Source organism: Diospyros lotus, chromosome 9 (assembly GCF_014633365.1).
Source record: "Diospyros lotus cultivar Yz01 chromosome 9, ASM1463336v1, whole genome shotgun sequence".
In the NCBI taxonomy this organism is placed as follows: domain Eukaryota; kingdom Viridiplantae; phylum Streptophyta; class Magnoliopsida; order Ericales; family Ebenaceae; genus Diospyros; species Diospyros lotus.
Window position 1 is genome coordinate 17259551 of NC_068346.1, and position 72089 is coordinate 17331639.

Sequence of the window (72089 nt, forward strand, 5' to 3'; positions counted from 1 at the left end):
TTGTGGACCATTGTCCACCCACTCTCTAGTTTCGAATCGAGCGAGCTTTATGAGCCGAAGCTCCCACAATCAAGCAAATGCCCACTGAACTTGTTTTGGATATCATTTTCCCCGCATGCGGTACATTGTCACCGCGCAAAATAAGAGGTGCGCTAATCTTTTTATACAACATCATGCGCATACCCTTCACTCCATTGTAAATTACACATGTTTACATATCCTACAAAAGCCCATTTCCAACATGTTTACATATCATACAAAGGCCCATTTCCAAAGACCATTGAGCCAACTTGAACCATTAACCTTTAGTAGTGTTACAATTATTAGCAAAAAGGACATTTCCCACTCAAACTATTTCCCAAGCAAAAATAATTGCACCACAATAATTTTTAGACACTTGAGACAGAAAGTCGACTCTTGGCAATTGGAAGTCGACTCCGAGAAATGAAAGGTCAACTTCTTTATACCTTTACCCAACCCAACTGAGAGCTTGATATGTGTGACCCCTACCCGGATTCCCCAGCCAAGCTAAAGAATTCAAGCAGGTGCCCCAAAAGAAAAAGAAGCCAAAGGGAATGACAGACTTGCCATCCATGCACACCTGAATCACATATACCTGGATATGAATCAGAAAAGGGTAGCATAAACCACAACCTAGATATGCATCATAACACACAACTGGCCCACAGAGCTACGGGGTTTATATATATACATTCCAACCCAAAAGCTCAAAAGAAACAATAACCCTGCCATACAACCCAACCTCCATGGTAAGATCAACACAATCTGCCCTGTACACCATCTACTTAGGTAGGTTCGGCACCACTAGACTCACCCTCAACTTTGGCTTTGCTCTTATTTGGAATGAAGAGAGGCAAGAGTGTGTCACAAGACTCAACAAGTATATAAGAAGGAAAAGATGACAAAAATAAGGGAGTTAAAGATTACCCGTACCCAAGTGCAAAACTCATGCAAAGCATAACAACCAAGGCAAGCTAATAAAGATATGCACATACTGGATCTTGGGGCCAAAATAAAATACACTAGCACTTAAGTTCATATCACAAACCTATTGTTGCCCTGAAGGCAAGCTGTATTTGTAACTCAAGTCGAAGCTCACTCGGGTGGGAGCATCTAACACCCATAACTCGAGTAGGAGCTCACTCGGCATGCTAAAACATCCATAACATAAACTTAGTTCGGATTAACCAACACCGTACAACTATAATACTAGAACTGGGGCCAAGAACCATGCAAATGCACATATAGAATACAATGGCATAATGAGCATAAATGTGATACGTAGTCCCCAAAAACCATGCATCAGGCCACGCTTACCCACATAGGAAAACACATTCAAGGCAATGCTTGTGACCCAATATCTAAATATTTAAGATATGCTAACATACCCGTGGCCAAGCACACATATCATATGGTCACCCCCAAATGCAATAGCCCAAACCCCAGCATTCAGTTGACATGCACATACATACAAAAGACTAAGCCAAGCTATATAGGGAAGGTACCCAAAACCAGCAACGCATCAACATCATCATTGGAACCTACCCCATAAACATACCTAGCTTTATTCCACAAGAAGCCGAAGGGGAAGACAAACCCTTCGTAGTTGATGGACAAGACTTGGGCTCTGAACAAGGGTTATTCCATTCTAACTCACAATAGCCACTGAGAATAGGAATCCAACCCATAGTACACCCAAGGGTTTGTAATATGATTCAACATCATCTCTAGTAGCCAAGCAAGACATTGATACAAGGATAGTTAATAGAACACTCACAACCACTCCTCATCGTAGAACAAAGAGACAACACAGGGAGGGTTTTAAAGAACTGAGAGGTTGCAAAGAACAAGGAAAGAACTAAAGAAGCTTGCATCGAGGAGTAGGAAAGAAAAAGAACTTGCCTGAAATGAGAATAAAACCTACTCCATAAGCTAAGCCCAACCCTTACTTCTTCTTTCTCTTCTTCTTCTTCCTCCTCATTGCTCTCGACCAACTCTCTGTAAATAATCCCCTTTTCCCGGCTCTTCCTTTATATATATATATATATATATGGAGCAAAAGGAAATGGAGGAAAACACATGGGAAGAATGGAGAAAAAGTTCTTGACATGTCACCTAAATATTCGAATTTAGAGTCGAGAAAATGGCATGGGAATTGATGATAGTGGAGGACATCCGAATACAATAAAAAAATATCCAGATATAATGGCTTGATGATTGTGAGAGTCATCCAGATATGGCAAGGAACATCCAGATGCAAGAAACAAAATTAAGCCAAGGGTATGAGAGTGATATCCAGATGTGCTAAGGGAATATCCGAATGTGAGGAGGCTCATTCAAATGTGAAACAAACCATCTGAATGCTAGAGACATCAAGCAAAAAGGCATATCCGAATATCATCAACCCACATTCGGATGCAAGACACACAAAATGGTCCATGGTATCTGAATGCTAAGCCCCTTATCCCAATACAATACACACACAAGCCTAAAGGCATATTTGAATATTCCTTAGAATGCAAGAGGCATTAAATGAAAAATGGAGATTCTGGACATATTTAACATATCTTCGTATTCTAGCCATAAGTCTCTCGTCCAAGCTCCGATTGAGATTATTCAAGATGCTATGGAACAAAAAGAGAAATATATACAACTTTCATGTTTTGAGTTTTGAGAGATTCAGGCTGCATCATGGTCTAAATTAGGCTTCAAGGAGAAACTGAATTCCTGAAAGCATAGGGCATCCGAATGCCTTTGCTCATATCCAAATGTCACCAAACCATATCCAGATGTCTCACCCCCATACCCGAATGTCACTCACAAAAACTCAAAGAGGATATCAAAATATGCCTCTATCCATCTGGATATCACTCACATGAACTCAAGGAGATATTCAAATATGCCTACCTACATCAAAACACAACCCAGACCTGTATACGAGGCATCACTATAGATTGTAAACATTTCACCGCTCATGGGAATAGCTAAAACAAGTGCCGAAGTCAACCGCCTCTTCAAATCTAGGAAACAATGCTCACAGGCATCGTCCCAAGTAAAGCTAACCCCTTTGCGTGTCAACTTGGTTATAGGAGAAGTCAAACGAGTAAAACCCTCAATAAAACATCGATAGTACACTGCAAGACCCATAAAACTCTGTGCGAAAGGCTATCTTCGAGATGTCCTCATCCCTTACTTGCACCTGATGGTAGCCTAGATGTAGGTTAATCTTGGAGAACACTGAAGCTCCCCATAACTGGTCAAGCAAATCATTTACGCGGGGTAAAGAATACTTATTATTCACTGTTACTTGATTAAGCTATCGATAATCAATACATAATAGCATGGAGCCTTCTTCATGCGCACGAACAACACTGGTGCTCCCCACAGTGAAGTACTAGGTTGGATAAATCCCTTATCTATTATATCTTGTACCTGCACCTTCAACTCTTTCAACTCATTAGCAGTTATGCGATAGAGTCTTAAAGATGGGCTACGTGTCTGACAACAACTCAATAGTAAAATCAATCTCCCAGTGAGGTGGCAAACCAGGTAATTCATCAGGAAACATGTCAGGGAAATCCCAAAAAATAGGAAAGTCAACCAACTCCTTCCTCTCCATAGGAGTAACTGTCACAAAAACTAAGTATGCCTCACTCCCTTGTCGAATTAGCTTCTCTGCTCGCATCACTGAGATCATCGGCGTTGCCACAATCAGCTTAACTCCCCTGTATACAATCTCTAACTGATAAGGAGGCTCAAAAGTAATCAGCTTACGTCAACTATCAACCTTAGCATAATGGCGAAATAGCCAGTCCATGCCTAACAAAAGATCAAAATCTTGAATAGCTAGCACCACAAAATCCCCTAGCAATACTCGATCATGAACCACAATCTCACGGTCTTTCATCACTACATCCCCTAGTAACATACTACTGCTTGGTGTTGTGATAGACAAAACAAATGATAGAGGGAAACTAACAATAGGGACTAGATGCAAAACATGTGATGCGATGAAGGAGTGCGTAGAGCCTGTGTTAAACAAAACGCATACATCTGAGCCATATAAGGAAAGCATACCTTGCACTGTCTCATTGCCTCTCTTAGCTTCTGCCGTTGTTAGTTTAAATACTTTACCCACTACTTGAGGTCTGTCAGTAGTGGAAGGTCGCTGAGTTGCTCCTTGCCCCCTGGTAGTGGCTGATCTCAAGGTTGGCATTTGACTTGATCCTCCAATCTTTGATCCATCCACTGATGTTGGCTGGGTACACACATTAGACTTGTGACCTGGGTAGCCACAACGATAACAAACAATCCTCTGACTCAATGCAACTGTAGATCTACGTGGACAATCTTTCTGCACATGACCTGACTGCCCACAATGATAGCACACATTCCCCTGAGCTACCCTGCACTGTCCCCGATGCTTTATGCTACAAGTCTTACACACTAGAACACCTCCTGATCCCTTTCTGGAACCTGAATTCCAACTCATCTTCTTGCTACCACTCCCAGATGTCTTCCCTGCTGTGGTAACATGTTCCTCTTTGGCCTCTTGAATATTCCTTTCTATGGCATAGGGGTGTCACACAACTATAGGGAAGTCTTCAGCTTGGACTCCAGCCATGGCATGACATATCTCTAGATGTAAGCCTCGCTCGAACATGCTAACCTTACAGGACGCTGGTGTCACTAGCTTTGGAGAATATCGTGCCAAGGCCACAAAGTCAGTCTCGTATTGCACCATTGTCAGACTTCTTTGTTCTAGTTTAATGAACTCGTAGACCCCTTTCTCAAGAACCCACTTAAGAATGTAAGTCTCGTAGAACAACATCTCGAACTCAACCCACGTTGGCACTTTCCTTGTAAACTGCTGCCTTGTTGTCTCCCACCACCATCCAGCATCACCCTTCAGAAGGAAAGTTCCCAACTGCACCTTCTGACCCTCTGTACTGTCCATGGGTTGACTATGCTTATCCATTTCCAATAACCAATTCTATGCTTCTGTTGCATCTGCACCTCCTCTGAACTTGGGTGGATGCAAAGCCATGAAATTCTTGAGAGGTGCACCCTAGAGCTGCCCTCAACACCCGATGCCTTTGCATGAGTTACCATACCTCAGTCATAGTCATGTTGCCCTTGCCTTAACTGCGCGATAACTAATACATCCACTACTCGCAGAATGCCTGCCAGGGTATCTTGCATATCCAAAGTCCCCTACTGTCGCTCTTCGGTAGCACCACTCCGCACCTCAGATGGGGGAGTATCTTGTCCACGGCCCACACGACATGGTCGTCCTCGCCCTCGTCCATTGTGAGTATTCATGCTTCCAACATAAAGAGCAATACTTAGAAACATAATGCAGCCTTAAAATTAACTCAACACCAAAATAACCTAACTCTACCCGACAACCTAGGTGTACAGGGACAACTTAACTTAAATAACCCTAACCTTGCTCTGATACCAACCAATGTGAGATGCCCACTTGGTAGCATAAACCACAACCTAGGTATGCATCATAACACACAACTGGCCCATAAGGCTACAGGGTTTATATATATACATGCCAACCCAAAAGCTCAAAAGAAACAACGGCCCTGCTATACAACTCAGCCCCCATGGTAAGATCAACACAATCTTCCCTGTACACCATCTACTCATGTAGGTTCGGTGCCACTAAACTTACCCTCAATTTTGGCCTTCCCCTTACCTGGAATGAAGAGAGGAAAGAGTGAGTCACAAGACTCAACAAATATATAAGAAGGAAAATCATACAAGAATAAGGAAGCTAAAGATTACCCTCAGCCAAGTGCAAAACTCATGCAAAGCATAACAACCAATCATATATGAAATAACAGGTACCAACCGCATAATAAAGATATGCACATATCGGATCTTGGGGCCCAAATAAAATACATTAGCACCCAAGTCCATATCACAAACCTACTGCTTCCCTGAAGGCAAGTTGTACATGTAACTCGAGCCGAAGCTCACTTGGGTGGAGCAACCAACACCTGTAACTCGAGTTGAAGCTCGCTTGGCACGCTAGAACATCCGTAACATAAACTCTGTTCAGATTAATCGACACCGTATAATTGTAATACTAGAACTAGCGCCAAGAACCATGCAAATGTACATATAGAATGCAGTGGCATAATGAGCATAAATGTGATACGTAGTCCCGATAAACCATGCATCAGGCCACGCTCGCCCACATAGGAAAACACACTCAAGGCAATGCTCATGGCCGGCAGGCTGTGCGCGCGAGCATGGTGGATTGGGTGCGGGGAGGAAGAAGATGGAGGAAGAAAAAGAAAAAGAAAAGAAAAGAAAAAGAAGAAATAGAGAAAAAGACAGAAAAAATAGGAAAAAACTTCCAAAAATTTCAAATAAATCTAGAAATTAATTTGGAGTTAGAGAAGCATGCTGAAGCCCGAAAATTATCTGGGCACGCGTTTTGAGGTTAGGGCACGCATGCTGAGAAAGCCTGAGAGGCCGAGTCAAGGTGAGTGCCTTTTCTCAGAAATTATTTTTATGAATTATGGTAGTGGGAAAATTGAAAAATGTTTGAGGAATTATTTAGTGTGGAATTATTGAGGAAAATATGAAGAAATAGAGGAAAATTATGAGAAAATTAGGAAAAATAGAATATTGATATCCTTAAATAAATATGGTGGTCCGGGTATGTTGAGGTTCCAAATTGAATACATTAGAAGCCTGCCACGAGAATCAAGATATGCTGAGATACGTTCGAGGTAAGTGGTCCGACCCTAAACCCAGTTTTATGTAAATGGTTTTATCATGTTGTCATACCTCGATGTGAATATGTCATGTAGATTGTATTTACATATTATGATGAAATGTGCATATGTTCACGATGATAATGTTGATTGTTAAACAGGGAGGTGCTATGGCACACACCAAGAGGGGGGGTGAATTGGTTATTTTAAAAACTTGATTGAACTTTGAAATCCTTTTGATTGAAAATAAAAATTCAATATAAGTGAGGATAATGAAATGCTAGCAATGATAAACAAATCAAATAACATAAGCATGAGAGAACACAAAGATTTATAGTGGTTCGGCTTAACCCAAGCCTAATCCACTACCTTAGCTCTTCACTAAGGATTTTTCAAACCATCCACTAAAACCCCCTACTTAAACCAAATAGGTCCTCTAGTTTGAGACTAGGAAAATTACAAAACCTCCCACTCAAATGGGCCCTCTAGCTACACAACCTAGGAAAATAAAAATGATACAAATCAAAGAGAAAAGCTAAGAGTTAACACTCTTAGTTACAAGATCTCTCACAATGAAAACAAGGCTTAAGAATATATTAACAATCATAGAATGAAGCCTTGGAGAGAAAAATATAACAATGAAAGCACACAACAGTGTAAGCTCGAATAAAATGATTTGTAATATTTAGATCATCTCGTTTCCATCCATTAGCCGTCTCTTGATCCTCATTGAGTTGTATATATAGGCTTCCCAAAAGATTGAAGAGAAATGTAGCCGTTTGTGATCGTTAGAATTTGAAAAACTAGTCATTGGAATCTTTCTGCGAAAAGAGATAGTCGACAGAAGACAATAGATAGTCGACAAATTCATAAATAAAACAAGGCATAGTTGAAAGGCAATAAGGCATAATCGACTATTGTCTAACAAAAACTACTCATAGTCGACTATCACATTCACATAGTCGACAGATTCGAAAATATGAGAAAAATTTTGAATATCATATACAAACATAGTCGACAGAAGAAATAGCATAGTCGACTATCCTTAAGCATGTAGTCAACTATTTACAGGCATAGTCGACAGCACTAAAACTTAACACTAAACTGATAACATGTAGAAGCACACTTGATTGATACAAAATATCACCACATATTTACATAAGTAAATGTCCTCATTTTGTTTAATTTATATTTTACCTTCCATTTACTTTAATACATAAATGTAAATAAGAAAGTACCCCCCATTTGGATTCAATAAAAATATCTAAAAAATCAAAATCTATAAGAATAAGAAAGTAAAATTTGGGTTTTAGTAAAAACTTTGGATTTTGCGATTTTACCACCTCCAAGATATACACTTTCTATTTATTGAAAAATTCATTAAAAATCATTTTATCACTAATGAATGTTAGCTATTGAAATACCGGGAGTTAGTTTTCTAAAATAAAAATATTTTCATATATGTCTTCTTATAAGGTGTTAACCTTCCAAACTTTGAAAAATATAACTTTGAAATTTCGATACTTGAAATTCATTTGGTTTTCATTCTCACAAAGTAATACTTGATATTGAAATTGATTTATGTTGAAAACCACAACCTTGATTCATGACTTAGGGATTAAATAAAATATTATTTTTCATCATCAAAACTAAGTATACAAAAGTAAAAGAACATTGATCATGCATTGCATATGTTTAAGAGTACAGGCCGGCATCATTGCTCTACCAAGGGTGCACTCATACACCTAGGCGTAAGGAAGTTGTAAAAATATGGAGTAGCATTAAGGTGCGGTCGGCTCAAACGAAAGGAAAAGAAAAATGACATTTTGCATATTGCATCAATGCATGAAATATGAATTTTGTACCCTTACTTAGATGATTCATCATCTAACTTGGTCCTTTCCCTTGGAATATTGAACGTTCCAGATGGAGATTGTAGCAGAAACGAGGATGAAAGAGGCATGAAATGACACTTAGTAAACTGCATGATGTATTGATTGTATGTTATGTAACCTATGTATTTAAGTTCTGTTACTTTTAATTCTAAATGTTTTGAGGAATAATGATGTATAATCTTATTTATGGTTATTGTTAAAGTTATGTTTGATTTTTAGCTTCTTTATTTGATGTTTATGATGATTCTCATTCGAGATAAATGAATGAAAATTTTGGGATATATATGAGGAATGATATGGTTAGCATTAGTTTTGAATAGAAAAAAAAATTATTATCCCAGAATTTTGGAAAACAGGGTGTTACAGGTTGCCTAGGCCAATAGACCTTGTTATCGTTACCATCCTATCTTGGCTTCTTGTTCAATTTCTCATAGACGACGCCAAATTGTTGTTACAAAAAATTCAACAATTAGATTTTATGATGTGTGACCAACTGTTGTAGGCACTTGAGCCTGATGTCTAGTGAAATAAGATTGCCACAAGAAAAGTTGCCACTAGAGATTTTGCAGCAAGGAAGTTAGCCTCAAGGAATTTTGCTGCAAGGATGTTCGCTACAAGGATCTTACCGTAAGGATGTTCGCTGCAAGGATCTTACTGCAAAATGTTCTCCTCAAGGATGTTGCCGCAAGGATGTTATTGCAAGTATGTTTGCCTCAAAAATCTCGCCACAAGGATATTTGTCACAAGAGAGGTCGTCGCAAGGATATTGCCTCGTTGATACTCAAAAATAGGTTAGAAGGCTCGCGAGAATCCTCACTCGCGATGACCCTCTGATGCCTAAATCAGTACGAAATGAAAATAATTGTTCACAAAAAAATAATAAAAACGTAGTCAATGTGTCAAAATTTTATTGAATTCGAAAGTCATTTTTAGTGTCTTGTAGCTGTGTATTTATAGGGAGCAATTCCTAAGGCTGTTAGGTGTTGACACGTGTTAGTTGTTGAGTGGGGGTATTGGTTTTGCCGAGATGAGGCCCTTGTTGCGAGGACCACAATGTTGCAAGGTGCTTGGCCGCAAGCCTCCTTGTTGAGAGCCATGTTGTTGTTAGCCTTCTTGCCCCGAGCCACCATGCAACGCCTCAACCATTTGTCGCAAGTCATCGTGCAACGCCTTCGCTCCTATGCCGTAAGGCTCATTACCGCGAGCCACCTTGCTGCAATGCTCATTGCCGCGACGTCAGGCTCCCTGCCATAAGCCCCCTTCGCCATAAACTTCGCCCCTATGTCGCAAACTTCCTTGCAATGCCCACCCTTACTACAAGCCCTTATGTTGCAAGGCTTCAGCTGCAATTCTCTATGTCGCAAGGCTTTTTTTTTTTTTTTTTTTTTGCATCTTAGAGCACACTGCCCAAGCTTGAATATCTTTTTTACTTTAAAAAATTCTCCTTTTTCTCTGTCTAGTTTTTTATGATACTAGAAGTATAAATACATTTCAAATATCAAAATCAATTGCATATATAATCTAATAGATAAAATTAAATTGCAATAACAAAATTATCAGTGCAATAATTACAAATTAAAAAAATCCACAAGGCTGTGTCTTGTCACAAAATTAAGACATCATTATCAAGAAATAAATATTTTTATAAATAACATAACATAATATTAATAAATGATGATTTTATCATCTTAATGAATGTCATAAAGAAATTCCCGTATCAATCCAAGAGAAGTTTGATTTTTGTAGGCAATAGGTGATAGTGGTGTGCAAAATTTTGAGTTAACTAAAATAACCGAATTGAACTAATTGAAATTGTTGATTTAGTTTGATTTTAAAATCCGTAAATTTTAATTATTTCAATTCGATTTGGTTTTCATATTGAAAAAAATCAAAATAATTGAACTAATCAAATCTCAAAATGACATCATTTTTGGCCAGAATATAAGAAGGAGAACATAACAAATTGAATCAAATATAAAAAAGGCTGCCCTTTGCCTTCAAGCCTTCCCCTTCGTCTCCTGTTGTTGTCTCTGATTGATCCCAAGTTTTCCACCGGCCAACCTTTATTCTCTACCTTCGACACCAACGACAACTCGCCTTATTCCCATTGCTACCAACATCTCACTTTCACTCCATTGTGCTCAGTCATCGACGCCACCTCGACAACCACCATCGCATCAAACGCCACTTGTGTTTCTTTCAACGATTTATGACATCTAGGCTTCAATCCCTTGGATAATGTTTCTGGCGACCTTCTCAATTTTTTGGTATATACACATATAAACAAGTATGGGTATTTTGAACATTAAAACTTAGATTTATTAAAATTCAATTGTTAAATTATTTTGATATTTGAGTATGCTAATCGTTGAACCAACGCTAATTTAATGGTTAGTTTTGATTGTCGGAATCCATTGTCGACGGCGATTGACAACGTTTTTAAAAAAATGCAAGTTTTGATAATAAAATTAATTTTAGATCGATTTATAAAAAAATTAAATTAAACTTAATTTTTGATATATGAATTATTAGGGTCGGATGAATCTGATGACCAATTTTGATTATTGGAATTACAGGGTGGCTCAGTGGACAACAGTAAGCTGAAAATTATTTCAGTTCGTTCGTTTTTTTTTTTTTTGGTTGATTTTCTTGCATTTTTTTCGATTATTTCGTTAGTTTTTTTATTATTTTAATTTTTAATTTATTTGGTCGGATCCGATTCTTTTTAAAATGTTAATTTATTTAGTTTTAATCCGTGAACGGAGCTCAATGCTCACCCCAGCAGGCGAGATACATGATTTTCCTCTGGCAGAATATTTTCTAACCGAAATGCCAATTTTCCTCCCAGAAGCTCATGAACAATGCAAAGCACGAAATTGTCCTCCATTGCTTCTACCATGAGAAGCTTCATACGCAGGTACAGTTACGGACCCGCATCAGTGCCAACCCCTACTCCGTTGTTGATCTCGTACTTAGAAACTAGCTTTTCTGCCAGTGTCTATTCACGTAACAGAGCCATAGACAAGGAAATCAAATCTGGGTCTTTGAACTCTGCCCAAAAACTGTTCGACGAAATGCCTATTCGAGATGTTGTTACGTGGAACTTGCTGGTTTCGGGTTTCGGGCGGTATGGACACGCAGAGCGAGCTCTGTGGCATTATAGTCAAATGGTTTCCAGTGGAATTAGAGAAAGTGCATCCACTTTCTCATCGGTTTTGAGTATTTGTAGCGACTCGGGGTTTTATGAAGAAGGCATGCAAGTTCACTGCAGGGTGATTGTTTTGGGGTTCAGTATGAATGTTTTTATTGGAAGTTCGCTTGTTGATCTTTATACGCAGATGGGTTTCGTTGTTATTGCTTTGAAGTTGTTCAATGATTTGCCACATCGAAATTTAGCTGCATGGAATTTGGTTTTACGTGGATTATGTGAACTGGGTCGATCAGATAAGTTGTTAGGTTATTATGGCGATATGAAACTGGACAGTGTTGAGCCTAACGGACTTACTTTTTGCTATTTGATTCGTGGTTGTGTTAATGAAAGGCTTTTGGATGAAGGAAAGAAGTTCCATTGCTGTGCTCTGAAACTTGGATGGTTAAAATCGAATTTGTTTGTTCTGAATGCTTTGGTGGATTTTTACTCTGCTTGTGGATGCTTAGATGGTGCAAGGAAATCGTTTGATGTAATTCCAGCTGAGGATGTGATATCATGGAACTCAATTGTTTCAGTTTATGCTGAAAATCTTTTTCCTCTTTATGCTCTTGAAATGTACACTAGGATGCAGTTGTGGGGGAAAAGGCCATCAGTTCGTTCATTTTTGGGATTCCTGGGTTTATCTAGTCGGACTCAGAATCTAATTCTCGGTAGGCAAATTCATGGTTGTATTCTGAAATTAGGATTTAATTGTGGAAGCGTTCACATTCAATCTGCTTTAATTTATATGTATGGGAAATGTGGTGAGATCGACAGTTCGGTATCAGTTTTTGAGGGTATTCCTGAGAGAAGCCATGAGTGTTGCAACTCACTAATGACATCTTTATTGCACTGTGGTATCATTGATGACGTGGTGGAGATGTTTGGTTTGATGCATGATGAAGGTATTGAGTTTGACGAAGTAAGCCTGTCTACGACACTGAAAGCCTTATCAGTGTCTACTTCTGGTAGCTTGTTTAACTGCACATCATTGCACTGTTGTGCAATAAAATCCGGTTTTGAATCTGATATTGCAGTCTCTTGTTCGCTGATTGATGCATATTCTAAGTCTGGCCATTTTAGACTTTCTCAACGGATATTTGAGAAACTTTCTTCGCCAAATGTCATCTGCTTCACATCGATCATTAATGGATATGCCTGGAATGGAATGGGAAGAGAATGTCTCCAGATGCTTGACACAATGATACAAAAGGGTTTGAAACCGGATAAAGTGACATTTCTGTCTGTTTTAACTGGATGCAATCATTCAGGGCTTTTTGAAGAGGGAAAGCTGGTGTTTGATTCTATGAAATTTGTCTATGGGATAGACCCTGAACAGCAGCATTATTCATGTTTGGTTGATCTGCTTGGTCGTGCTGGCTTACTGGATGAAGCAGAAGAGTTACTGGAACAAGCGCCAACTAAATGTGATTCTGCAATGTGGAGTTCCTTACTGCGAAGTTGTAGGGACCACAAAAATGAAAAAGTGGGACGGAAAGCTGCAACTATCTTGATGGAGCTTGAACCAGACAATTATGCTACTTGGATTCACGCCTCAAAATTTTATTCTGAAATTGGAGATTTTGAAACCTCACTGCAAATTAGAGAGCTTGCAATGTTCAGGAAGATGAGGAAGGAGATTGGTTGCAGTTTGATTGAGGTGAAATATCTCATATTTGTCACTTAAACTTTACCTTCAAAAGGACTGATGGACTACACATTATGTGCAGGCAGTTCAATTGTGCCCAGGCTGATACCAGTTTATTTCCATGCAGAATGTGCTGACAGCACTCCACATGGTATTGCTAAAGGAACCCTGTTCCTTAAGACTTGAGTTATCTATCCAATGAACAGGAATTTTGTTAATTTGATTCTATTTCTGGTGAATAACTAATAGCATATTTCCTCAACAACAACAATAGAAATCACGATAATAGATTATGTTTACATTGGTCATTGGTTACTCAATGCAACCCTCCTCTTTTATCTAGGCTTGGGATCAGTTGTGTATGGGAGGAATACCTTCAAGTAGAAGTTTAGGGGACTACTCAATCCATGGGCTGATATTTCCTCGATTGAAAAAAAAAAAGGGACGCTTGTGGCATCTTCTTTTCCTGTTTGGTTTTGCCAACTGATTGGGACCCGTCTACATTCAAGAATTAACATATTCTCAATCACATTATATATTTCATGAGTGTTTTTCCAAATGAGAAACATCTATCATTTTTTTTTAAGTTCAGTAACAATAAGTTTGCTTCTTTGTGGCTGAAAGATCACAGAGTTCAAGTTGTGGGGATAGCCTATTTGCAAAACAAGGGTATGGTTCTGTACAAACAATACCTTCCTCTGAACTACAAAACTGGGGGCCTTGTGCACTAGGAATTCCCTTTTAGCAACTCTCCATGAAGCATGATTCAGAGTTAGCTTATGTAACAATTTGACTGGTGAATGTCAGTGCATTGGACCCATGTCTGAAGTAAAGCAAAGGCCTCTAAAAAATTATTCTTACACTTGAAGGCTGGGCATGTAGAAATTATGAAGTCTTCATGTGCTTTCAAGCCAAGCCATATATACTTGAGCTAACTGCATTTGCAATTCCAATCTTGATATATGAGTTCATACTTGATTGTCTCACATGATTTATGCAAAATGATTAAGTCTACCAACCCACAATAACCAATAAAAACATGGAAAATTTCTTCTTTGTTTCCTTTGTAGGTTTCTGAACGGTGGCTTGTAGAACTGCAGAAAGCAATTTATCTGTCTCATATCTGCTATTGGATGGCTTGAAAACTTGGAGATAGAAGAAAGGGATTATATCAGACCTTTTGACTTCCATCATGGACAAGTGAAGATAATGGCAAGCTTCTTGTGAAAGTGGATGGATTTGGTGCAGTTGGTGATGGGGTTTCTGATGATACGAAGGTGACTAAACTCATCTTCTCAGCCTATGTTGCTCTGCTCAAATTTATACAAAGCTGATTTTCGTTGTATAAGTTGGAGAATGCATTTTAGGGGCTTGACTCCATTTCAAGTCTTAAAAAAGCATAAGATTGAGAAACTACAATGACCTGATCAACATAATTGGCGATGAAGATCATAAAAACAAATATTTTGGGAAACAATATTGGAAGCATAAAAGTAGAATTTAGTATTGTTTTATTAGTTTCTTTATTTTAATTCGTTTCCTAGTTTCTTTTATCCTAGAATCCTAATAGATTGGAATTACCTTTATAATCTTAATTAGATTATATCAAAGAATCCTAGTTAGAATAGGTTTTTATCTATTAGTTGTCTATAAATCCTCAAGTGAAGTTTTGAAGGACAAACTTTGATGAATAATATTGAATATTGTTATTGGTTTTGAGTAATCGAGATTACTCTTGTTTCTTTGGTTTGGGTTTTGCTTCAATTGGTATCAGAGCTGAAAGTCTTGAATCATTTTTAGGGATTTTCTAAAAATTTTTGGGGAATCAGCTAGCCTTACAACCTACATCATTGCAATTCTTCAAGTTTTCACAACATCAGCACATCAAAACACATATACCAGTGAAAACCCTAGCTAGAGAAATCAATATCATTAGAAGCCTTCCATATCACCTATAGAAGACTTCTGTCAGGTCCTTAGATCTAACAAGGTCAATTCTCTGCTAATTGAGAGAATTATGGCAGAACTTAGGGTGAAGTGTGAGGAAGATTCGAAGAAAGAGAGGAAAACAGAAGTAGGTGAGAGAGAAAGCAAGATCAAGAGAGAGAAATTGAGAGTGAGAAACAGAGAATTTCTAGAAAAATGCTTTGATGATTTCATTCAGCTGGATTAGGTTTTTATACTAATCTAGGTGGTTTAGTTTGGCACCAATCATTGCAATACAAAGTACAACTTTGAACAGCTTGTTATAGTACAACTGCTGTAACCACCATACCAAAAATATCAAGAAACGCTTATACAAATATTAGGTTCCTGGCAACTTCCTTGAAGCCCTAGTTGAGCAAAAGACTCACTGAGCACGTTGAAAACAAGAACTAGTAGTTTTGAAAAACCCTAGGCATTGAAGCCATCACCATTGAGATCCTTTCCCTACCATCGCTGGAGAGTTAAAACCCTAGGCAACAGTCTCGTTGGAAGCTTCCGATCGTCAAAAGCCATATCCGCTGAAGTTGGAACCAGTCGAAAACCCTAGCTTGTCTTGAAGTAAAACTAGTAGCAATCGACGACAACCTTGTTGGAATCCTCATAGCCTTCAACAACCCTTAAACGAAGCCATTGGCGTGCTAGTCTGTGATCAATGGTACCCCAGTCGCTATCACAAGTTCTAGCCACAGTCTTGCCACAAACCCACCATCATTGCTCCCTCTTTGTTGTTGCACTGTAAGTCTAACCCTAATCCAATTTCTCAAACCAAACCCTAACTCTATTTGAATATCCATTATCCATTAACTTGAGTCCTAATTTGGACCCTACTGCTCCCAAACCCAACAGCCCACAAGCCTTTATCCAACCCGACCAAAATACCTGCAGGCTTCATTCCCTTTTACACCATTAGCCCTACTTTCACTTTGCTTTGGTAAGGTATCCTCTTTCCTCTGAAAATTTGATTAATATTTATATATTGGGTATCTTTGCTAAATTGTTTTAGGTTTATTTAATTTTCTTTCATAGCCAAGAGAGAGAGAGAAAAAAAATTCCTTACCTTATTTGTTGCATCTTAAGCATTATTTTTTTTGTTATTGATATTTTCATTTAATTTAAATTCTTTAGTCCTGTTTGTGTATCCTAGTAGGTTTCTAATCTGCATTTAAGTTGCAATTTGAGTCTTCTCAGGATTCACTTAACCTATTGCATCACTCCTTAGCCTTCTCCCATTACTATTTGTTTACTTGCCCATGGCCTCCAACAAACATGAACAACCTTTTTCCACTACATTTAAGTTGCAAATTAAATTCCTTAGTCCTCTTTGTGCATCCCAGTAGGTTTCTCGTTTGCATTTAAGTTCCAATTTGAGTCTTCTCAGGATTCACTTAACCTATTGCATCACTCCTTAGCCTTCTCCCATTACTATTTGTTTACTTGCCCATGGCCCCCAACAAACATGAACAACTTTTTTCCACTACACCAATTGATCTTCAATCATTTCACAATTCCATAAAATCCATTGAAACCATAATGAACAATCTCGAGAGGCTTTCGAATACAGTGGAAACACTTATTGAATTGATGGCACAAGTTCTCAAAATATTGGGAGCCAATGTCTCATGTGAGTGAGGGATCATATTGGAAGTAATGTGTATCCTTGGGGTATTGAGTGGCCATGTACAAGCTCATTAGAATGGGCAGAATCTACAAAATCATCTCCTATCTTTTACTTACCTAGTATTCTGAGGACTTGTGTGTCATTTGTTTAACAAGTGTTTCTGCTGTATTCAAAAGACTCTCGAGATTGTTCATTCTAATTTCAATAGATTTTATGGAATTATGTGTTGATTGAAGATCAATTGGTGTAGTGGAAGAAGGTTGTTTGTGTTTGTTGGGGGGACATGGGCAAGTAAACAAATATTAATGGTACTAGGATGCATAAATAGGAGAAGGGAATTTAAATTAAATGAAAATAGTAGTAACAAAAAAAAAAGAAAATAATGCTTGAGATGCAACAATTAAGGTAGGGAATTTTTTATTTTTGGTTTTGTTGTGGGATAACCTAGCAAAACCCAACCAATCCCCAACGAAGTATCAAAGAAGGCTGAAGACCCCGAAGAATCTTCCAGGCATAGTCATTCGATGACTCCAGAGGGTCTTCGGGGGAGCCTCATTCAAGGTATACTCTTCGGGGGTATCCTATCCTCGAAGGTACCTTCAGGCCAAGGCCTTATCCGCAGACTTTTCACCTAAAGAGTCGAGCCACCTGCGTATGCCACGTGTCTTGCCTTGCCACGTGGCCTAGTGCTCGAAACCTATAAATACCCTCTTGATTCGTGTGCTCGGGATCTAGATCTAGCACCCGGTGACCCAAACCCAACTCTTATAATCCAAACCCATCTAAAGACACCCATCCGAAGACACACATTCGAAGATTCAGACACATAACCCATACCCATTCTACCTTTTGCATCATGACATCGTCTGACTTTGGCATGGGAGGGCTCGCGCGGGAAAGTTCTCGCTGTGCTTTTTAACTGTTCTTGTGCCACACACATCCTGAAGACCCATTCGGAGATAGTAAGGCAATAACAGCTCCCGAAGACTTCTCAACTCTCCTGGAGTCGACCCATCCGAAGATAAACCCAACCAAAGACCCATAGCCTTCAGGGATCCACCCTCCCGAAGACTCTACGGACTATCAGCCATCCAAAGACTCGGGGAATTCATCTTGCTCTCACGGATAACAGATTGAGCCTAGCCTTATGAACTCTGCTCTCCCGGACCGCGGATCAAGCCATTCTCTAGCCAGACGCTTGCTAGTGCCACTTACCAGCACAAACCTTACTCCTAACTTACCAGATTCTGCTAAGCTATTTTCTAAGAGAAACAAATTTAATTATTGTATCCCTGCAACAACAATTTGGTGTCGTTTGTGGGAAATGAGCTAAAGGTGTCTCCAAGAAGACAAGGAAAACAAGGTCTTCTTGTGCAAGAGCGTCCCAGCTTGAGGCCACATATACCAATCTCCTCAGACAATGGGAGGCTGCCACTAGGGAGCATCCTTCAACTATTTCCCTAGGTTCATGGGTCGTGGGCCCTACAACATCTCAACAAAGATAGGGGAGTCGAGGGGCTAGTGAGCAGTATTCGCCGAAACAAGGCTAGACCATTGAGTAGTCATTGCCCGTGTGTGCCTCCCCTGCATGCCCTAGGCGGTCCTTCGAACAATGTAGGGTGTCCTTTTGGACAGGTTCTTGAGCCTAACCAACCCAGTGATGCAGAAGATGATCAGGTGCAAGATGATGTGCAAGGAACCTCTAGGGTTAGGAGGTTTTTGACTGTATCTCTTGTGGAGTTACAAAAATTAGAGCGGAGGTACGAGGACTTAAGGAAAAGTGATAGGAGGTTTTTGACTGTATCTCTTGTGGAGTTACAAAAATTAGAGCGGAGGTATGAGGACTTAAGGAAAAGTGATGAAGAAAAGTCCAAGGCATTGGAACATTTGTTTGAGTTGCTACATGCACTTTTGCCAACTCTTAGGGAGGCCCTTGCCACTAAGCCTCCTACCTCGAGGGGAATCCGAATCGGTGCCTCCCCCAAGTAGACTCCAACACCTCCGTTGCAACATTCATCACAACCACCAGTGGCCCCGCCAAAGTCATAGTTGCATGCTCCTACGCCTGAGGAGTTGTACGATGAAAGGCGCAGGAACACGGGCAAAGAAATTGCACAAGAAGAGACGGGGAGAGCACTACCTCCCCTAAAGACCTGCAGAGGCCACACGAGACTCTAATCCTAGAGCCCTTCCAGCTTCATGGAGTTCAGAGATTAAGAAACTAATTGAAGAAGTCTTTGAACGAAAGATGGCAGTGACATTGCATAGTGATAAGTAGTCGCGGATAGTCCTATTTTCCGAGGACATATTGAACCACTCCCTTCTTCCTAAGTTCAAGCTCCTGCAGTTGCCCTAGTTCACTAGAAGAGAAGATCCTATTCTTCATACATAGAGGTTCGAATCTTTGGCCTATTTTCATAAGTGGAATGATGCCACTATGTGCCTGGTTTTCCCTCAGTCCCTGGTCGAGTACGCTCGTGCTTGGTTTAGTAAGGTTCCACCACATCGTAGCCTTTTGCAGCTAATGCCCTGAGAAAGAATGATCCCACTTTCCTTCTTAGCATTCGACGAGGGCCTAATAAAACATTGCGGCAATACCGCTTTCGGAATGCCACACTAGAAGTTCAAGATTTATCGATTGGTGTGGCAGTTTTAGCTTTTCTATAAGGGACCACCCTTCTGTCGCTAAGGGGGTCCTTAGTTCTTGACCAACCAACCATGTTGGTTGACTTGTTTTCCTGGGCCAATAGATATGTGGTGCAATTGGATATTTTGTGCACTTGCGAGTTCCAACTGGACCGGCCGAACGAGGGGATAAGAAAAAGAGAGCGACCAGTTGGTGGGGGGTTTAAACGACGTGATGTAAAGTTACCCAAGTCTGATGATTACAGTCAAGCTAGGCTCCAGACATGCGCACCTCCACCGATCGGGTTCCAAGTGTACACTCCTTTCTCTAATTCTCGCACAACTATCCTCTCATTCGTGGCGCATACCAGCCTTATCGGTTTCTCTCCACCTTCTGATAAACCAAGAGCCAGGGACTTACAGTCTTTTTGCCATTCAACAGAGGAGTGTTGCGCTCTTCATGATCAGATCGAGCGATTGGTCAGAAAGGGTAAACTGGATTGATTCCTTTTGGATCGGCCTAGGCAGGCCTAAGATCAGTAAGAGGGGCCACACTTTAGCAATTTGCAGCAGCAGGATAGGCCTCCTAGAGTAGATCGCAACCTGTGGAAAGGAGGACCCACAGGTGATGGCAAGCAATAGCAGAGGGGTTAGTAGCAACAACAGAGGAGATCCCAGGGGGAGTGGACATTTCACCTCCAATAGATAATAAGATGATAAAGGAGCACATTGATGTTATATCCAACGAAGAAACCCTCGTCGGCGATTCCTCCTCAGCGAGGAAGGCGTACGCTCGCCAAGTGCTTCAGGTGAACGCAATGGCTCAGGCAAAATTCAATGAGGAGCCCATAATTTTTAACCCCGCCTATCAAGGGAACATGCTCATACTACATGATGACCCCCTGGTTATCTCTGTTGTAATTGCAAAGTATCTGATTGATCGAATTCTTGTGGACAACGGTAGTTCCATCAACCTGATTTATTGGAATTGTTTTGAGCAAATGCATATTGCTCACGATTGGCTCAAGCTCGTTTCCTCTCCTTTGTACAGCTTTACCAGCGAGGCTGTACCTGTGGTAGGGTCTGTACAATTGCCAATAATGCTGGGTATGCATCCCCAAAGAGTGACCTGCTAGGTTATTTTTATGTTGATAAAGACGCTGTCCACCGCATACAATGTTATTTTGGGAAGATCACTCATCAGCAATATGAGGGTGGTCATTCATCCGGGTTACCTTTGGATGAAATTCTCAACCCTCAACGGTGTTGGATAGGTTTAGAGGGATTAGAAGAAGGCTCGAATTTGTTACGTTTTGTCCACCATGAGTGTAAAAGGCAAGGAGGTCCCCACGGCTGTAGCTGAAACCATGTCCATCTCCGAACAGGCAACGCTAAAGCTCCAACTGATGGAGGCCTTGGAGCCTGTTAGTGAAGGGTGGCAGCAAAAAAGGCACCAAAAACACCAATCCGGTGTGGATCTATGCGAGGGTTTTATTTTCAAAGCATTTTTTAACAGAAAAAATAACACGACGGAAGCATAAAACAAACACAGTGGATTCCAAAATCGACCTTGCATCATCCATATGCAACAAAAGAAAACCCATGCCATAGGGGGTTTTAGATATACCTTTTCGGAGAAAGATCCGGTGCCGGTTGTCCATGTAGTGACTGCCTCCTTGTTGACCAGCAAGCATCCAGTGATCTCCTCGTCTGCTCCTCGTCCCTGCAAGCACCCGGGTGACCAGCCGCCTCCACAAGCATAGAGGATCTAGTCAGTCCACACCCAAGCTACCACGAAACCCTCCAACTGAGCCGTCGTGCTAAGACCCTCTCGATGGAGATGACCTAAAGCTATGCGTGGTTCCTTCCTCAGTTGCTCGGTGGCTGTCCAAGGATCTCTCTATGAGGGAGAGAGTGATGAAGAAGTTGTGCCGGCCAAGCTCGGAGCAAGAATGAGCAAGGCCATAGCTCAAGTAAGGAAGAAGAAGAAGCGGACACCAAGCAGGAGCAAGAGCAATGGCAATAGCAGAAGAAGAACGAGGAAAAAGAAGACATAGAAGGGAGCAGCTCGTGAGCCTTCTCACCTTCTCCAAAATCTCCTTTCTTCTCTCTTGCTCACACAACTCCTCTACCAAGCCCATCTCTCCTTTCCTTTTGTAGTCCATGCCTCCGCCTGCTCCCCATGCCTTGCTCATCACTTGCATCAGAGCAATAAATACTCTGATGCGACAAAGCTAAGATGCGATAAGTGGCAGAAATGATCGACAACATGAGCAACCCAATTGACCATTTTGAGCCGGTCGACTTTCCTTATGCACCAGTCAATAGAAGGTAATCGGTTAACAGTATGCGAGCATCAGTCGACCGTTGACCACTCCATGTACCTGTTGACAGCATAAGACCGGTTGACAGCATGCGAGCATTGGTCGACCGCTCCATGTACCTATCAACCAATTTTATCTACCAAGCTCCAACTTTGTCCAAATGCCACTAAGTCCCTACTATCCGATAGCAGCCTCCCATAACCATAGATCCACGAGTCCCACACACACAAGCAACCAACATCACTGACTAATAGCGACGAGGAAACCACTAACAACAATGGATCACTAATTCGCTACATTACTCGGTATGCATGTGACTTTTTAGGTTCACAGCCATGTAGCAATCAAGACATGTCAACTCCTTGACGTCGACCAATCACCATCAACCTATTAAGAGGATCTCTCCAAATCTCCAAAGCACCTTGAAAGATTCTGAGTATCCTCTAGTCGGGATTTAGGACGATCCTAATGGCAATAAAGTCGAACTTCATATGAACCTATTAAAGCTCCCCGATTACCATGCACCATAGTCCTTCCGCTGACTAACATCTTAACCGAGTGAGAGTCATAGGCTGATTAAACTCACAGGACTCGATAGCTGAGTCTAATCTATACAAGTGTGATTAAGGTAGCATGTTAGAGCCAATCCGACATTGGAACTCTTTCCAATCTCATGCTTACCCTGACTAGGGAATTTTCAATCACCACCAACATAAACTGCACAGGATGTACCCTCCAACCAATGGAGGTTAATGGATTCCATCGATGAACATCTGCCTCCATACCCCATTGCATAGAGAATGCACTGAGAGTATTCCCACCTCTTACATTGGATGGTTCCGCTCAATAGCAAATCCCTGACACCAGTGTATAAGACACTATGTCGCCTCTGGTCAAAGGACCAGATACACAATTGAGAGCCAGCAACATATCATTAATTCTCAAACTATGTGATCTGTTACAGGCGTCACATTCAGCGGATGTTCTTCTAACACCCACTCCCATGTCTACTATATGCATCCCTATGCAATGTGTGGTATGTGACTCACCACCCTATCTCCATGTTAAACAATGGTAATAGCCCATGTGCCAGTCCACTAATCGACAAATCATAGTCCCCTTCTGATAAGTCTAAGGACTGGGAATACTTTCAAGAAATCTTAGACTAGAGATCCAAGTCACACAGTCTTAACACCTTGAGAGTAGGAAGTCTAGGGACTCATTCATAGAAATAAGATGGAGAGATATGAATGAAGATATGACTTTAATCATTAAGAATAATCAATAGTGCCGCTCACTTACTTCTCAAAGTGTAAATCTAGCATCTAGAGCACTTTCACTAACAGTTAGATTGTGTGAGGAAAATGAGGAGAAGCTGGTTTATGTGGGGAGCTAGTTGCCACCACAGGAGAGGTAGGAGATTGTGCAATGCTTACAAGCTAATGCAGACATTTTTGCATGGACGCTTGCAGACATGTTGGGAATTGACCGTCTAGTGATCTCTCATCAGTTGAATATATGGCCAGGAGCTAGACCTGTCAAACAGAAGAAATGAAATATTGCACCCGATAGGTTGCCAGTCCTCGAAGAGGAAATTGATAAGCTCTTGAAGGCCAGATTTATTCATGAAGTTTACTACTCGGACTGGCTCGCTAATGTGGTAATGGTTAGAAAGCCTAATGGAAAGTGGCAAGTGTGTGTAGACTTCACAAGTTCAAATAAAGCCTTCCCAAAGGATTCTTACCCTCTGTCACAGATTGATTTCCTGGTAGATGACACATCTAGGTAACATATGTTGAATTTTTTGGATGCATTTTTTGGGTATCATCAAATTAGCATGTTCTTGCCAAATGCTGAAAAGACCTCGTTCATAACTGAAAAGGGCACATACTGCTATAATGTCATGCCCTTCGGATTAAAGAATGCAAAGGCAACCTATTAGTGGATGATCAATAAGGTGTTCAAAGATTTGTTGGGACCCACTATGGAAGCTTAAGTCGATGATCTAGTGGTTAAAAGTCGCCATGATGAGCCACATATTGTGAAGCTTGCACAGGTGTTTGCCATCTGTCGTCAATATAATATGCGGCTAAATCCTCATAAGTGTGCCTTTTGCATTTGTTCAATCAAGTTTTTGGGATATCTTATTACATAGCGGGGAATTGAGGCCAACCTAGAAAAAATCCAAGCCATACTAGACATGCAATCACCCTCTACTGTAAAAGATGTTCAGCAGTTGACCGGCCGTCTAGTAGCCCTTAGTTGCTTTCTTTCCAAGTCTGCTGAGAAAATTTTGCCTTTCTTTCAAGTGCTCAAAGGGGGAAAGAACTTTAAGTGGAATGACAACTATGAACAAGCATTTCAAGTGCTGAAGAATTATCTCCGGGAGATTCCTTTATTAACACAACCAGAGACTAGAGAGTAGTTGTATCTTTATCTAGGCATCAATCATGCAACTATTAGTGTTGTGTTGTTCAAAAAGACTAATTAGGTTGATCGACTAGTATATTATGTTAGTCGGGTTTTGCATGGGATAGAGTTGCGCTACCTTTATACAAAGAAAATAGTTTTGGCTCTTGTTGTGGCAGCCAGAAAGCTCAGACCATACTTCCAGTCACATACAATTGTGGTGCTCACTAATCAACCCCTGTGTTAGATCCTATAATGGACAAAATGTTTAGGTAGTCTCACTAAGTGGGCTATTGAACTTAGCAAATATGATCTTCAGTTTGAGCCACAAAGAGCTATTAAGGGGTAGGCACTAGCAGATTTTATAGTTGAATGCACTATGTACCGAAATCTCAAGTGCAGTCTTCTCCTAAATGGATGTTGTTTGTTGATGGAGTTTCAAATGTGCAGGGCAGCAGAGCTGAAATTGTACCGATCTCTCCTGAGGGAGAAGTGGTGGAGTACTCCTTGCGGTTCACCTTTTCAAGTTCAAATAATGTGGCGCAATACAAAGCCCTAATTGCTGGCTTGGCAATGGCCAAGAAGTTAGAAGTGTAGAGGGTGACAACCCGCAACAACTCTCAGTGTGTGGTGTAACAGTTTCAGGGCACTTACGAAGCCAGGGATCCAATGCTCACTCAATATCTTCAAAAGCTCTGAGAATTAGCCCACTCCTTTCTTGACTTTTAATTGATTCAAGTTAATCACGCCGTAAACCAACATGTCAATGCCGTGTCCATGTTGCCTACGGCAAGAGGTACTCCTGGGCACTTAATTCATATGGAAGTCCTACAACGACCAAGCATTGAGGGTGAAAATAAAGCGGCGGTGTAGTTCATTGAAATGGAGGATGATTGGAGGTCACTGATCCTTCGGTATTTGCTTACAGGGGAGCTTCCTATCAGCCCAACAAAAGCTAGGCTACTGAGAACTCGGGCAGCTCACTTTGTGGTCATTGATGGTGTTCTATACAAGTGAGCCTTTTCTATACTGCTCTTGAAATGTCTTGGTTCGCAGGAGACACAACGGGCACTGGTTGAAGTGCATGAAAAAGATTGTGGTGGACATCTTTGAGGAAGAGCATTGGCTGCAAAGATCTTGAGAGCAATTTTTTTTTGGCCCACACTTCATTAGGATGCTTTTGCCAAAGTTTGAGCTTGTGATAAGTGTCAGAGGCATGCCCTGCTGTTTTCTATGCCTATAATGGAGATTCAACAAATATTCCAGCCCATTCCTTTTTGCATAATGGGGGTTGGACATACACATACTTGGTCCCTTTCCAGTTGCTTTTGGGTATCGCAAATTCCTGCTCGTGGCCATAGACTATTTTACCAAATGGATTGAAGCAGAACCTTTGACCACCATAACGAGAAAAGAAGGTGGAAAATGTCGTGTGGAAGGACATCATTTGCCACTTTGGGATTCCCTAAATTCTCAACACAGATCATGGCACACAGTTTGATTCTGATGCCTTCCGTGCTTTCTGTAGTAGATGGGAAATTCATCTCCACATGGTGTCGGTTTCTTACCCACAAGCTAATGGCCAAGCAGAAGCAACCAACAAGGTAATTCTCTACAGCCTTAAAACTCACTTAAGAAAAGCAAAGGGTGCTTGGGTAGAAGAGCTGCCCATTGTCTTGTGAGCTTATCACACCACCTGCCGGGTATGCACTGGTGAAATCCTTTTTAATCTGGTATACGAAACTGAAGCACTTATCCCAGTAGAGGTTGATATCCAGTTACCCCTTGTTTTGGCCTTTGATGAACAAAGGAATTCAAAGCAACTATGCAACAATCTAGATTTGATTGACAAGCTTAGGGATCAAGCTTGCATCCAACTAGTGGCCTATCATAGAAGGGTGGCTAATTATTATAACACCCGTGTTCGAGATAAGGCATTGCAGTCGGTCGATTTGGTGCTCAGAAAGTCGGCCATTACTGGTGCTCTTCATGAAGAGGGCAAGCTTCGGGCAAATTGGGAAGGCTTGTATAGAATTTAAGAGATGTTGGGCTCAAACACCTGCATCCTTCAGACGCTGTAATGAGAAACTGTTGGCAAAACTTGGAACGCAATGCACTTGAAGCGCTACTTTTCTTCTTTCTATGTGTAAATTGTACTACTCTTGTATTGTAATTCCCCCAACGAAATGCACATGTGCCCCCTGTATTCTTGCGGATATAGGCTAAATGAGCTGAACCACTTAAAAACTCCTAGCGTGTCCTAGCATATAGCAACTAGGGGTGCATGCATATACTAACATTGGTCTACTCTGTGTACCTGCCTTATTTTGTAAGAAGTATGATGAAAGGCACTATGATGCACACCCCATGCTACAAGATCTGAGGCTCCTTCCACTCGGTCAAATCTCATTTTCATATATGGGCCATTAGGCATGTGCCCGCTCACAATAACTTTTGTCTTTGGACGCAAAGACTTAGAGGATGGCGCCCCCTGAGTTTTTAAGTATTTTCATGCGAGATATAGATTGGGGAAGAAGTGGGGTGCGAAAAGCAATGACTGTCATTCGCCAACATGACCACGACAGGCTAGGTATAACACCGTGCTAATAATATTTCTTTCACACATGATGTGCAGGTTCGTAGGTAGACATGTAGGAGCATGTCGCTTGTTAGTGAGGTGGTATTAAACTCCTACATTGCACTAGGGCGTCTAATGAGCAAGTCCTATGCTTCTCTGCTGGCCCGACCTTACTTAAGTAGACCTTCGGGGTCTCGATGTCCCTTTCTCGCATTCTCGCAAGGGCATGCATTGGCCGTTGCTAGCGCTTCTTCGTGACTACATAACAATCCTTTGTGACCAAATAACCAGGATGAGCGAGGGCATCTGTCAGGCCTCTATAGGATATGCGAGTATAAGCAGCCTAGGAAGTTGAGGCGTGGCTCGTAACCCCTAGTCGCGGTGAAGGTAGTGATACCATGTGCTAGCCTTACACTTCAGACGCTTAACTAGATTCTATATCTTACATTTAGCAGGTATCTTAAGATTGTTATAGGTACAAGCGTTTGCTTTTTGTATGATTTTCCATATAACTACCTTGCGCTTTAAAGGTTGAGGCACACCGGCATCCCTGAGATAGCTGCACTGGGGAGCCGAGTTTCCTTACATGTACATAGGTATCCAGAAAATGTGCAAGCCTCAAGGCCACCAAATCCTGCGTACATTCTTACAATTCTTACAATTAACCAAATTCTACTTTGAGCAAGAATTTGGTTTCTTTATGTAGTTTGTCACATCATTTTACTTTCATGCATGCATAAATGTGCAAAATGCATATGTGCACATACATGCAAAGCCAACCATGCAACAAGCATATCTTCCCAACAAATTCTCATTCATTCATATGTGTAGACTGAAGTACAATGATTGAGAGATGGGATTCAAAATGAGTTACATTGAAATTTCAGAAAATGAAAGCAAAAGTAAAAGCAAAAGGATTCTAAAGCCTAAGAGGGCGGCGGATTATTTGGTTGATTGAGGGAAACGGTCATAGCTCCTGCTTGTCCTTTCTCCGGGATGTCTAGGCCCTATATGTTAATATCCACGAGGGCGACGATTATCTCTAACGTTTCTCTTGAACTAGGGTTTAGAGGCACATTGGACCTCACAACAAGTTCTAGCACGAACAAAATCCACAGACTCGTTAGGTTGGATAGGACATCCTCCTGCCCGACCTTAAGGTAGTCCTTCGATGTGAGCGGATTTGGGTCACCAAACTCGCGCCAATCGGGGATGCCACAAGCCATAGCTTCCAAGGTGAAGACCAATTCAGGGAAGGTTTCCCCAGGATGCTTCTTCTCCAAATAGCCTCGAGCTGGATAAAATCCATACTTTATGAAGCTCGAGGCGTATTCTTCCTTCTTTGCATAGCAATCTCGGGAAACTCTATATTCCTTCATCGTTGTAGCCTGAATAGCGTTGACATCGACCTCCCCTAACTAATGGGTGGCCTTTTTCACTTTTCTTTCAGCTTCTTAGAGTTGGACACTCAAGTGCTCTGTTCCCTCCATCATCCATTTATTTTCTTCAATGAGAGCGGCGTTGGCAGTTTGAATAGCCTCCGTTCCTCAAATTCCCGCTTTATTTGGTCATGCTCTCACTTTATTTGTTCATAATCTTCCTTGAATGAATTTTTATCTCTTCTTAACCTTTCATATAGAGAAAAATAATACTTTTCCTTTCTTAATTATTCCAATATACACGAGCAAGGTCCTCTTATAGAGGATAGGAACGACCCAAAAAGAAACTATACAAATTTAGAAACACTAGGCGCTATAAACATTCCATCTACAAACACTATCAAAAAAACATATATACATTTTTAAGAAAGCTATAGTGTTAAGAAAGTTTCTTAAGTTTAACTTAGGAAACTTCTTAATAACTTCTTAATCTATCAAGGCAGTGGCCTCCTTGATTAGCCTGCCGTCAACCAGGTTGATATGGTCAACTACTGTCATGCACATGCACACATAAATTCCCATATATCACGAACAGACCAGCTCATATAATCCCACTATTCACAACACTCTCTCTCAAGCTGGGGAGTGGATGTCAATCATACCCAGCTTGCTTACTAGAGTTTCAAATTGAGTACTAGGTAGCTCTTTGATAAGAATATCTGCTACTTGATGACTGGAGGGAACATAGGAAAGTTGGAGAAGACCGGAATCCAACTTTTCCTTAAGAAAGTGCCGGTTAATTTCAATATGCTTTGTCCTGTCATGCTGCACAGTATTATGAGCAATACTAATAGCCAATTGATTGTCCCCAAAAGTTCAATAGGTCTTTGCACTGAAACTTTTAAATCTTCTAAGATAATCTATAACCACAAAATCTTACACACACCGAGGGCCATGGCTAGACATTCCGCCTCAGCATTGGATCTAGCCACCACCCCTTGCTTCTTACTTCTCCAAGACACCAAATTCCCCCCTAGGAAGACACAATACCTGATTGTGGATCTCCTGTTCATGAGAGAACCACCATAGTTAGCATTTGTATATCCTTGGATCTTCAAACTAGCTCGTTGAGTAAATAAAATTCCCTTACCTGGTGTAGCTTTAAGATAGCTTAGGATCCTTCTCACAGCAGTCATATGATCTTTAGTGGGGTTATGCATAAATTGACTCACTAAGCTGACAACAAATGTTATGTCAGTCCTAGTATGAGAAAGATAAATTAGTCTTCCTACTAAACGTTGAAATCTCCCTTTATCTACTGCCTTTCCACTAGAATTCCCCTATAATTTTGTGTTAGGATCTACAGGTATCCTTGCTCCTTTTACCCCTAGCAAACGGGTTTCAGCAAGTAAATCTAGCACATATTTTCGTTGGGATAAGAAAATCCCTTCCTACGAGTAAGCTACTTCAATGCCTAAGAGAAATATTTTAGTAGTCCAAGATCCTTTATTTCAAATTCCCAAGCCAAATTCTATTTTAGAAGACCCTGTTCATCTAAATCATTCCCAGTTACTACAATATCATCAACATAGACAAGTAGGGCAGTTACCTTCTCTCCCATGTGCTTGATGAAGAGAGTATGATCCCCTTTACTTTGGTGATAACCATAGATGTCATAGCCTTCGAGAATCTACCAAACCAGGCCCGTGGGGATTGCTTGATCCCATACAAAGGCCTTCTTAAGTTTACACACTTGCTCATGCCTTGCTTCCTCGTGATGAAATCTTGGTGGTATTTCCATGAAAACTTCTTCCTCTAAATCTCCATGTAAAAAAACATTTTTAACATCAAGTTGTTGTAACTTCCATCCATAATTGGCTGCCAATGCTAGGAGAACCTGGACAATAGTCATTTTGGCTATGGGAACAAATGTTTTAAGGTAGTCTATGCCATAGAACTGTGTATAGCCCTTGGCAACAAGACGTGCCTTATACTTGTCAAGTGTACCATCGTCTTTGTATTTCACATTAAAGATCCACCTGCAGCCTACCGGTTTTATCCCCTTGGGTCTAGATACTAATTCCAGGTATGATTCTTTTTAAGAGCTCTCATCTCCTCTAACATGGCCTCCTTCCATTTGAGATCTTTCAAAGCCTCCTCCACTGATTTAGGAATAACAATTGCATCCAATGAAGTGAGGAAGCCTCTATGGATTGGTGATAGGTGATGGTAGGATAAATAATTGGCCAATAGGTGTTTTGTACAAGTTCTAACCCCTTTTCGAATAGTAATGGATAGGTCTAAATTTGTAGGTTCAATTTGAGGAAGAGATGGGTTAGAAGTGCTGGGAGAATCCTCATGATGTGCTACTTCCAAACTAGGATCGGGGGCTGATGCTAGTGTTGGTTGTGGCTCATCAATGGGCTGTCTTCTCTTATACACATAGGGAGAACCCTTGTATCTAATAGGAGATAACAGCTTAGTTTCTGCCTGTTCCTTGCTGGGCAAAACAAAATGCATCAGAGAAGCGTGTATAGGGAAAGTAGAAAGAATAGAATCAGCAGGCTGATGAGATTGACTAGGACCTGATGGTGTTGTTTCAAGGATAGGGACTAGATGCTCAAGTTCTAAATCAGCATGTCTACGAAATTCCTCTTAACGTCTAGATGGAGAAGGACCAAAGAATGATTGGGATTCAATAAAGGTCACATCTTTGGAGACATAGAACTTGCGGGTGGTGGGGTGATAACATTTATAGCCCTTTTAAGGAGGAGAATACCTAAGAAAAACACATCTAAGAGTCTTAGGATCTAATTTGTCCTTATTAACTTTGAGTATGTGGACAAAACAGACACATCCAAACACTCTAAGAGGTAAGGGAGTATGAAGATTAAGATTAGGGGAAAAAGATGCTAAATGCTAGAAAGGGCTTTGATTATTAAGCACCCTAGAGGAAACCCTATTAATAACATAGGTGGCTGTTAACATAGCTTCACCCCAAAAATGTTTTGGGACATGGTGATGATGGAGAAAAGTTCGGGTGACATTGAGAAGATGTCTCATCTTCCTTTCAGCTACTTCATTCTGTTGTGGAGTATCAATGCAAGATGATTCATGAATAATGTCCTCTTGTTGGAAGTAACGATACAAGTGATTATTGAAATAATCCCTTGTATTATCAGTCCTAAACTTCTTGATAGAAGTGCCAAATTGAGTGTAAATCATTTTGCAAAAAGAGGGTAAAACTTACCCAATGGCAGCCTTATCTTTTAGAAGAAACACCAACACATATGAGTGTAATCATCAAAAGGATATGAACCATTTTGCCCTAGAACAGTTTGATATCTTAGATGTCCCCCAAACATCAGAATGAATCAGATTAAATGGCTTTGAAGAAAATTTATTGCTAATTGGATAAGAGATCACATTGAAAGCTACTAGGATCTAGGGTATTGAACAAAGTAGGAAACATCTATTTTAACAAAACAAATGGGGGATGACCTAATCTAAAATGATGCAATCAAATAGTAGAGAGATCAGAAGCTGATTGGCAGGAATAAGCCATTTTATACTGTCTCCTTTTAGAATAGTTATTCTTTCCTTCCAAGATATAGAGCCCATTGTGTTCCTTAGCCACACCAATAATCCTCCCCGTGTCCTTGGCCTAAAACTTACACATGTGAGGAGACAAAATAGCAAAGTGTTGGAAGATAAGGCTTACGATGATAAGGCTTCAAGGAGATAGAGAAGCTAGGAGATAATTATTCCAGCTATTCAAACACTTATAAATAAGGATAATTCACCCGAGTTATCCCAAGTTATTCTAGCTGTAAATTAGTTAAGTTTTGTTGTAATCTAGTGCTGCAAATTAGGAGATATCTTAGGAGAAGAATGAGTAATAGATGTCTTATGTACATAGGAGACTTGTATATTTATTTTTTCAGTGTTAATGGAACAGAGGCACGGTAGTTCTTATCTTCTCTTACCGAATTTCTTCATGGTATCAAAGCCATAGAATCTTGTGGCATCCCATAAAATAGAGTTCGACGTATAAAGGAACCCATGTTCAATGGCTGAAGATCTGTCACCTAGTGAGGTTTCTGCATCAACCCCTCTTTCATCAAAAGGTAGCCAAGTTCCAGTGGCTGTAATGGGGTTTGATGGACCTTCTCTACAGATCACTCTGCATAAGTTGAATGGAACCAATTTCTGAGAGTGGTCCCAATCAGTTATGCTCGTGATCAAGGGAAAAGGTAAGGTAGGCTATTTAACCGGAGACACGGCGAGGCCTAGTCCTGAATCAGCAAACTATGGAGTTTGGGAAGTTGAGAATGCCATTGTCATGGCATGGCTAATAAATTCGATGGAGCCAAAGGTTGGAAGGACTTATCTCTTTTATGAGATGACTAGTGAAATATGGAAGGTGGTCTAAGAGATCTATTTAGATCTTGAGAATATGGCCCAAAGCTTCCAAGTTAGGTCCATGATTCGATCTACAAAGCAAGGTAATAGTTCTGTAACTGAGTATTACAATACTTTGACCGAGTTATGGCAACAGATGGATCTCTTCCATGAGATTAAGTGGGAATGCTCAATTGATGGAGTGAAGTTTGAAAAAATGGTGGAAAAAGAACGAATATTTGACTTCTTATATGGTCTAAATTCGGATTTAGATGAAGTAAAAGGAAGATTACTTGGAACCAAGCCATTTCCCTCTATGAGAGACGTGTTTGCTGAGGTAAGAGGAGAGGAGAGTAGAAAGAAGGTAATGCTGCTTGGCCATTCAACAAATGAAAGACTACTTCAAATTTTTCCTTGAATACAACTCGTGGAAGGTTTCCTATTACAACTAAGGGAGAGAACTAGAAAGATAAACAATGGTGTGACCATTGTAACAAGCCCTACCATACCAGAGAGACCTGCTGGAAGCTGCATGGGAAACCAGCCAATTGGAAACCTGGGAGCCAAAGAAAGGTGGGACAGTCCGCTTACATGGTGGAATCTAAAAAAGGGACCTCAGTCTCATTCTCTCTAACTCCAGAACAACTAGAAGTCCTCTAACAGTTGTTGAATCAAAACAAGGTCCAAAAGACGACTGAAAGTCCGAACAATAACAACAACTCAGGAGTTCTCTTGGCTAAGCAAGGTAAAATCAGTCATTCTCTATTCTCTAAAAGGTTATCTACTGGGGTTTGGATCATAGATACTGGTGCTTCAAACCATATGACTGGTGATCTTGGAGTTTTATTAGATTATGAACCTTGTGATCAGAGTATTACAGTAGTTATTCCTGACGGGACTAAGTCTTTAGTCCAAGGTAGAGGGACAACGTATGTAGCAGGGTTAAGTCTAAAATCCGTGCTTTATGTGCCTAACTTTAGATATAATCTTCTGTTGGTCAGTAAGATTACTCAAGATAAAAATTGCTCAGTGATTTTTTCTCCCTTCATTGTGTTTTTCAGGACATATCTTCGAGGAAGAGGATTGGCAAATCTGAAGAAAAAGGAGGTTTATATCAAATATCAAGGCATGATCACCAAGAGGAATTTAGGTCACTTGTTCAATCCTCTTTAGCTATCGTTTTTGAAACTATTTTAATGTTATGGCATCAAAGATTAGGACACCCTAGCCTCAAATACCTTAGAGTCTTGTACCCTTTGTCTTTTATCAATAAAATTCAGAATTTCTCTTGTGAAAATTGTATCCTTGCAAAACAAACTCGAAGTACTCACACCAAGCAAGCCTATAAACCCTCACAACCGTTTCACTTGATATGTAGTGACATTTGGGGACTAGTAAAAATTCCAAACCTAACAAATACTCGTTGGTTCATCACTTTCATTGATGATCACACACGGGTATGCTGGGTTTTCTTAATGAAGGACAAGTCTAAAACTTATCTAGTGTTCAGAAAGTTTCATCAAATGGTCGAAAAGGTTTTTCAATCCTCTATTCATTTTTTAAGAACCGACAATGGCCGAGAATACTTTTCAAACAACTTTGATCATTACCTAAATGAACATGGTATTGTCCACCAAAGTTCTTGTCCCTATAATCCCTAACAAAATGGGATAGTCGAAAGGAAGAAGTGGCACTTGCTTGAAACAACAAGAGCACTTATGTTCACTTAATCGGTTCCAAACTCCTATTGGGGAGAAGCAATCCTTACAACAGCTTATCTAATCAATCGACTCCCCTCAAAAGTCCTTCAATTCAAAACTCCCTTGAATTCTTTCCTCACTATACTAGGGCCTTAAACACTCTCTCTCCTAAGGTATTTGGATGTACTTCTTTTGTGCATCAAAATCAGCTCAACCAATTCAAACTTGAACCAGAGGCATTGAAATGTGTGTTTGTTGGATATTCCCCTACTCAGCTAGGATATAAGTGCTATCATCCAATTACAAGAAAATTTATTGTCTCTTGTGATGTTTCCTTCCTTGAGAATAAGCCTTTTTTCTGTGACACTAAATTCCACAATAACCCAGAAGAGGTTTGGAGTGAAGTCATATCTATGCCTCTTCATCCATCTACTCCTTCACCTACAGATCCTATTTTCAGTCCAGTCCCTACTACTGCAATTCATCAGCCTAGACCTAAACATTGTTCAACTTCAGAATTGACCTCTCCATTCCTAAATTATCAAGGAGGGAGAGAGAGAGGAGACCGAGATTCAACAAGGTGATCAAGGCCTACATAAACCTCCTCTTAAGCTTTACTCAAGGAGACCTCCAGCTCTTTAGCCAACCAATCCCTCTAAACTGGAGGTAAGTCCAAGAAAGATGATCATGAGTGATGATGAAACTCACCAACAACAGCATGAAGATGATCTAAGCATTCCCATTGCCCTAAGAAAAGGAAGAAGGACATGCACCAAACATCATATCACAGAATTCCTCGAGTACTTGAAACTATCTCCCTCATATAAGGCATTTACTATCAATCTCGATAACATCTCTATTCCAAAGAATATCCATCAAGCCATGCAGGATGAAAGATGGAGAGTGGCTGTTATGGAAGAGATGGCGGCCTTGGAAAAGAATGGCACATGGAAAATCATGGATCTTCCAGAAGGAAAGAAGGTAGTTGGCAGCAAATGGGTGTTCACATTGAAGTATAAATCAGATGGGAGCCTTGAGAGATACAAGGCCAGGCTGGTTGCACAAGGGTTTACTCAAACTCAAGGCTTGGATTACGAAGAAACTTTTGCCCTTGTTGCAAAACTAAACTCAATCAGAGTTCTGCTATCCTTGGCAGTAAATTTGGATTGGAATCTGTATCAATTAGACATCAAAAATGCCTTCCTAAATGGGGAATTGGAAGAGGAGATTTACATGAGGATACCACCAGGATTTGAGATGGATCACACTAGAAACAAGGTATTTAAATTGAAAAAATCCCTATACGGACTAAAGCAATCACCTCGTGCTTGGTTTAAGAGGTTAAGCAGATCATACCCTATTTACCAAGATTGTAGAAGATGGGAAGAGAACAATACTTATTGTCTATATAGACGATATCATCATTACAGGAGACAATCACTTAGAAATTGAAAGGCTAAAGAAGCAACTTAGAAAGGCTTTTGAGGTGAAGGAACTCAGGGAACTATAGTACTTTCTAGGATTGGAAGTAATAAGAAGCAAGGAGGGCATCTTTGTATCTTAGAGGAAATACACTCTAGATTTGCTACAAGAAACTGACAAGCTAAGCTGTAAACTGGCAAGTACGCCTCTAGAGCTTAACTGGAAGAATAGGGAAGAAAAGGCAGATTATCAAGTGGACAAAGGGAGGTACTAACGTTTGGTAGGCAAGCTTATTTATCTATGTCATACAAGGTCGAATAACCACAAGCGGGGTTAGGTGAGGAGATAAAAGCAAAATTCTGGAAGGACCTAGAGGGACTCATACAAATGATACCAAGAGGAGAGAGAGTGATTATAGGAGGTGACTTAAATGGTCACGTGGGTAGAGACAGAAACGGCTACAGAGAGGTACATGGAGGGTATGGATTCGGGGAAATTAATAATGAGGGTAAGTCTATTCTAGATTTTGCAATGGCATATGGGCTCATCATAACCAATACTAGGTTCAAAAAACGGGACGAACACTTAATCACATATAAAAATGTCACATCAAGCACCCAAATAGATTACTTCCTCATGAGACAAGAGGACCGGGTATGTTTGTAGGGATTGTAAGGTGATACTGGGAGAGTGTTTGACTACTGAACATAGACTTCTAGTACTTGACATCCAAGTAAGAAATTGGAAGAGAAAAAATCACATAAAACAAAATCTAAGAATCAGGTGGTGGGATTTAAAAGAAGAGAAACAACTAATCTTCAAAAAAAAATTAAGGGGTAGAAGAGAATGGAATGGAGAAGCACAGACAAACCAAATGTGGAGAGAAATGGCTAATGCCCTGAGAAACACAACAAAGGTAGTGCTTGGAGAGACAAATGGTAGAGCCCCTAACCTTAAGGAGTCTTGGTGGTAGAATGAAGAAGTGCAATTGAAAATTAAAAATAAGAAAAATTGCTATAAGGCTGTATATCAGTGCAACAATGAAGAAAATAAAAAAAATTATAAAGAATCAAAAAAGGCAGCAAAAAAAGCTGTTAGTGAAGCAAGGTCAAAAGCATACGAGAATCTATATAAACGACTTGATACAAAAGATGGAGAAAGGGATATATATAAATTAGCTAAAGCAAGAGAAAGAAAAACAAGGGATTTAAATCAAGTGAAATGCATAAAAGATGAAAATCAAAATGTATTAGTGAATGAGAGAGCAATTAAGGAGAGATGGAAGGAGTATTTCACAAAATTATTCAATGATAATGGCGACACAAGAGTTAGGTTGGGACATCTTAGTAACTCCTAAGGGAACGTGAGCTATACATTTTATCGACGCATAAGTCCAAATGAAATAAGGCAAGCATTAAAAAAGATGAAAAATCAAGGCGGTAGGACCGGATAATATACCAATAGAAGCATGGAAATGCATGGGAGAAGAGGGTATTTTCTAACTAACGAAATTATTTAACGCGATTCTTAAATAAAAAAAGATGCCAGATGAGTGGAGGAAGAGTACTTTGGTCCCTATATATAAGAACAAAGGAGATGTTCAAAACTGTGAAAATTACAGAGGAATTAAGTTAATGAGCCATACCATGAAACTCTGGGAGAGAGTAATAGAGTAGAGGCTCAGAAAAGAAACAGAGGTCTCAGAAAATCAGTTTGGTTTCATGCTCGGTAGGTCAACAATGGAAGCTATATACCTACTGAGGCGCCTAATGGAAAGGTATCTGGATCATCAGAAGGACCTACATATGGTGTTTATAGATCTAGAAAAGGCCTATGATAGGGTCCCTAGAAAAGTATTATGGAGGGTTTTAGAGAAGAAAGGAGTCCGAATAGCCTATATACAAGCCCTTAAGGACATGTATCATGGTGCAGAGACAAGGGTCAGAACATGCGGAGGGGATACTGAACCGTTTAAAATTACAATAGGATTGCATCAAGGTTTTGCACTAAGTCCATACTTATTTGCTTTAGTAATGGATGAACTCACTAAAGATATTCAGACAGAGGTGCCATGGTGTATGCTATTTGCAGACGACAGTGTTGGTGGATGAAACAAAAGAAGGAGTGAACACTAAGCTTGAGTTATGGAGAAACAATTTAGAATCTAAGGGATTTAAATTAAGCAGAAAGAAAATAGAATATATGGAATGTAAATTTAGTAAGAATGCAAGAGTGGATGATGTTATAATAAAATTGGAAGACTTGTTGTAAAACTTGGAACATGAAGGACTTGATTAAGTGGTAGCCAAGGGTTAAAAAGAACGCTACCTTTTCTAGAAATAGGAATAGAGGCTCCATTTGCAATGGTAATTTGTTTAGTGGTTTCAAGGGTTTCATAGGTTTCGAAAACATGGAGCTGAAAAAGTCTCACAGGTTAGGGTTTTACCTTGCTGCACCAGTGAGTAGGATTGTAACGACTCGTTACCAGGGTTCGAATTTTGTGGCATTTAAATGTGTTTGGTGTGTGTTTGTAGGGTGTAAGCGGTGGAGGTGGTTGCAGGCAGCAATTGTCGACTGATTGAGGAATCTTTCAATAGATTGCATTGAATCTATTAACTGATTGAAGGAACTGTCGACAGATTGCTAGAATCTGTTGACCAATTGTTACTGGGTTCAGCTTCCCAGGCCTCTTTCAGGTCGATTAGGCGGTGGTGGAGCTCGGTTGGTGTCTTCTAGAAGGTTTTGGCTCGTGTTAGGACCTTTCTATAACATCTAAGGGGCGGCTATATAAATAGAGAGAAGAGAAGAGAAAGGGAGGAAGCAATCAACCGAGAGAAATTGAGAGAAAGAAAGGAGGGAAAGAAGAAGAAAAGGAAGAGAAGAAGGAGGCAGCAGCTTAAGGCAATTCCTCCTCTGTTTAAGGCAAGTTCTTTCCTCTTTTGTAAGCACCTAACCTAAAACTTGGCCTTGGTATATCTTCTTCTAGCTTTTAAATCCATAAGTTCAAATGAGCCTTGTTTTGGGATATTCTTGAGTCTCTTGATGTGTTTTGTTCTATTTGGCCGAGAAGGGCTTATATCACCCCTCCATTCTTGTGGAATGATGCCTTACCTTGATGGGGTAGGTTCTAGATGGGTGGATGGTTGGTTGATGAATTTTGGTGTCTTCGTATGTTGTTTGGGTTGTTGGATACAGGCGTTGTCAACCGATTGGGCAAGGCTGTCGATCGTTTGGTGTTGTGGGAGGAAACTATCGACCAATGGCTGGCAAACTTCCGACCGTTTTGCCCCTGAGATACAAATTGTCAAACGATGCTTGAGAGTCGGTTGACCGATCTTGCCATGTTTTTATTTTACAGCATGTTAATGTGATCTTGGGGGGTCGGGTTTGCATCTGGGGGGTCACATGCTATGAATGCTTGGGCATGGGCATGTTAGAATAATTAGGGTTGTGCACGAGCATTGTACTACTATATAGGCGAAGCATGGCTTGATGACTGGTTTTATGGGGGCCTTGACCTTGGAGTTTGTTTGCGGAACTGTCTCTCATATCTCCTTTGTTGTGCTCAAGAACATAAAATTCTTGCTGATTTCTGGCTACATAGCACTCCACAGCCAAGACATGATGCGGGAGTCTTCCACATCCTAGGCTGTGAAGGCTGGATTTGCCTCATTTGGTGGAAATCTTGTTAGGTGGTTGCCTTTCCCGCCACCTTTGGGAAACGTCTTGATAAGTTGAACTCATTGAAGATAATTCTTACCGTCTAACGAATAGGATTGATGAACACTAGGTAATTCACCAGGTACATTGGATTGATCAACTGGAATTACATCTCCAGATGTTATGGTAGGGGCAACAACTTCATAGGTTTCAGACATGATCTCCGGACAAGTTGAAAGAAGCAATAAAGGCTTTGATGAAAGAAGAGGAGCTTTAGATAGAACGAAGAAGGGTTTGTGCAATAAAGGCACTAGGGTTTTAGGCGTATCAGGCCTAGTTCGAGTGCTATAATACCATGTAGAGGAAAAGAATACTTCTCCTTTCTTAATTATTCCAATATACACGAGCAAGGTCCTCTTATAGAGGATAGGAACGACCCAAAAAGAAACTATTCAAATTTAGAAACACTAGACGCTATAAACATTCCATCTACAAACACTACCAAAAAAACATATATACATTTTTAAGAAAGCTATAGTAATAAGAAAGTTTCCTAAGTTTAACTTAGGAAACTTCTTAATCTATCAAGGCCCTCTTTGATTGATCTACTGCTCCTTGATTAGCCAACCGTCAATCGGATTGATATGGTAAGCTACTATTATGCACACGTACACATAGATCCCCATATATCATGAATATACCAGCTCCTATAATCCCACTATTCACAACATTTCGTTGTCTTTCTCGAGGTCTCAAGCTTGTTCCCTATAGCCCTCAAGATCTCTCACCTTATGCTCAAGTCGGCTTTGTTTTGCTCGAAGACAGATGCCTTCGTCAGTCTATTTTTGCTGGTCAGCTTCAGCTCGAGCAAGGTTGGCCCGCGCGTTAGCAGTGGCCACGACTTGTCTTTGTACGCTCTGCATAACAACAATAGCATGTTAGTCCTAAAGTATCATTCTAGCCAAAGTAGCTAAGCTAAGTGATACGTACCTCAACCAAGTATCGTTATGTGATGTCCAAGCCTTTTGATGTGCGCCTCATGAATTCTCGTTCGTTGCGTGGCAACACCGTGGCTTAGATAAGCCTTGCCCCCATACCGGGTTCTATCACCAAGTCCATGTCGAGTACTCTTGGGCACACTTGAATTTCATGCCTTTTCAGCTGCTGATGTGGGAGAGGGGCCCTTCATGAATGGGGCCCATGGCTGGAAGCAGGGGCAGATGCGCTCGAGACTCCGTCTCCAACTCCCATCGAGGCGGGCATTCTATTCACCAAGGGAGTGGAAGTCGGCAGACAACCTAGTGTTGGCTGTGGTATCTTTCCAACTAGGCTTGCTCAAGCTAAGCCCTTGCTTCCTTAACTTCCGCCTCAACTGCGGCCTTGGCCCTAGCCGCCACCAAAGTTGCTTGTGTGCCCAGACTTAGTGGAGAAGGCAGCTAGGGAAAATCTCCTTGCTCATGAGCTCCCCCATAAGCCTATGAGAACAATGGCACTGGCGGACAGATGATTGGAGGAAGGTCGAGCGGATCGACCGCTATTGATTTTGCCAAGGCCCCCGTGTCGCTTGCGCCCTCTCCTTCTACCCTGGCTCTTTTGCCCCTTCGAGCCAAGGGCACCTCTCCTTCTTCAGTCTCCTCGAAGTTAAAGGTGTGCCCGGGTTGTTGAAGTCGTTCCATTCGCAATTGCCTCTCCTCTAGCCTTGGCCATCTTAGCCATCCCAATCCTCTGAAATTGCTCCATTTTTGCAAATGGCAAAAATAACAAATCATTAGTACATTCTAATAGCAAAGAAGCCAAAAGTGATTAAATAAAAAGAAAAGATTGGGTAAGGTAAGCACCCTCAGAGTTCGTCTCCCCCTCACACCCTTCTTCTTCCTCCTCTCCCACTTCATCATCGTCTCCCTCTTCTTCTACCTCTTCTTCATCTTTTTCTTCCTCTTCCTCCTCCTCCCCTTCTTCTATGCAAGGTTCCTGGGGAGCAATCCTCCTAGGTCTTGCCAGCTCCAAAGGCCTAGCCTCTTAGGTTGTAGATCTCGACCAGCCAGCACTCTCGTCCCCCTCTATCTCAACTGTCATCCATCTCGCCTAAATTAGGCATTCATCAACCAGTAGGTCGGCCAAGACCACTGGACCTCCTTGGGCCAATTTGTTGATATCCGCTCGGTGTTCCCTCACCATTGTCTTCACGTCTGGCCACTTACGCACATTTTTCCCCATAGCTGCAATGCGCCAGAATCGCGGTGCCTTTTAACTTAGAGGTGGTCGGACCACTAACCGCCTATTTTCAAAGCCTTCCACCTTTTATGGCATGCCCTTGAATAGTTTCACCTTATTGATTGTATTTTTCCTAATAAAGCGATCGTAGGCTCTACCTTGCGCTCTTTGCATAAGGCAAAAAATCCTACTAACACTGCCCAACCATTTGGGTGTAGCTGGGTTGGTGTTAGTATCTATTCCATTAGAAATTGCAACCCAAATGGGTGCAGCGGTAGTCTGAGTCCTGCCCTCAAACTATCAATATGGATCGCCACCTCAGTGTATTCAACAGTGGCCGTGAATTCATTCTTACTAGGTTTCCTTGGCAACTATAAGGTCGAGATACTAAATGCTTGCGCAAAACCTCCAACATTCCTACTCCTCAAAACTGACGGTTGCAATCTTGGAGATATAATTATCCTAGCTGCACCAGACATGCCCTCTTGTGGCTTGGGAATTGGATTAGAAGAAGCCATGCTTTACGTTTGGGATAATCCTCGGAAGGGCAGTCTTCAAAAGAGTCTTAAAGTCTTCAAAAGAGTCTTAAAGTCTTCGGAAGACTCCATGCACTTTGTGCAGTCTTTGGGTGAGTCAGAAGAGTCTTCGGGTGCTCCGGATGCCAACAAAGTCTTCAGGTAACTCAAGGTAGAAGGTGTGACCCACATGGGACCACCATTATTTATAGTTGCGTCTTTGGAAGACGAATCGTCATGTTATCATTACGTGCGTGTGAGCCTAGTCATCCAAAGATGTCTTCCAATGACTCAAGCTAGTGCAAATTTTCTCTAAACCTGGCCAATCTGCTTACCTGTCTTTGGGAGACTCAACACCTGGAGACATTATACTATTCCCTTTGCCTGGCAACCAAAGGTAAGAGTGGGGAGCCATTGTTGTGGGATAACCTAGCAAAACCTAACCAATCCTGAAGTATCAAAGGAGGTCGAAGACTCGAAAGATCCCGAAGAGTCTCCTGGGTATAGTCATCCGATGACTCCGAAGAGTCTTCGGGGGTAAAAATTCCCTTGAAATCCCCTTAATCCCGAAGAGTCTTTGGGGGAGTCTCGTCCGAGGTATACTCTTCGAGGGCATCCCATCCCGAAAGGTACCTTTAAGCCCTCCTGCCTCATCCACAGACTATTCACCCGAAGAGTCGGGCCACCCGCCTATGTCACGTGTCTTGCCTTTCCAGGTGACCTAATGCTCGAAGCCTATAAATACCCCTTGGATTTGTTCCCTCGAGATCCAAATCTTGCACTTGAAGACCCAGACCTAACTCTTTAGATCCAAACCCATTTGAAGACACACGTCCGAAGATTCACACACATAACCCATACTCATTCTACCTTCTGCATCATGACATCGTCTAACTTTGGCATCGAAGGGCCCGCACGGGAGAGTTTCCCGTGTGCCTTCTAACTGTTCTTGTGTCGTAGATATCCTAAAGATCCATCTGAAGACAGTAAGGCAATAGCACCTCTCGGAGACTCCTCAACTCTCTTGGAGCTAACCCATCTAAAGACAAACCCAACCATAGCCTTCGGGGATCCACCCTCCTTAAGACTCTATGGACTATCAATCGTTCGAAGACTCGGGGCATTCATCTCGCTCTCCCAGACAATTGATCAAGCCTAGCCTTATGAACTCTACTCTCCTGGACAGCGGATTGAGCCAGACACTTGCTAGTGCCACTTACCAGCATAGACGTTACTCTTGACTTTCTCACTAGACTCTGCTGAGCTATTTCTTAAGACAAACAAATTTAATTGTTGTATCCTTGCAACAATAGGTTTCTCTTTGTTTTTTTTTTTTTTTGGCCTAGCTTTGAAAGAATATTGAATAGATCTAAAACAATTTACCAAAGATACCGAAAAAATAAATATTAATCAAATTTTCAAAGAAAAGAGAACACCTTACCAAAGAAAGTGGAAGTTGGGCTGATGGTGTAAAAGGGAATGAAACCTGCAGGTATTTTGGTTGGGTTTGATAAAGGCTTGTGGGCTGTTGCGTCTGGGAGCAGTAGTGTCCAAATTAGGACTCGCGTCAATGAATAATTGGGTCGCTAGTTTTGGATTAAATGGGTTGGGTCAATGGATAATAAATCTTCAAATTGGGTTTGGGTTGAGAAATTGGATTAGGGTTAGACTTACAATGCAGCTACAAGAGGGAGCGATGATGGGTGAGGCTATTTTTGGCAAGATTGTGGCAGTGACTGGGGTGCCATTGACAGTAGACAAGCACGCCAATGACTTTGTTTAAGGGTTGCTAGAGGCTGTGAGGATTCTGGCAAGGTTAACTCTGATTGCTACTGGTTTTACTTCAGGTCGAGCTAGGGTTTCCAACTGGTTCCAACTTCAGTGGATATGGCTTCTGATGATTGGAAGCTGTGAAGCTTCTAGCGAGATTGTCACCTGGGGTTTTAAACTCTCCAATGAGGGTAAGCAAAGGATCCTGATGGTGATGGCTTTGGCGGCCAGGGCTTTTTAATGCTGTTGGTTCTGATTTCTGATGTGCTTAGTGAGTCTTCTGCTCAACTAGGGCTTCAAGGAAGTCTTCTATGGGTGATATGGAAGGCTTTTGGTGGTGTCTATTTATCTGGCTAGGGTTTTCACTGCTGTATGTGTTTATGTGCTGATGTTGCTGTTGAGAAAACCTGAAGAACTGCAATGATGCAGGTTGTAGGGCTAGCGGATTCTCTAAATTTTTTTAGAAAATCCCTGAAAATGATTTAGGACTTTCATCTTTGATACCAATTGATGCAGAACCCAAACCCAAAAAACAAGAGTAATCTCGATTACTCTAAACTAGTAGTAGTATTCAATATTATTTATCAAAGTCTATCTTTCAATTGGGTGAATAACACAACTTTGCTAGTTACTGAGAGGTGCCTTGTTCCTATTCAATTGGGTGATTACAAAGATGAAATTTTCTGTGATGTTTTACCTATGGATGTTGCCCATATCCTTTTAGGTCACCCTTCGTTTTAGACATTAGTGTAGTTCGTTATGGGTGAGAAAATACCTATGTCTTTAAGGTTGAGAAACTCACATTGATCTCTACTAAACCTTTTAGTGGAGGCACTACAACCAAGCCCAAGCAAACCTTTTAGTGGAGGCACTACGACCAAGCCCAAGCAAGCATCACCAGTCCCTAGTAAAAAGCACATTCATCTTATAACTCCTAAGGCATTTGAAAAAAAATTGTTAAGAAAGTGGATATGGGTTAGTCATATAGCTAAGGAGTCAATTTTAAGTTCGTTTGACAGTTTGGAGTTTCCATCTAGGATGAAGCCATTGTTAGAAGAATTTCATGATATCATGCTCGATGAGCTCCCTAGTAACCTACCACCTTTGAGGAATATCTAGTATGCCATTGATCTAGTTCCCAAATCTCAATTACCTAATTTGCCCCATTATAGGATGAATCGAGAAGAGCTAGCTGAATTGAATAGGCAAGTGGAGAACTTTTTGACTATAGGATTTGTTCAACATAGCCTTAGCCCTTGTGTTGTTCTTGCCCTTTTAACCCCAAAGAAAGATGGGTCTTGGAGATTATGTGTGGATAGTAGGGATAGTAGAGCCATTAATAAAATCACCATCAAGTATAGATTTCCCATTCTAAGATTGGAAGATATGTTGGATATGTTGTCTGGTTCTAGATGGTTTTCTAAGATAGACTTGCTTAGTGGGTATCATCATATTTGTATTTGGCCTGCCTTTAAGACCCAGTGTTGCCCAGAAAAATACCCAAGAGTGAGGTGAATTGGGTTTTTCGAAAATTAATAATTTTAGCTCTTTTGAAAACTCTTAAATTTGTGATCCTAATATATGGTGATTGCAGTAGGATTGAAATCAATAAAATCACACAACCACACAGAACAAGAGAAATTTATAGAGGTTCAACTCTAAAGAGCCTAATCCTCTCTCTCAAGACTTAGCTTGAGATTCCACTAGGGAGAATCAACACTAGCTTTTAATTGGAGCTAGAACCAACATATAATTCCTTGCCTAAGCAAGAACCACTAGCACACTACTAGCAAATACAATCCCCTCACCAAGTGAGTAAAAAATAACAAACTTACAACCATAGACAATTACAAATAAGTCACCAACGGTTGAGGATTCCACCAACCAGCACACTTCCAACACTTCGAACTTTCTCACTTTTGTTTGAATGCTCTATCAAGTTTATTCTAATTTGAGCCTCCATACTTACCCTATATATATACATCTTCCAAACACACTAGCCATTAAAGAAAGAGTTAATATGAAGTTTGAAATTCAAAAAATATTTAGACTTTCTCAAACAATAAGAAGACATATCTCATCTTTAATTCAAAATAAATTTATTTTTTGCATGAAAAATCAAGATTTGAAAATTCAAATATAAGTTTTTGAGACATAAATGATTAAAACAAGAAAATATGTCTAAAAGCAATTCTCCTTTAATTCAAAATAAATTTAGTTTTTGCATTAGTAAGAGAAAACAATTCTCCTTTAATTCAAGATTTGAAAATTCAAACATAAGCTTTTGAGACATAAATGATTAAAATAAGAAAACATGTCTAAAAGCAATTTTCTTTTAATTCAAAATAAATTTACTTTTTACATGAGTAAGAGAAAACAATTCTCCTTTAATTCAAGATTTGAAAATTCAAATATAAACTTTGGAGACATAAATGATTAAAACAATAAAACATGTCTAAAAGAAATTCTCCTTTAATTCAAAATAAATTTACTTTTTGCATGAATAAGAGAAAACGTGTCTAAAAATAATTTTCTTTAATTCAAAATAAATTTACTTTTTGTATGAGAAAGAAATACATTTATATTATAAAAATATTTTTGTTATCATCAAAATCATATTTATTTAACCCTTGAGCTTAACACCCAGGATATACTTTATGAATGGTTAGTTATGCCCTTTAGTCCAAGGCTCTTAGTATCTTCATGAGAGTTATGAAACAAGTACTTAAACCTTTCACAAGAAAATTTTTGGTTGTTTACTTCGATGGCATCTTGATCTTTAGCAAGTCCTGAGATGAGCATCTAAGCTGCCTTAAATAAGTTTTCCTAACTCTTAGGGTTCCCAAATTGTATGTTAATCTTAAAAAGTGTTCCTTTTTACAATCTCAATTGCTTTTCTTAGGCTTCATTATCTAACCCAAGATGTAGCTGTCGACCCTGAGAAAGTTTGAGCTTTTAGAGAGTGGCCTAAACCTAGGACAGTGCTAGAGATTCGTAGTTTCCATGGCATGGCTACTTTTTATAGAAAATTCATTAAGGGATTTAGAATTATCATGGCTCCAATTATAGATTGTTTGAAGAAAAAAGAGTTTTTGTGTCCTAGTTCAACCAATAAAAGGAAATCAAAGAAAGGATAGCCATAACACTTGTCTTACGACACCCTACTTTTAGTAAAGTTTTTGAGGTTGTCTATGATGCATCTGGCATTGGTATTGGAGGTGTTCTTAGTCAAGAGGGTCGCCCAATAGCATTCTTTAGTGATAAACTCAATGAAGCTAAATAGAAATATTCTACTTATAACAAAGAGTTCGTTGTTCGTTATCCAGTCTCTTCGCTATTGGAGGTACTATCTATTGCCATAAGAATTTTTTCTATATTTTGATTGTCAGGCATTAAGATACTTGCACTCTCAAAAGAAGTTGAACTCTAGATATGCTAAGTGGGTAGAATTCCTTAGTGAGTACACCTTTGTCCTTAAGTATTGTTCTAGGTAGATAATAAAGTAGGGATGTGGGTAGTTAGTCTCAAATGATGAGTATAAAGGTTATTGGTTTTGATGAGGTGAAGGACACTTGCCCTAATTGCCCTAATTTTGGCTCTATTTTTACCTTAAGGTTAATTAAGGTAATCATTGCCCCCTTGTTGATTTTGTCATTCATGATGGTTATCCTTTTAGAGGAACTAAGATGGGCATTCCATAGACTTTATTTAGAGACTTCTTCATATGGGAAATGCAAGGATGGGGATTAACTGGTCATTTTTGGAAGAGATAAGACTATTGCACTTGTTGAGGATAGATTTTATTGGCCGTATTTGAAAAAGGGATGTCTCTAGGATTGTTTCATAATATCTCGCATATGTCAACTGGCTAAAACTAAGAAGAACAACACAGGTTTGTACACTCCTCTTCCTATCCACATGCCCCTTGGCAAGACGTCAGTATAGATTTCATTTTAGGTCTACCCGAGATTATTAGGGGACATGACTCAATTCTAGTAATAGTGGATAGGTTTTCTAAGATGGCACATTTTCTTCCTTGTAGTAAGATCACAGATGCTTCCCGTGTTGCTAAATTGATTTTTAGAGAACTAATTAAGTTACATCGTTCTCCTGCTTCCATTTTATCTAATAGAGATGCCAAATTTGTTAGTTATTTTTGGAAGACACTTGGAAACTATTTGGGGCAAGTTTGAAATTCACTTATGCCTTTCATCCCTAAACTGATGCACAAACATAAGTTGTGAATTGTAGTTTGGGAGACTTGCTTAAGTGTCTTGTGGGAGAAAAGCATGGTAATTGGGATTTGGTTTTGCCAACTACTGAAATTACTAATAACAACTTTGTTAATAGGTCCATTCGTAAAAGTCATTTTGAGATTGTTCATGGTTACTCCCCTCACACCCCTATTGATCTTGTATCCTTACCCTAGGATGTCTAATTTTCTGAGCCTGCTAAAAATTTTACCCAATACATCCATGACCTATATGCTGAGATTTAAAGGAAAATTGCAATGAGCAATGTTGACTATAAACTTGTTATTTTTGTACATCGTAAGGCTCGAGAATTTAACAAAGGTGACTATGTCATGGTTTGTATTCGCCCCAAGTGCTTCCCTAAACATTCCTTCAAGACACTACATGCTCGAGCTAGTGGGCCCTTTTCTATCATCCAAAAACTTAGACCTAATGCTTATTTACTTAACTTACCTAATAATATGAATATTAGTCTTGTTTTTAATGTGGAAGATTAAACTCCTTACCAAGGCACATTTGAGCCTCATCTCTTCCCTACTAATGTTCCTATAGGTCACCAAGTTCCTTGTATCCCACGCATACTGCAACAAAAGGATGTGATTGATGTTGTGCTAAATGATGAGATTGTGGCTTCTTCTCGTGGTTGGGTTACTGTTGTTTTCTTGTCAAATGGAAAGATTGACCAAATTCAAATATTTGGATTATTGAAGAGGATTTTTGAGTCCTAGATCCTAAGCTCTTGGAGTGGTATTTACAGTTCAACTTGTTGGAGTCGAGTTCTTTTCAATTGAAGGAGAATGTTGAAGATCATAGAGACAAATATTTTGGAAACAATATTTTAGGCATAAAAGTAGATATTAATATTGTTTTATTAGTTTCCTTATTTTAATTTGTTTCCTAGTGTGGAAAAAGGGAATTTTCTTCGTTCGTATGATTCTATTGTACATGGTAGGAATATATAGACGTACAAGGAGATTCCAAATCACATCTCTAATGGATTGTGATCTCCTAAGAATCATCCATAAATTAAAAATGGAAACAAAGAAAGTTAAAAAAGTTGTAAATCCTCCTAGCTATAATCCTAACTGTACATAGCCTAAAATAGAGAAGATTTTGAGATTTAAATGCTGAGATATTCAATCATCAACACCTAGTTTCTTTTAATTTCTTTTATTTCCTAGAGTCCTAATTAGATTAAGATTACCTTTACTGAACAGAACCAAATAACCTAAGTACAATAGCCTTAGGTATGAGGAAAGATTGAATCAATCAAACTCAGTGCTTGTATTGAATGAAGGTCATATAAATAAAGGTGTAGGGCTACGGCTTCTACTCCTAATCCTACAAGATGTAGGATACAAATTCTAATTTAAAATAGATTACAGATAGATAGGATACAAAATTTTAATCTTTAAGCAGCACATATCTTCTTCTTCTTCTCTCTTATCTCCTTTAGATTTATTCGGTTCTTTATTTGGCTGCTTACCCTCCTTTTCTCCAACACCCCCTGTCAAACTGGTGAATAGATGTCTCTCATTCCCAGCTTGCCAATAAAAGATTCAAATCCAAGTCTTGACATGGCCTTTGTAAATATATTTGCTTCTTAACTTGCTGTAGGTAGATAGGTTAGTTTTATTCCTCCTTGCTCAATTTTCCTTTGAATAAAACTTCTATCAATCCTAACATGCTTCATCCTATCTTCCTGGATGGGATTATTAATAATACTTATAGCTGACTTACTGTCACTATAAAGTTTTGTTAGTGAAGTTAGGGGCATTTGTAGGTCTTCCATCAATCTTGTCAATCAAATTAATTCACAAATACCTTGGGCAATTGCCTTAAACTCTGCCTCTACACTACTCCTTGCCACCACTGATTGTTTCTTACTCTTCCAAGTGATTAAGTTCCCCTAAAGTTTAGTGCAAAACCCAGATGTTGATCGGCTGTCCACCACGGATCCTACCTAATCAACATCAGCAAATCCTTCAGCCCCTCTAGTATCACTCTTTTGGAACAATAATCCATTTCCTGGTGTTCCCTTTAGGTATCTTAAAATATGATAAACTGCATTCATATGTTGTTGAGTAGGCAAGTGCATAAATTGACTCACAATATTCACAGCATAGGCAATATCCGAGCGAGTGAGAGATAGATAAATTAGCCTCCCAACTAACCTTTGATACTTCCTTTATCAACAAGAGGATCATCATCGATTATTTTATACTTCTAGTTTCTCTCAAGGGGTGTATAGATTGGTTTGCTTCCCAGCATCCTAGTATCTCTTAGGAGATCAAGAGTATACTTTCTTTGAGAGATTAAAATGCCTTGTTTGCTCCTTGGTACTTCCATCCCAAGGAAGTACTTCATGGTTCTCAAGTCTTTAACCTCAAATTCATCTCTCAATCTGTGTTTTAGTGCAGTTATCTCCTGAATATTATCACTAATGATAATAATATCATCTACATACACAATCAAGATAGCTCTTTTCCCATTTGCTGCATGTTTAGTAAACAATGTATGATCTGCTTCCCCTTGCTTGTATCCAAACTTGATAAGAGTATAACTAAATTTCTTAAACCATGCTCTTGGGGATTGCTTTAATCCATAGAGCGATCTATACAGTTTACATACCTTGCCCACTTTCTCCTTTTTCAAATCTGGGTGGAATCTTCATATTGATTTCTTCCTCCAACTCTCCATTTAGAAAAACTTTTTTTATATCTGGCTAGAACAATTCCCAATCAAGATTAACAGCTAGAGATAATAGGACTCTTATGGAATTTAATTTTGCCACTGGAGCAAAAGTCTCCTCATAATCTATCCCATAGGTTTGGGAGAACCCTTGAGCCACCAACCTTGCTTTATACTTGTCTATGCTCCCATCTGACCTATATTTGACAGAAAATACCCACTTACAGCCAACAATCTTCTTATTTTTTGGAGTTTCAACAATATCCCATGTATGATTGCCAATAAGAGCCTTCATTTCCTCCATAACAACTTCCTTCCACTTGGGATCTTTTAAAGCCTCTTGAATGTTTTGTGGGACAGCCACTTCATCAATTGTTGTGGTGAAAGCCCTGAATTGGGGAAACAATCTAGAATATGTTTAAGTAATTTGAGATAGGATACTTAACACAAGATCTTACCCCCTTCAAATAGCAATAGGAATGTCCAGATCACAGTTGGCCTTGATGTTTTCCTCACTTGTTGGACCACCCTCCAGTTCTAATAATTGGTTGAGTTGAGGACCAGGACCTTTTGGTCTCCTAGAGTAGACCTTTATAGGTTTATCTGAGTGTGCTTCTCTTGAACTAGTAACCACAAGCTCAGCTGGTTAAGTGAGGTGGTTGTTTGAAGAATGATCAAGAGAGGAGGTGGAATCTGGACTGATTGATTTAGGCTGTTTTGCTGCAGCTGATTGTGAAAAATCAGCTGCAGCAGCTTGTGTCGAGTCAGCACCTGAAGAGGGTGAAAGAAAGGAAGGGAGAGACGTAGGCATAGATACGGTGGGATCCCAATGTCCTTCTTCTCTTGATGTTTCCCTTTGAATGGAGGCACTTGGGTAATAGGATTCATGCTCAACAAATGTTACATCACAAGAGAGAAAAAAACTTATGTAATAGGGAACGATAACATTTGTATCCCTTTTGAGTGGGAGAGTAGCCAAGATAAATACATTTAATGGCTTTTGGTTCAAGTTTATGATGGTTAGGTTTGATATGATGAACATATACAATGCAACCAAATAATTTCGGAGGAAGAGAACTTAGGATTCGAGTATGAGGAAAAATGCTCAACAAGTTGTGTAAGGGAGTCTGATAGTTAAGCACTTTAAAAGGAAGTCGGTTTATCAAATAAGAAGTTGTTCAGCTTCTTTCGAATACCTGTTAGGAATAGCACTAGTAAACATTAAGGAATGAGCCACTTCAAGTAAATGGCGATTTTTCCTCTCAGCCACCCTATATTGTTGAGTATAGAGGCAGGTGCTTTGATGGAAAATCCTATGTGTAGTAAGGTATTGGGTGAAAGGATAGGAAAAATACTCATGGCCATTATCAATTCTAAGAATGCAAATAAATGACTGAAATACACTAAGAATTAGTTTGTGAAAGCATTGGAACACAACACACATCTCTGATTTTTCTTTCATAAGATATACCCAACACACCCTAATATGATCATCAATGAAGGTGACAAACCATTGAGCACTAGACAGGCTTGAAATTCTTGTTGGTCCCTATATGTCACTGTGAATGAAGTAAAAAGGTTTGGATTGTGTGAGGATGAGGTAAATAAGTGTTGTGTGATTGTTTGGCAAGAATACAATGTTCACATTGAAGAACTAATTTTTCTTTATTGATGAATAAACTTGGATACAAACGCCTTTGGTATGAAAAACTTGGATGACCAAGGCGTTTGTGCCACAACAAAATTTCAGAATTCGAACTAATAGTAAAAGAAAGCTTATGTGGTAACTGATTCATAGGAGAAGCCTTGTTTTCCGAAACCCAATAGAGCCCATACTTTTCCTCAGCGCTACCAATCATCTTCCTCAAAGACCAGTCTTGAAAAATACAATGAGAGGGAAAAAATATTACAATGCGATCCATGTCCTTAGTTAATTTGCTAACTGACAACAAATTACACTTCAAAATTGGCACATATAGGATAGATTTAAGTTGCAAACCAGACATATATACATCCCCTTTCCCCCTAATTGAAGTCATAGTACCATCTGCCATCAGAACTTTCAGCTCCTTATCATTGCTGAAGTTGATTGAATGTGGTTGTAGACCTGGTCATATGAGTTTTCTAGACCACAAAGAGTATGCTAGATTACCTTTTTGGGCCACTGATATTGTGGAATTGGTGGCTGAGGTACATGACTCTTTTGTAAGATGAGAATTGCTTAAAAACTTCTGTAGAAAATCCACCTGTTCAGTAGTTTGGTTGAGATTTATACCTCTATCAATGGTAGGGGCAATTGTTGAGATGTAAGCTGGCTTTTCTTTCTCCCTTTTATTCTTTGGCTTCTAGTTTGCTGGCTTTCCATAGAGTTTCCAGCAAGTATCTTTAGTGTGGTAGGGCTTATTACAGTGTTCACACCACTGTTTTTCCCTAGGAGATTCTTCACGTTTGGCTGTAGCAAGTGCAAAACCTGCACTTGGGTCTACTGCTGCCTGGAGCATCACATGCTTCCTGCATTCCTCCCTTCTAACTTCGGAAAACACTTCCCGGAGGGATGGAAGTGGTTTAGTACCAAGTAACCGACCCCAGACCTCATCTAGATCAGCATTGAGGCCTTGGAAGAAGTCAAATATCCTCTCTTTTTCCAGCATCTTGCTGTACTTTAGGTTGTCTATGGAACATGCCCAACTTGGATCATAGAAAAGATCCATCTCCTTCCATAATTCCATTAAGGTATTGTAGTATTTAGTAACACCAAGATTACCTTGTTTAGTGGTTCTAATGGCCGATCTGATCTCAAAACACTGGGTTGTGTTTTCAATGTCAGAATAGATCTCTTGAACAACATCCCATACTTCCTTAGCAGTCTTATAGAAGAGATATGTTCGACCAATTTTTGGCTCCATCGAGTTTATAAGCCAAGCCATGATTATTGAGTTTTCTGCCTCCCATCTTTTATAATCGGCTGTACCCTTTGATGGAGTTGAAACAGCTCCTGATAGGTAGCCAAACTTACCCTTGCCTTTAATTACCAACATAACATATTGAAACCATTCCCGGAAATTTTTTCCATTCAATCTGTGTTGTGTGATCTACAAGGTGTGGCTATCAATTGATAGAGGAACAACTAGAATTGTTGTAGCCGGAATTGCTGCTGGTTGAGGGTTTGGAATGAGGGAGGATTCTGTAGTTGTATGAACTGCATTCTCAGGGTTGGAAGAGGCTATAATATCTTGATTCTCGTCTAGGAAGAACTGTGCTCTGATACCATGAACAGAACCAAAATAGCCTAAGTAGAATAACCTTAGGTATGAGGAAAGATTGAATCAATCAAACTCAGTGTTTGTATTGAATGAAAGTCATATAAATACAGGTGTAAGGCTACAGCTTCTACTCCTAATCCTACAAGTACAAGATATAGGATACAAATTCTAATTTAAAATAGATTACAAATAGATAGGATACAAAATTTTAATCTTTAAGCAACACATATCTTCTTCTTCTTCGCTCTTATCTCCTTCAGATTTATTCGGCCCTTTATTCGGCTACATATCCTCCTTTTATTCAAACATCAATACCTCCTTATCTAAACCCTTTACCCGAATTCTCCAACATTTGCAATCTTAATTAGATTATATCAAGGAATCCTAGTTAGAATAGGTTTTTGTCTATTAGTTGTCTATAAATAATCTTTGAGTGAAGTATTGAAGGATAGACTTTGATGAATAATATTGAATATTGCTATTTGTTTGGAGTAATCGGGATTACTCTTGTTTCTTTGGTTTGGGTTTTGCATCAATTGGGGCCTCATATTTCCTACTAGAAGCCTCTCATTTTTTTTACTAAATCAGTTGTTACCACCACTAAATCTTTTCCCCATTTTTTGCCTTGTAAATATTATAGGCCTTTGTAAATGCATGGAAGCAAGCTTGCTCTACACCAAGAACAGTTTTCCTGGTTCCGCTAGGGTGCTGTTATCTTGTAAATGCAAACAGATTCAAGGGGCCTTGTGCTGAAATATTAGTTGTCCAGGTAGCTTTATTATTATTATTGTTGTTATCATTGATTATAATTGTTTTCTTTCATCTTCTTTGAGGAAGGAGTTTTGTTACAATTTTCTGTATCTCTTATGCGGACTCCTGTGGTCATGCCTGATACATTTTTCTGGTTCTTTTCATGCTATATTACAGATTGAAGGAACAACTGTAGCACCAGATGACCCGAATAAATGGGATCCTGAAAACCCTAGAATTTTTTGCTTGATTTTTCCAATATAAATTGAGTCATTTTCCAAATGTAATTTCCCTGAAACTATTCAAGTAAATGAATTTGCAAGACAGGTTTTTCCATTCCCCTTCTGATTTCCTGTTTTCACTATTTTGTTTCTTTGACAGCCTTGCAAAGTGGCACCAACCGTTAGGATCCTGTTTCTGACAAAACCCAATAGAACAACTCTGGCAGAGTTACAAGAGTGCACATTAATTATTTACATCCAGAGTTCTTTTCCATGCTTTGTCACTGGATGTAACACAAAGAGTTCGTTGCAGGAACCGACTATAAATTCAAGTTCAGTGGTAAAGGTGAAAGGGCTAACGATTAGAAACAGCCAACAGATGCATTTCGTCATCTCCCGTTCTGAATCTGTGCTCCTCTGATATAAAAGTTTCTGCTCCAGAGTACAGTCCAAACACTGATGGAATCCATATCACTTAATCAAGAGAAGTAGCTTTCTAGAACTGTAAAATTGGAACAGGTACCAAATTCTACCCCTTACATTTATTCTGTCCTTGGAAGAAATTATAGCTTGTTTGGCCGTGCAGTGAGAAACCAGAATATTTGTTTTTCAGATAAAAGTGCTTATGTGAGTTTTTTGAGGTATTTGGCCAAAATTAAAAGTGCTTTTACTGGTAGCAAAAACTTTTTTTTTTTTGGCTGAGAAGCAAAAGCAAAAGTAGAAAATAAATTCAGTTTCAGAGTCTAGACAAAATTACACCTCATTAAAATTGCAAATATTACACTTACCAAATAGTATTAACTACAAAACTTATGTCAATATTTTTTCTAGTAATTTTGTTGTTATAAACACTTTTTTTCATGAATTGGCCAAGCACAAAACAACATTAAGAGCATTTCTCAAATGATGTGTGTGTGTGCGCGGGGGGGGGGGGGGGGAATAGGTGCACGACTCTAAAAGTCATGAAATTAGCAGATTTGAGTTTGACTTAAATGAGTTTGTATCAAAATCAGGTCAAATCAAACTTGACATGGAACTAATAGTATCAGGTCAGATTGACCTGTTTAACTCAAAAACAACTTGAATATAATTTGAACAAATTTGAATAATCTGAGTGACTAGGAGAATTATCTCGTGTGTTTGGAGGCTAAATGGAAAATATGTTTCCTTAGCTTGTATTGAACTCTGAGATGGAAATATATACACAAGCCATCCTAAAATAGGAGATAAAATACAAACAAATTCAAACTACATTCAAATATTACAGATAATACTACCTCTTCCCCCTCTTTTCTGGAACTGCTTTATCTCTTCTTCCTCTTATCTCTTTAGTTTGTAATTCTCTTATCTTTTCTTCGATAACAACCTTACCTCTTGCTTCCCTTCCATAATTTGAACTTATTCTTTTCTTATCTATCTTCTTCAACATAATTAAATAATACAAATTGACACCTTATCAGATGATCTAGCTAAATGCTAAACTATTTTTTCCTGAAAATGATTCTCATAGAAGTGTTTTTTATGTAAGTGATTCTCAGATCAGTTGAAATTTCAGAGCACTGCCAAACGGGCACATAAACAATCTTGAACTTATTACCCCTATATAATTTCTGTTACCTTCTCACTTGTCTGATGACGAGTGAAGGCAATGCATACAGCCAATTGTTCAATATAAATGCCTTAGGATGGAGCAAAGCAGCAAAAAGGTTGGTAAACAAGAAGTTCACAGACACTCTAGGCACCTACAACATGCACCATGGAGTTACCATAAATGATAAGTACATTAATGTCCGACAAAATTGAAGATTGCTGTTATAAGGAATGACACAGACAAGCTTTATAACTTCATGGTTTTGCATTTGCCATGAGGGGATGATTGCATCTCAATTCTCAAGGGTAGCTCAAATATCAAGATGAAGGCAATCTATTGTGGACCTGGTTATGGAATTAGGCAGCATCTCATTCGTAGAGCTCTAGTTAAACTGTTGTTAACAGGTTGTTATACTATTTACAACAATATTATAGCAATTAAAATTTGGAGCAAGGACAACAAATGAGATTGGCACCTGCCAAGTATGTGAAACTGTTAGAAATTATTTGTTCAGGGCTTCAACGGTCTTTGCTATTCATTCTTTTGCTGCATAATTTTTGTATTCCAGCATTGGAAGCCTTGGGAAGGACAACAGCATAGGCATAGGCACAAAGATGTGTCTTGGATACAACTTTCCTAAGGAAGACTACAAATGGCCTCAGGATCAAGACTTCGCAGGTAATTCTAGTGCTTCAATGCTAGGGACAGGCAATTTCCAATATCATACTGTTGACATTGAAAAAAGCATGATAAACATCATTTTGCCAGAGAGAGAGAGAGAGATTACTGTGATGTTTTGAAGCAGTAGTTAAACATCATTTCACAACGCCTCCAATGTAGTTGACTCATATTTATAAGCAAATTCATTTTAGAGCATGTTTTGTCAATAGAGATAAGCTCATCGTCAAACTTCTCATCATTGATCCAATAAGTTTATCCAGAGAAGTTGGTATTAGCAGTCCTCGTAGTTGTAAAATAATTCATTCAATATTAAGTTAAGAACATTGCATGTAACCAAACATTCTGACATCCTTGTTCAGAATGACATGGATACCTCACATCTTTGCTATGTGGTTAGGGAGGATCTGGCTATGTTCATGCAGTACGATACCAGAATGTGGGGATGCAAGAGGTTTCCAATCCCATTATCATTGATCAATTGTATCCTGATTCCTCAGTTGCTTGTCAGAACAAGGTAAAACCTTGAATTCTGAAACCTCTTCAATTGTGAAATCTTCACTCTATTAAAAGAAGGTTTTGAGATTCTTTCTCTTCAATTGTGAAATCTCCACTCTATTAATTAAAAGAAGGTTTTGAGATTCTTTCTTTTGCTCACCCCCCCCCCCCCCCCCCCCCCCCCACATCAGCTGTTGAAGTAAGTGTAATTGTGTACCATAACATTATTGGGACTTCAGAGAGCCCAAGGGCCATTAAATTCGATTGCCGTTACAGTTCCGTGCTAGCACAGTTCTGAACAACATCAATCTATTCGGTAAGGAAGGCAGAGTTGGGACCTCCTGTCTTTCTGCCTCAGGCTTTGGGTACGGGTTTGTGCATACTTCAGCAAAATTCATGTCTTCCTCTGCCAACAACCCGATTGTGGAAAAAACCAAGAGATTGAGCCGGCAAAACCCAACGAAGAGCATCTCATTCACACGGTGCTCTGACCAGTTTCCATTGAGCTTAATCTTGGATAACTTCTATTTAATGAAACTGATAGACAGGAAATGACTTGTCTAGCATCTAATGAAAGGGATGGGATTTGTATACCTGTATGGAGTCCCTAATAGAACAATAGAGAGCAATTATCTGTCTTGCTTGAAAGTTGAAATGAATAAAGTGACGCAGTTAACTGTTATGTTTGTTTGTGTTGATTTAAAGCACAACGTTCTGGGCTCAGATTAAACAAGAAGAATGATTAATTTCTGTTAATCATTGTGCAGTGAAATTTTCTGACTAGACCTTGAAGAAAGATTTCTCTTTGATATGGGTTGTAAGTGCCTTTCAAAACACTTTCAAAACATATGGTTATAGATATAAAGGACTGACGAATTATAATTAAGTAGTCGATCTGATCGTAGTGTGATTAAGATTTGATATGTTATTGTGTGGTGAGGTTGTACCTTGAGAAAAGAACTATAAATTGCAAAGCCATCTCTCTGGCTAATGGTCCGTCTTCAGATTCCTTATTTGCGGATAATTGCAGGTTCTGTTCTGTCCTGTTTGTCTATTGTCATGCATAAAGAACGAAAATAAAGTTACCTTGTATCTCTGTGTACTTTTGTAATCAAAATGGGCTTTGCTTTTGAAAGATACAGCAACCAGACTTATTTCTTTAAGCCAAAGTAATCTCCTGGCATCATTGATGATAGAAATCAAACAAACATGCATAATCAGTCCCAGCCATGCAAGATCTTGAGCCTAAGCTAGATTCCATTTTGGTAGGTTTCAAATGCGAGAAAGCAGGCTGCAGATTAGACAACTATACGACAAAAAAATTATTGATCCAAGTGACTCCAAAGTGGGATTGTTGATTCATATTTGGTTGCAGATATGTAGAGATAGATTATATTGATGTTTTGTGTGATCAGGATTTAAATTATTTTGAAATGAGTTCATATATAGATTTTTGTGCATTTATCTTATACGTGTAATTTGTCAATTATTAGACGTGTTCAATGAGTATACTCAATATACAACTAAAAAATATTAACTCCGGAATCTCATCAACAACAATACACACACATATATGTATAAAGAATGGTAAGAGTCAAGAAGGACAAGCATATGATACTTTCCAAATGCAGATGCCAAGAAGCCAGCTTTCAGAATCTCTCATCTGCAGGTGTATTTCCAAGGAAACAGGTAGCCTGTTTCATGTTGCACACCCTCTGGCTTATTTATTGTCTTTAGTGGAGAAATTTAGAGATTTTAAAACTTATTTTCTGGTTCTTGTTGGTTGAACTGGTTCCAATAAATTGTTTTGGAGATTTGAATCTCAGAATTCCTTATTTTTAGTTGGGACACAATGAAAAAAAAAATATTTTAATTGTAGAGAAATGAAAACTACATGAAAATAAAGATTGATTACAAAAAATTTACAACTTTCGATTATGAGGACAGTAAAAACAGAAACAAAAAACCCATAAATAGGCATAATAATACACTCCTTACAAGACTGCTATATTATTACAGAGTGCGGTTTGCTGTGTTCCTACAACAGAAGATGATTTTATTATAAGAATTTAAATTCACAATTTTACTGTTTTGATAATGTAGCTTGTTATAGATTGGGATCACATGGTTACAGTGTGGGAGGGGCCCCAACACCATCACCAACACCATGCATAATAAACAGAAAGAAATGGAGACGGGAGTGGTGTGAGATCATCATGTTTCCTCTCCAAAATAAAAAAGAAACTAATCAGAATAGATGCTTCATCCGTGAATGGTAGGGAAGCAGTTCGATTGGCTGTTTTCTTGGCCTCAAAGTCAGGCTTTTGGCCTTTTAATGTACAGACAAACTCAAACAGGTGGTGTGGTAACAACACCGCCCCTACTTGATGTTTCCAAGTTTTAGATTAGAAGATCTGAGACGCTACAACTTCACAGCCTGAACTTGAGTTTCACGTGCCCAACAACACCCCCCCCCCAAGAAGCTACATCTACATTGTTACCACCATTTATTTGAGTTATATTGAAATATTAACTTTTTGATTATACAAGAACACTACAAATTAAAAAAAAAAGTGTTTGTCAATTGTATTTTGGGGAGGTTTGAAAATAACAGTTGTGTCTAGAAATCTGAAATGAGGATGGATATGGTGGTTGCATCCTGGAGCCTTGTAGACTAATAAAAGAAGTAGGGTAGAAGGGCCAACACAGTTCAAATGAATCAGTTCCCATTACAACACTTTTTAACTCATTTTGACATGTTTACTTGTATCCCGCGAATAATGATAAATTCAAAAATTACTTTCTAACTTATATTTTAAGTTAAGGATGAATAAATTCTTAACTGGAGCACTCTGCACCCTGACAATGGTATCGCTGATTGGATTTGATGGGAGTTGTCCAAACCAAAGTAACAGCTTACATCCTTCCTTTTCTTTCTAATGGTCCATTCTCATTCATATCCCTTGAATGGTGCTCAAAGCAACACGAGGAACCAAGTAGGGACTGCTTGTCATAACATTGTATTCATCAATGTGATTAAGGAAACTGCATTAATAATAATAATTGTAGGAAATGGGGACAAAGGATCCATAATTTTGGGATCCCACAAATTGAGGGATCATGTATCCATATTTTCTGAGTTTGCTTTTCTATCTTTTAGTTTGATGGGAGAATTGTGGGTTAATTTGTATATAAGATGTTGTAGGTTGATTAGATGAGTGTGTGTGAAGATATCATTGTTGTTTTGATTATCCGATTATATGATATCAGAGCCACCCGCAGTCGTTGTTGATCTGTCACTGTTTTAATAGACAAATCCGTCGTTGCCGTCAAGCGCCAAGAGCTCCTGTCCATCATTTCCAGAAGCTGTGTGCATCTCTAGCTTCTATCATCCATAGCCCATCTTCGCAACCTCCTGATTTCTCAAAAGAGTGATGGACTGTCTTCGTGGTTTCTTCCTTATTTTTCTATCGGTCCTCCACAGCTATCTCCTCGCCAAGCTCTGCGGTCTTCCATCGTGGTTACAAGCCTTTCGCAGCCAACGCTCGCCACTGTCGCTTAGTCTGCGGTCATGCTCATCGCCATTCTGTTAAAGCTTCAAGGCAAGATTTGCCAATGGCGCCACCACCACCATCACCGTCGTCGACCTCAAATCAGTCACCCCCCAGAGCCCAGCCACTATTGAGCCTCCACACATTGCCCATTGGATCTGTGTACTGAGACAATTTTTTGCTCCGATCTCTCTCTTTGGTGCCCCAATCACAACACCGTTACCACCGTTGGACTAGTCTCACTTAGCTCATACAGATCCCGGTGGTTTCGTCACTGTCCATCGTCAATAGACATTGCCAGCCACCGTCCACTGCCGTCGGTCATAGTCCAACTTCGTTGCTACTCTAGTGAACTTCAACCGCTGCTCCCTACTCTTTTTATCCCAATCCTCTTCTTCATTCTTTCGTGGTAGCCTATTAGACCTTGGCCTCAGATCTAATTTTCACAATTTCAAATCTGGTGAATAGCATCCCTTTGATTTCATACCAGCAGCCACCATTACCAATAAAATGGCCAACTCCAGTACATCCATAACAAAATCGACCAATATCTTGAGTGTCTCCAACCCCCAATTATCCTTAGTTCCTGGTCATTTTGAAAATATCGCAATACAAATCACCTCTCATAAATTGAACGGGAGCAATTTTAGAGAGTGATATCAATCAATATTGCTTGTGATCAAAGGAAGAGGAAAAATGGGATATTTGACAAGAGCAATAGCACCTCCATCAAATTTTGTCACCTATAGTGTATGGGAAGTAGAAAACTCAATTATGATGGCATAGTTGATAAACTTAATGGAGCAAAGGATTGGGCATCTATACCTATTCTACCAAATAGCAAAAAAAGTGTGAGATGCAATATAAAAAATGTACTCAGACCTTGAGGATATATCACAAGGTTATGAGATTCGCTCTAAGATTTGAAACACTAAACAAGGTACATTATCTGTCACCGAGTATTTTAATACTCTCTCAAAACGGTGGCAACAAATCGATCTATTTCACAATATTGAATGGACGTGTATTGATGATGGAGTCTTATACAGTAAGATGATAGAAAAAGATTGAATATTTGATTTCTTACAAGGGTTGAATCAAGAATTTGATGATGTTCGAGGACGTATACTTGCCATGAAGCCTTTACCCAACCTGAAAGAAGTGTTTACTGAAGTTCGGCGAGAATAAACAAAGAGGAAAGTGATGTCCTCTACAATACAGAGTTCATCCACTGAAATAGTAGTCTAGGGATCTACTTTAGCAGCAAAACAAAATGAAGAATACAATCTAAATGAACTCTTGGAAAGGACAAAAAGATGTGATGTGAGCATTGTAAGAATCCCAACCATACCAAAGACATGTGTTGGGATATTCAAGACAAGTCTCCATATTAGAAGCCACGAAGCCAGAGGAGAAAGAATGCTTATGTGGCTGAGATAGCAACAAGTGCGACCTCTCAACCATTCATAGCAGAGCAGATGAAAATTCTTTGAAAACTGATGACTTCCTCATCAGAATCAAATGCCTCTAGAACTGTCCCATCAACTTCTACTAACTTACATCACATAAAGGTATTATTTCCTTATTGTCATATAAAAACTCACATGATACTTGGATAGTGGATACAGGTGCTTCTGACCATATGACAAGCTCTAATATAGGATTCAGTAACTATCAACCATGTAAGGAAAATATTGGTATTACTGTAGTAGATAGGTTTATGTGCACAGCAACAGGGAGGGGAGATATGGAACTTAATGGGTTGAAATTGAATTCAGTTCTTCACGTTCCAAATCTGTAGTGCAATCTACTTTCAGTGAATAAATTAACGAAGGATTTGAATTGTTCAGTGACATTTTTCCCTTTTTATTGTAAATTTCAGGATTTGTCATTGAAGATGGCGATTGGGAATATTGAGGAGCGAAATGGTCTCTATTATTTGTCAAGTGTTGGTTCTCCTTCAAGACCAAAGTTACCTACTATTTTTTTCCTTGTTCTCTAATTCCAATGTTTTGTTGTGACATCATAGATTAGGTCACCCCAATTTCTCTTATCTAAAGCATATGTACCCTCATCTGTTCGTTAATAAAGATTCTTCACCATTTCAGTGTGATCATTGTACTCTTGCTAAACAAACATGTGCATTTTATCCACCTCACACATACAAACCTTCTACTATATTCCATTTAATTTATAGTGATGTGTGGGGTCCATCAGGAGTGTTAAATTTAATAGGGGAACGATGGTTTGTTACCTTTATTGACGAACATACCCTAGTATGGTGGGTTTACTTGATGAGAGAAAAATTTAAAGTGACTATAATTTTTACACAATTCCACAAACTTGTCACAAATTTTTTTCAGTCATCTATCCATATTCTTCAAACGAATAATGGTAAAGAATATTTCTCCCATGAATTGAATGAATATCTCCAAGAATATGGGATACTTTATCAAAGTTCATGTGCGTATACTCCTAAATAAAATGGGGTTGCTGAGAGAAAAAATCATCACCTATTGGAAGTTGTTCGATCCATCATGTTTGCTAGTTATGTTCCACACTCTTTTTAGGGTGAAATCAGTCTTACATCAGCATTTCTTATCAATCGTGTTCCTTTCAAAGTCCTTAAATATCGAACACCCCTCAATGCATTGTTATCTGTCTTTCCTTCCTCTTTAGTTCAAAATTCTCTTGATCCTAAAGCTCTCAAATGTGTTTTTCTTAGTTACCCCACCACACAAAAAAGGCTATAAGTGCTATCATCCTTCTACGAAATGGTTCCTGATCTCATGTGATGTTTCCTTTATCGAAGATCAAACCTTTTACCCCCATGTTTCTCTTCAGGGGGAGATTAATTCTCAAGGAGACAAATATTGGGAACCTAATTTCTTTGAGCCTTTTCCTTCGATCTCTTCATCCTTTCCTTCCCAATCCAATTATGTGTCCAAAAATAGTGGTGATATAGGCCAAGGGGAAGAACCTAACACTATAGCCCCAAAACCAATTTTGGTTTACTCTAGGAGACCACAAACTCCAATGCAAACTCAAAAGTATGAACTGATGGCAGATCCCATTATGACGGATAATCAAGAAAATGATGAGAAAAAATAGTCATGTTGTGAGGAAGAAGAACCTATCAATAGCATTGATCTTTTGATTGTCATAAGGAAGGGGGTAAGGTCTTGTATGAGAAATTTTAAGTATCCTATATTAGATTATGTTGCATATACTAAGTTATCAAGAAATTTCAAAACATTTGTTGCAAAGATTGATAAGATTCATTTCCTAGAAATGTTCAAGAGGCACATCCAAATTGGAAGAAAGATGTGTTTGAAGAGATGAAGGCGTTAAATGATAATAGGACTTAGGAGATGGTGAAGTTACTAGAAGGGAAGAAAATAATTTGTCACAACCTGATTTCTAATAGGTCCTGACCGACACTAATCCCTAGGCCTAATGGCCCCCGCCATGGATTAGTAAGCCTTTTCTCTAGCTTTATTTGCTATAAGCATTAATAATACTGACAAAATATAGAGACAAGAATTAAAATACTATATCAACTTCCCACCAAAAAAAAAAAATCTCGATATCTCATATACAGCACCTACAAAATGATTATCCATCATCCTATTGTCATAAAGACATATACAATTCCATCTTGCGGGCTTTTGGTACAAATGTGTACCACAAAAATAAAATACAAAAGAATAGACTCAACAATAAGTATGCGTCTCCACAGAGTATCCTATATCAAATCAGGAATCAAAAGAGGTCTGACATCATACCAGAAAATCTGTTGAACCGATATTCAAAAGAAGAATCTCCTAAAAATATTTTTATAAAAAAAAAAAAGGGGGTTAGTTTTATGGACTCGCGAGTATAAGGTATGCCATACCCACTAGGAGAGTATGCAATAAAAATGATAGGAAAAACATCATGGATACAATAACATAATAGTAAGATAAACAACAAATATATGTATCATAGGTTTACATAATTTGAGATTCAAAAAAAAAACATAGTGTAGGAAAAGTAAGTGCCTAGAGACAACCCCCATAAGTTGCTCACCTAACCACCTAAGTCTCTTATACTTTTTATATACGACGCATGCACCAAATTTGAGGACCCACTAGCTAGTAGAGACTGGCCTAGTGCCTGTTAAGCCAACTTGGTCATATTAATTAAATTTTAATGATTAACAAAAATATTTTTATGATATAAATGTATTTCTTTCTCATATAAAAAATAAATTTATTTTGAATTAAAAGTGGGTATAAAGAGTAAATTTATTTTGAATTAAAGGTGGATTGTCTTTAGACATGTTTTCTTCTTTTAATCATTTATGTCTCAAAAGTTTATGTTTGAATTTTTATTTATTAATAAATACTTTTATTACTTATGCAAAAAGTATATTTATTTTGAATTAAAGAATAATTACTTTTAGACATATTTTCTCTTTCTCATACAAAAAGTAAATTTATTTTGAATTAAAGATAATTAATTTTAGACATGTTTTCTCTTACTCATGCAAAAAGTAAATTTATTTTGAATTAAAGGAGATTTCTTTTAGACATGTTTTCTTATTTTAATCATTTATGTCTCAAAAGCTTATATTTGAATTTTCAAATCTTGATTTCTCATGCAAAAAGTAAATTTATTTTGAATTAAATGTGAGACATATTTTCTTATTGTTTGATAAAGTATAAACATTTTTTGAAATTCAAACTTCATATTAACCATTTCTTTAGTGGCTAAAATGCTTATAAATACCCCCCCAAACTCATTTTTTGAGTATCCAAATACTTCTATTGCATATCCAAATCACCCGAAAGCTCTCAAACGCTCTCAAACAAAGAATCCAAACAATTCGAGGCTCTCGAAATATTATTGCAAATCCACCGAAGAGCCACAAGCTAAGAGAAGAAAAGTTCTTCAAGTATTCTACAACAAATCCAAACTTTTCCATTTGAGGTTACAAATTTATTTATTTATTTAAATATTATTGCCTTATATAATTTGTTCTTAATTGTTTATTTGTGTTCAAGTGTGGATAAATTATTTGTAACATTTAAATTATTATTGAGGATTGTATAGGTTTCCTATATCCGTTAAAATCTAAGTGAATCTAGTTTCCAAGGTAAGCTAGGAAGAAAACTATGGTGTAGTGGTTGCCTATAACCCATTGTAATCTAGATGTGTATCTAGTTTCCAATGTGAGCTAGCATGAAAATCTTGGTGATTTTGATTTAGTGGAACCTCAATGGTGGTTAGACCTTGGGAGAGTGGATTAGGTGTATGTGAAAACATCGAACTACTATAAATTGTGTTGTGTCTCATATTATTTATTTTTCTTATATCTTGTGGCTTACATTTATTATTAATCTTAAACACAATTTATTATATTTATTAAATATATTTTTCAATAAAATCTTTAATCAATAATATTTATTAAAATTGAGAAAAAATTTAATCACTCAATTCACCCCCTCTTAAGTGGCCATATCATAAGGGACCAACAGTGTCTATACACACATGCACATAAGTTTATATACTGGCACATATATCATCATCACACTATAATACCATAATAGCCCATGTGATAGCAGTGCTGAAACATATTATCCATGTCTCTCATGGTCTTGGCATGCCAAACCTCACAGTACCATAATCTTTTCTTGCTATAAGTCACTAGGGAATCTACCAGTTAGTCATCTAATAATGCAAATGATACCTTACTTAGTGCACAAGTCATAATCATTTATCATTTCATGTGGTGTCTAAATGCACCATATCATTCAATATTTCTCATACTCAAAGACAAGAAATCTGTTAGAGTATCACTTATAATATTTATGCTTATGTCTCTCCCAATAGGATAAAAATATTTTATGCAATTTAGAAACATTTAAAAGTATTTTTCTATGATCCACATATAAAAATCATGTACAAGTTATGCATGGAACAGTATATACGTGCACAATACAAGGTAAACATAACATATATTGTCTATTCGCCTAGGAAGGAATGACTCAATTCCGAGCATGTGGAGAAGATCGAACGAAATCCTGAGAATCCAAGCATACAATGAATAGAACAGGGCAGTCACTTTTGAGTAATAAAAATAACGACGTAATGAAAATTACTGAAAATCTTAACCACTGCCTAACACCCCGAATCGGTTATTATATACCTTGACCCGCACAATATTTGAATTTGGCACCATGGAATTCGTCGAGTTTACCCATCAACTACGTCATCATGCATCGTCATGCATGCTACGCGTAAGTGTATAGTGGAGCTATACACCCACTTATAGGCTGCAATAAAAATAATATATATATATATATATTCACCCATAACTAGATTTCTTTTAATATAGATAATATTTTAAAGTTTTTCCAAAAAATATATATATTTATGACTTAATTGGTAAATTTTTAAAAGTGTAATAATTAATTAATTAGTGATTTAATAGATTGCTTAAAAAAAATATTGCAATGTGCTAGCCTCAAAATAAAATGAATCCATCATAAATCAGGATTCGGGATAAACCCAAGTCATCGTCATAGGCTAACCTAGAACACACTCGGGGTCAGTTTTGCTCGGTCTTGAATCATTTAATAGAGCTTTGTCCTTAGAACTCCAATCAACAAGGTGACTCGCCAGTCACATCGTCAATTCCAAGAAACCTATAAAAAAAACCCAAATTAGACTAACGTCGATATCCTGAATAGGACCAACTTAACCAAGTTATTCTAAGTTCAAGGACAAGTGACAATAAAGGAAAACAAGTCTAGTGGGCCAAACCAAGGGCTACCACAGCTAGATCAAACCCTGCTTAACATATTGGGTCATTCTATAACCCAATTGGGCCTCGCCATCCTAGGCGAAAACCTTACTCGACCTGCCCGAACCCAAAAGCCCTTTTTGTCCTTCTTTTTTTTTTTTTTCTTTCTTCTTCCCCACATTTTGTCGCCGCCAGTCGACAATGATATGTCCGACTAGCATACCGTTTCGAAGCCCTCACCACGAACATCAACATATCTCAAAATGAAAGCCATTAGTCGATTAGATTTTAATGGATCTAAAAATAAATTTTTGGCCAACATAGGGACCCATTCTGCTCATTGCCGATCGCTGACCACTGATATACATACATCTCACGAAACAACAGAAAAAATATCGAAGATCAACCCAAAACACTTACCTCCTTATAGATCGGTGGCACTTTAACAGTGAAAATGAAGTCGGATGTAAGATCGACGGTCGGATTCGCAAGAAGCCAGTAAACCCGAGAGAGAGAGAATCGATCTAGGGCTACCCGCGTCCCCCCTCCCCTTTTTTCCTTTTATATTATATTTTTTTCCTTTTGTTTATTATTATTATTATTATTATTATTATTATTATTATTATTATTATTATTATTTATTTTTCAAATCTTTACATTCTCATCCCTTCTAAAAATTTGTCCTCAAATTTTAGGGGAACAAATGGGGGTATTTCTCTTTCATGGCATCTTCCATCTCCCAAGTGGCCTCATCCTCACTATGGTTGCTCCACTGGACTTTAGAAGAAGTTATTTCTTTAGATCTAAACTTCCTGACCTACCTATCTAAAATCTTAACAGGTTACTCTTCATATTGCAAGTTTGGTTTGATCATAGTGGGTGTTGTCGGGGCAAAACGTGAGAGGGATCTCCAATAACCCCGTGTAATATCGACACGTGAAATACGGGGTGCAGTCCAGCCATCAATGATGGTAGTGCCAATTCATAAGCTACCTTCTCAATCTTCCTAAGAACTCAGAAAGGTCCAACATACCGGGGACTGAGTTTGCCTTTCCTCCCGAACCTCACTACCCCATTCATAGGTGATACTCGAAGGTACACTAAATCATCAACTGCGAATTCTAAGAGTTGACGCCTACGATCCGCATACGATTTTTGGCTACTCTAAGCCGTTAAAAGTCTATCACGAACTACCTGAACAATCTCTATGCTTTGGCCTACCAGATCTGGGCCAATAAGTTGTCTCTCACCAACCTCAAACCAACCCAAGGGTGACCTACACTGTCGACCATACAACGCCTCATAAGGTGCCATCTGTATGCTGGATTGATAGCTATTGTTATACGCAAATTCAACATACGACAAGTTCTTTTCCCAACTACCCTTGAAATCAAGGGCACACGCTCTAAGCATGTCCTCAAGTATCTGGATAGTCCTCTTTGACTAGCCATCCGTCTGGGGTTGAAATGCAGTACTCAATGCTAGTTGTGTACCTAAGGCCTCATGAAACAAGCCCCAATACTGAGGTAAATATGGACCCTTTATCAGATATAATAGAAACAGGTACTCTGTGATATCGTACAATCTTATGAATAAACTTATGGGCTAACTGAGAGGCAGTAAATGACATATTTACTGCAATAAAACCAGTTGTCTTTGTTAGGTGGTCTACCACTACCCATACCGAATCATGTCCCACAGGGGACCTCGGCAATCCCGTAACCATATCCATGGTGATATGCTCTCATTTCTATTATGGAATTGGGATGCTTTCCAACAAGCCTCCTGGCCTCTTATGCTCCGCCTTCACTTGCTGACAGACTTGGAAAATTAGACACGTACGAGCAACATCTTCCTTAAGGTGCGGCCACCAAAACAATTGTTTTAGGTCCTGATACATCTTTGTAATCCCTGGGTGAATCGAAAACCGAGAGTGATGAGCCTCCCTAAGGATCCTACTCCTCAACTCATCCATCTCGGGAACACAAAGCCGAGTCCTAAACCTCAACACTCTAAAAAGGACCCCAAGAGCCCAGAGAAGGGTAGTATATATCGAGGATAAGTAAGGAAGAAAACAACACCAACTGAATACCTTTTGGACTGAATGTAGGCAAAGAACCCCCAAGTTAAGCGTACTTGAGCTAGGGAATCTTAAGAATGGGTGACCCCATGGGAAGTTCGTGTAGGCCTATTAAGGTAAGTTGTTATAGTCCTTCCTATCGCTCGATGCGGGATGTTACACAGTTGGCAGTAAATGGATCTTCTCAGTGAAGTATAAACCAGATGGAACTATAGAACGATATAAGACAAGACTAGTAGCACAAGGTTTTACTCAAACCTATGGAATTGATTACGAATAAACCTTTGCACCAATTGCCAAGCTTAACTCAATCAGAGTTCTATTATCTATTGCTGCTAATTTAGATTGGAGACTACATCATCTAGACATCAAGAATGCTTTTCTCAATGGCACATTAGAAGAGAAAGTATATATGAGAATTCCTCTAGGATTTGAAGCAAAGAGAAATCCAGATAAGGTATGTAAGTTAAAAAAATGCCCTTTATGGTTTCAAACAATCACCTCTGGCTTGGTTTACATGGTTCAACGCTATTATGAAGGATCTTGGATATAGCCAAGGGCAAGCTAATCACACCTTGTTTGTGAAGAAGAATAAGTCAGGACAAGAAGTAATACTCATTGTATATGTAGATGATATGGTGATCATAAGTGATGATGAAATAGAGATTGGAAATCTCAAAAAGAGACTTCAAGCTGAATTCATGGTAAAAGATCTTGGGGAACTTAGATACTTTCTTGAAATTGAGGTTGCAAAAAGTCACAAATAGATCTTCATTTCATAAAGAAAATACACACTTAACTTACTTAAAGAGACAGGAAAACTTGGGTGTAAATCTTATAGTACGCCCTTGGAGCATAATTAGAAGTATAAGGTGTTACATAGTGATCCTCCAGTGAATAAAGAGTTATTAGCATTTGGTAGGAAAAGTCATCTACTTATCCCTCACAAGACCAAATATTGCCTTTAGTGTGAGCGTGGTAAGGTAGTTCATGCATGCTCCCACAAAAAGGCACATGGAGGCAGCAAACCAATTCTTAAGTTATTTAAAGGGGGAGTCCTAGCAAAGGGTTATTGTTTAAAAAGATTGGAGTCATGGATATTGTTGGTTTTTTAGATGCAAACTAGGCAGAAGCTGTTAATGATAACAAATCAACAACCGGTTATTGCACAAAAGTTTGGGGTAATCTAGTGACATGGAGAAGCAAAAAACAGTTTGTAATTGCTCAAAATAATGCAGAAGTAGAGTATTGAGCCATAGCTCAAGGAACATGTGAACTCTTTTGGATATCTAGGTTGATGACAGACTTAAACATGCCAGTAACAAGTCCTATAAAGTTGTTTAGTGACAGTAAATCAGCTATCAGTATAGTCCATAATCCAGTTCACCTTGATCGGATGAAACATGTGAGGATTAACAGAGACTTCATCAAGTTAGAGATTAAGAATGGGACTATCGTCTTGCCCTACATTCCTACCAAGTCTTAGAAAACTAATGTTTTAATCAAAGTACTTTAGAAATCAAGTTTCGATATCTGTATTAGTAAGTTGGGAAAGACCGATATCTATTCTCTAATTTGAGGGGGAGTGTATGAAATGGGGGCAAATGATCCATAATTTATGAGATCCCACAAAT

General features: G+C 39.1%; 2 protein-coding genes across 5 annotated transcripts; one reads left to right on the top strand and one right to left on the bottom strand.

The window, feature by feature from the left end:
* Positions 1-3511: 3511 nt before the first annotated feature.
* LOC127809279 (uncharacterized) lies at positions 3512-4513 on the bottom strand. The gene is made up of 3 exons (XM_052348043.1): positions 4099-4513; positions 3809-4050; positions 3512-3763 (listed from the first exon to the last, which is right to left on the bottom strand). The coding sequence occupies exons 1-3, from the start codon at positions 4511-4513 to the stop codon at positions 3512-3514; spliced, it is 909 nt and encodes a 302-aa protein (XP_052204003.1).
* Positions 4514-11387: 6874 nt separating this feature from the next.
* On the top strand, positions 11388-59221 carry LOC127810420 (pentatricopeptide repeat-containing protein At4g33990). 4 transcript variants are annotated; one of them, XM_052349910.1, is made up of 8 exons: positions 11388-13503; positions 13574-13642; positions 14562-14768; positions 54940-55068; positions 55431-55789; positions 57430-57539; positions 57940-58056; positions 58805-59221. In XM_052349910.1, the coding sequence occupies exons 1-2, from the start codon at positions 11515-11517 to the stop codon at positions 13595-13597; spliced, it is 2013 nt and encodes a 670-aa protein (XP_052205870.1). In that variant the 5' UTR covers positions 11388-11514; the 3' UTR covers positions 13598-13642; positions 14562-14768; positions 54940-55068; positions 55431-55789; positions 57430-57539; positions 57940-58056; positions 58805-59221. The 4 variants fall into 4 exon arrangements, with proteins under 4 accessions (XP_052205870.1, XP_052205868.1, XP_052205867.1 ...); XM_052349908.1 differs by lacking the exon at positions 58805-59221 and adding an exon at positions 58229-58790; XM_052349907.1 differs by lacking the exon at positions 58805-59221 and having other exon boundaries at positions 57940-58215.
* Positions 59222-72089: the final 12868 nt, after the last annotated feature.

What these genes read in the sequence shown, in the direction of transcription:
- LOC127809279 (XM_052348043.1), bottom strand. Translation starts at nt 4,513, where the DNA reads ATGAGTTGGAATTCAGGTTCCAGAAAGGGATCAGGAGGTGTTCTAGTG. An exon ending in AGGCAATGAGACAGTGCAAG is followed by an intron (nt 4,051 to 4,098) that starts GTATGCTTTCCT and finishes TGTTTAACACAG; the next exon opens with GCTCTACGCACTCCTTCATC. An exon ending in TATTTCGCCATTATGCTAAG is followed by an intron (nt 3,764 to 3,808) that starts GTTGATAGTTGA and finishes CCTCCTTATCAG; the next exon opens with TTAGAGATTGTATACAGGGG.
- LOC127810420 (XM_052349910.1), top strand. Translation starts at nt 11,515, where the DNA reads ATGCAAAGCACGAAATTGTCCTCCATTGCTTCTACCATGAGAAGCTTC. An exon ending in TTGGTTGCAGTTTGATTGAG is followed by an intron (nt 13,504 to 13,573) that starts GTGAAATATCTC and finishes CATTATGTGCAG; the next exon opens with GCAGTTCAATTGTGCCCAGG.